Below are 72,089 nucleotides of genomic sequence, written 5' to 3'. Positions count from 1 at the left end.
AAAGTGGGAGAAAGACCTAAACAGACATTTCTCCAAAGAAGACATATAAATGGCTAACACATATGAAAAGATGCTCAACATCACTCATTATTAGAGAAATGCAAAACAAAACTTCAGTGAGATACCACCTCGCACCGGTCAGAATGGCCATTATCAAAAAGTCTACAAACAATAAATGCTGGAAAGGGTGTGGAGGAAAGGTAACCCTCTTGCACTGTTGGTGGGAATGTAAACTGATAGAGCCACTATGGAAGACAGTATGGAGATTCCTTAATAAACTAGGAATAAGACCACCATATCCCACTCCTAGGCATATACCCTGAGGAAATCAAAATCAAAAAAGACACATGTATCCCATTGTTCATTGCAGCACTATTTACAATAGCTAGAACATGGAAGCAGCCTAGATGTCCATCAACAGATGAATGGATAAAGAAGTGGTGGTACATATACACAATGAAATATTACTCAGCCATAAAAAGGAGCAGATTTGAGTCAGTTCCAATAAGGTGGATGAACCTAGAACCTATTATACATGAAGTAAACCAAAAAAGAAAGATAAATATCATATTCTGTGAAGAAAGCTGAGTGCCAAAGAGTTGATGCTTTTGAACTGTGGGGTTGGAGAAGACTCTTGGGAGTCCCTTGGACTGCAAGGAGATCCAAGCAGTCCATTCTGAAGGAGATCAACCCTGGGATTTCTTTGGAAGGAATGATGCTGAAGCTGAAACTCCAGTACTTTGGCCACCTCATGCGAAGAGTTGACTCATTGGAAAAGACTCTGATGCTGGGAGGGATTGGGGGCAGGAGGAGAAGGGGACAACAGAGGATGAGATGGCTGGATGGCATCACGGACTCGATGGACATGAGTCTGAGTAAACTCCAGGAGAAAGTGATGAACAGGGAGGCCTGGCGTGCTGCGATTCATGGGGTCGCAGAGTCGGACACAACTGAGCAACTGAACTGAACTGAACTGAACTGAATGCATTTATATAGAATCTAGAAAAATGGTACTGAAGAATTTATTTACAGGGCAGCAATAGAGAAACAGACGTAGAGATTAGACTTATGGCCACGAGGAGAGGGGAGGAGAGGGTGAGATGTAGGGAGAGAGTAACATGGAAACTTACATTATCATATGTAAAACAGATAGCCAACAAGAATTTGCTGAATGTCTCAGGAAACCCAAACAAGGGTTCTGTATCAGCCTAGAAGGTTGGAATGGGAAGGGAGAATGGAAGGAGAGTCAAAAGGGAGGGGATATATGTATACCCATGGCTGATTCATGTTGAGGTTTGACAGAAAGCAACAAAATTCTGTAAAGCAATTATCCTTTAATTAAAAAATAATTAATAAAAAAAGAAACAGGCACAAACTTTTCAGTTTAAAATAAACTACAAGAATATATCATAAAACGGGGAATACAGCAAATGAGGAGTAAAACCTTTTAAAATTGTGAATCACTATTTTGTACACCTATAATTTATGTAGTATTATACAGCAATGAAAAATAACTTATTTAAAAAAAGAAAAAAAACTAATCTTAACAGACACAGTTGTTATAGTGACGATTATCCTTTTCCCTGAACATAATGAAATATACTATTTAGTCTGATATTTGCCATTGGCTTCTTATATATCAGTTCAGTTCTGTCACTCAGTCGTGTCTGACTCTTTGCAACCCCATGAATTGCAGCACGCCAGGCCTCCCTGTCCATCACCAGCTCCCAGAGTTCACTCAGACTCATGTCCATCGAGTCCGTGATGCCATCCAGCCATCTCATCCTCTGTTGTCCCCTTCTCCTCCTGCCCTCGATCCCTCCCAGCATCAGAGACTTTTCCAATGAGTCAACTCTTGGCATGAGGTGGCCAAAGTACTGGAGTTTCAGCTTCAGCATCATTCCTTCCAAAGAAATCCCAGGGCTGATCTCCTTCACAAGGGACTGGTTGGATCTCCTTGCAGTCCAAGGGACTCTCAAGAGTCTTTGTCAACACCACAGTTCAAAAGCATCAATTCTTTGGTGCTCAGCTTTCTTCACAGTCCAACTCTCACATCCATACATGACCACTGGAAAACCATAGCCTTGACTAGATGGATCTTAGTCGGCAAAGTAATGTCTCTGCTTTTGAATATACTATCTAGGTTGGTCATAACTTTTCTTCCAAGGAGTGTCTTTTAATTTCATGGCTGCAGTCACCATCTGCAGTGATTTTGGAGACCAAAAAAATAAAGTATGACGCTGTTTCCACTGTTTCCCCATCTATTTCCCATGAAGTGATGGGACCAGATGCCATGATCTTCGTTTTCTGAATGTTGAGCTTTAAGCCAACTTTTTCACTCTACTCTTTCACTTTCATCAAGAGGCTTTTGAGTTCCTCTTCACTTCCTGCCATAACGGTGGTGTCATCTGCATATCTGAGGTTATTGATATTTCTCCCAGCAATCTTGATTCCAGCTTGTGTTTCTTCCAGCCCAGGGTTTCTCATGATGTACTCTGCATAGAAGTTAAATAAGCAAGGTGACAATATACCGCCTTGACGTACTCCTTTTCCTATTTGGAACCAGTTTGTTGTTCCATGTCCAGTTCTAACTGTTGCTTCCTGACCTGCATATAGGTTTCTTAAGAGGCAGGTCAGGTGGTCTGGTATTCCCATCACTTTCAGAATTTTCCACAGTGTATTGTGATCCACACAGTCAAAGGCTTTGGCATAGTCAATAAAGCAGAAATAGATGTTTTTCTGGAACTCTATTGCTTTTTCCATGATCTAGCAGATGTTGGCAATTTGATCTCTGGTTCCTCTGCCTTTTCTAAAACCAGCTTGAACATCAGGAAGTTCACGGTTCACGTATTGCTAAAGCCTGGCTTGGAGAATTTTGAGCATTACTTTACTAGCATGTGAGATGAGTGCAATTGTGTGGTAGTTTGGGCATTCTTTGGCATTGCCTTTGTTTGGAATTGGAATGAAAACTGACCTTTTCCAGTCCTGTGGCCACTGCTGAGTTTTCCAAATTTGCTGGCATATTGAGTGCAGCACTTTCACAGCATCATCTTTCAGGATTTGAAACAGCTCAACTGGAATTCCATCACTTCCACTAGCTTTGTTCATAGTGATGCTTTCTAAGGCTCACTTGACTTCACATTCCAGGATGTCTGGCTCTAGATGAGTGATCACACCATCGTGATTATCTTGGTTGTGAAGATCTTTTTTGTGCAGTTCTTCCGTGTATTCTTGCCACCTCTTGTTAATAGCTTCTGCTTCTGTTAGGTCCATACCATTTCTGTCCTTTATCAAGCCCATCTTTTCATGAAATGTTCCCTTGGTATCTCTAATTTTCTTGAAGAGATCTCTAGTCTTGCCCATTCTGTCATTTTCCTCTATTTCTTTGTATTGATCGCTGAGGAAGGCTTTCTTATCTCTTCTTGCTATTCTTTGGAACTCTGCACTCAGATGCTTATATCTTTCCTTTCTTCCTTTGCTTTTCGCCTCTCTTCTTTTCTCAGCTATTTGTAAGGCCTCCCCAGACAGCCATTTTGCTTTTTTGAATTTCTTTTCCATGGGGATGGTCTTGATCCCTGTCTCCTGTACAATATCACAAACCTCCATCCATAATTCATCAGGCACTCTTATCTATCAGATCTAGTCCCTTAAATCTGTTTCTCACTTCCACTGTATAATCATAAGGGATTTGATTTAGGTCATACCTGGACAGTCTAGTGGTTTTCCCTACTTTCTTCAATTTAAGTCTGATTTTGGCAATAAGGAGTTCATGATCTTAGCCACAGTCAGCTCCTGGTCTTGTTTTTGCTGACTGTATAGAGCTTCTCCATCTTTGGCTGCAAAGAATATAATCAATCTGATTTTGGTGTTGACCATCTGGTGATGTCCATGTGTAGAGTCTTCTCTTATGTTGTTGGAAGAGGGTATTTGTTATGACCAGGGCGTTCTCTTGGCAAAACTCTATTAGCCTTTGCCCTGCTTCATTCCATATTCCACGGCCAAATTTGCCTGTTACTCCAGGTGTTTCTTGACTTCCTACTTTTGCATATACTATTTGTCAATTTAATAAAGTTTCCTTTAAACTCTAATTTACAAAAAATTTGAAATCAGAAATGTCTAATACGCTTGTCAAATGACTCTTTATTTAGATCAACACTGCCCAACAGAGGTTTCCACAGTGATGGAAATGTTCATTATCTGTGTTAATTCCATAGCCACAAGCCATATGTGACTATTGAGCACTTGAAATATGTCCAATAAGGAACAGAAGTTTTAATAATTTACCTTCTATTATTCAAACTTCCATTGGAATAGCTATGCATGACTAGGCTCTGCCACATTGGACAGAGCATATTCAGATGGTCATATAGGTATTCTCTTGTAATCTATTAATATAAGATATTGAAATACTAGAAATACTGATATTAAGCCACCTTTTATTTCTGGAACAACATCTACTTGGTAATGCTAGATTTGACTTGCTAATATATTATTAATGTAGAAAGATGGAGAAAATTGCACTCACCAGGAATCTTAGAGAAAGCACTATATTTGCTGAGATGAAATGCTTTACAAGCCTCATAGGATAGGATATAGGTCCTTGAGGGAATGTGAAAATAACAAGGATAATGGAATTTTCCCTCCATAATGACGGAGTATGGAATTTTATGTCCAAAACAGAAAAAAATGGCAGGGGTAGAATGGAGCCTGTGAGGCTGAGTATGGCATGAGGAATGAAGGAGAGAAAAATAAGACATTACTGACACCATGAAAAAAGAATGAGAAAGAGAGATTTCAGATAGAGAGTTTTCTAAAAGATTCTAAATATCATGTGATATAATTCTTTCTCTGGCCCCCACAAATTTTTGGTAAAGTCCACAAAGGTCATTAAACTTGTAATGTGTGCGTCTTATTTATTAAATGGGTTCACAGATATTACACTCCTCTGTTCTTCCAGAGGTGTGGTACAAGCTAATTTTTTAATCTCTTAAAATTAGTTGTGACTTGCACTGACCAATAAATGTGAGAGGAATTGGCATGGATCATTTCCAGACAGAAAGCTCTTGTTGCCATGGTTTTCCACATTCCTTTTTTCCGTTTTATGTTCTTGTTTCAGATGATGGATTCTCTGACAGCCCATGTCCCTGAATAAGGACTATATGTAACAGAACCCACAGTCAACCTGTGATAGACACAGTGAGAGTAGGAAATGAGTTTTTGTCAACTTGGACCACTAAAATTTGCAGATCATTACTGTAACATAATCCAGTCTAACTGATATGGAAACTGATAGCTTCTAGTGGAGCGTTTAAAAAAACAACACTAAAATATTTGGCACTGGATTAAGGACTGGGAGGTAGACAGTGAAAAAAATATTGTTTGCACACGAATAGGTGAAAATTGACTTTATACAGTAAGAAATCATTTGGTACAAGGTAGAGAAAACAAAGACATACAGAAAAATGGAAATTATGTCCAGAAGAGAATTGTGGGTGCCCCTATTGGTACATGGAAGTGACTGAAATCAGATAGGAAAGTAGTCACAAATGTTTTTGAGTGATTTGTACTGCAAAATTCTATCAACCTGGACTAAAACTGATTATAACGTCAATGATTAAAAATGATCCTAGACTTAAGACAACCATGGGTCCCCATCTTCTATTGAAGAAGAAGTGGACCATTAAACCTGCCTTCCCCAATAAAGAACATAGTTCCTGATGCCTACTTCAGATATGACCAAAGAGAATAGTGGAAAAGGAAGAATCTCTGAGAAGTAGAATCTAGGAGCAATGAATAATAGATGTTCAAGGAGCCAAGTTAGGATTTGGTCAAAGGTTAATACTCACTTCCAGCAAAGGGGCTCTTTTCACATTACCTAATCTGTGTGCATATTGAGTGTGTGAGGGGCAGATAAAATTTTAGTTCATAAGTCTTCAGATCAAAAGAAGCCATACCCAGGCTTGATAGAGACGGTCTATTACCATCATCTCCCTGCTGATAAACAGACTATCACACACCATCCAGTGATCCTGGACTTTAAGTCTGGTTTTCTTAGAGTATAGAAATTTTGCGTAGTGTCCTTTGGAGAGGGGACAACTGTGCTGTGAATGTGAAAAGGAGCATGAACCCAATACTCGGTGACCAGCAAGGAGTTCTCTGGTAATTATTAGGACTATTAGTAAATATTCCAGTCCTTTCCACTTCCAAGATGAAGGTAGGATTCTTCTTGACCTCTAAAAGTTAGAGGCAACTTTTAACTTGCCTTGGCCAAAGATATATGAGCAGAAATTATATATATATATAATCTCTGGAACAATGCTTGAAGAGCCAAGAATATGATTACCCACTAAATAATTTTCCAAATGATTGATATTCTGAAAGCCTGTATCCCTGTGTGAGGAAATCCCCAGCTGACCCTGAGTTGAGTAAGCGAGAATAAACTTTCATTGTTTTGAACCACTAAGGATTTGGAGTCTTTTGTTAGCAAAACCTGGAGGACCCTGACAGGTACAATGTGACTGGAGAAAACCCAGCAAAAGGATGAGCTCGCACTGAAAGGTGCAGGGCCAGAGTCATCCTGTGAGGACGTGGAGATAAATGCTTTCTAGGACACATTCAGGATACATACATCTGTGTTCATGTATATTCATTATTTTTGTGCTAAAATTTTTCATATCTCAGAGTTATGCTAGTCTTAAAGAATGGGCAGACAAATATTGTGAGTTCTTTTTCCCTAAGCTTTTGAAGAAGAAAAGAAACAAAAGGATGATCTGTGCCTTAATTAATTTTTTAAGTTCACCTTTTAGTCTGAAATCATTTTGATCAGAAGCATTCCACTAACAAATGAAAGATTCCTCAATTAAACTACAAAGAAAAGAAAGGAAAAAAGAAGGCAGGGAGAGAAAGAAAGAAATGTATTGCTTCATATATAGGAAGGTCAGGAGTAGCGCCAGGGACTCAATGCTGGAAGCCTTCTCTTTTCTTTCTCTTTTCTTTTCATGTCTGCATCTGAGTTCTATGTCTGCATGTACGCCTGTCTCTCCCAGGCTCCATCTCTCAGTCAAAGAGATTCTGACTGGGTTTCTGTCTGTCCTGGGTCACCTTGGCCCTGCAATATCCCTTTCTCTCCTTCTCTTTCTTACCTTTCGCTGCGGATGGGCTTAATATATATGGGAGGGAGTTGCTGCAACCCCAGGCAGTTATAGGCTTACATCATCACCATTTAGCAACCAGGAAGAAGAGAACTTTCTCCACAGATGTGAATACAAAGCTAGTGGGAAAGCCTCTGATTAACTCTATCTAGGTCATGTGCCCACCTTGGATACTTTTATACAAGGATATCTCACCCCAGTACTCTTGCCTGGAAAATCCCATAGATGGAGTAGCCTGGTAGGCTGCAGTCCATGGGGTCGCCAAGAGTTAGACACGACTGAACGACTTCACTTTCACTTTTCACTTTCATGCACTGGAGAAGGAAATGGCAACCCACTCCAATGTTCTTGCCTGGAGAATCCCAGGGACGGGGGAGCCTGGTGGGCTGCCGTCTATGGGGTCGCACAGAGTCGGACACGACTGAAGTGACTTAGCAGCAGTATATGCAAATATGGGCTTCTGCAGTGGCTCAGCAGTAAAGAACCCACCTGCAATGCAGGAGATACAGGAGACACGGGTTCAGTCCCTGATGTTTCCTCCAGGAAACATCCCCTGGAGGAGGGCATGGTAACCCCTCCAGTATTCTTGCCTGGAGAATCCCATGGACAGAGGAGCCTGGTAGGCTAAGTCCATGGGGTCACAAAGAGGGGGACAGAACTGAAGCAACTGAGTACACACACATGCTCATACTCCAATGTGGGCCAGCATGATTTGTTTACTTCTGTGGCCAGCAATCAGTGTACCCCAATATCTCACTATCAGAATATCATATAACTGAGGGACAGAGGTGCAATCCCCCTAAAGCAAGGAGTGTTACTGATTGATAAAAGAAAAAGAAGAGAGAGAAAGATAACAAGCAGAGACAGAATTCTTAGGCAAATAAACACAGTAGATATACAACCCTCCCCCCCACACACACACAAAATGGCCTCAGCTTTTTGGGGAATATTTTGTCCACCTGATGTGAAGAACTGGTTCAAAAAGACCCTGATGCTAGGAAAGATTGAAGGCAGGAGGAGAAGGGGATGAGAGAGGATGAGATGGTTGGATAGCATCACCAACTGATGGACATGAGTTTGAGCAAGCTCCAGGAGTTGGTGATGGACAGGGAAGCCTGGTGTTCTGCAGTCTATGGGGTTGCAAAGAGTCGGACATGACTGAGTAAATGAACTGAACTGAACTTTTGGGGAATAAATCTTTGGCAACCTTTTCCAACTCTGTCCACGGTCACCAGTCTATATGGATTTTCTGAACTCTGCTTGAGTCAATTTTGATAATTTATATTGTTATTAGAAAGCCACTTATTTCATCTAGATTCACCGATGTATTGCCAAAAATTGAAAAAGATTTTTCTTCTAATGTCCATCAAAATGAAAGCCAATGGCATAATGCCAAGGGCAATTGCCTACAAGCAATTCTCTGGAGAACAAAATCAACAGTATTCTAATCTATAGCTCTCTCTTGGTTTGGTTAATCCAGGAAGAAAATTGAGTGTGTCTAGAGAACAGATGGACTACATATCCTTCAGGCAATTCTCCATATATATTAATTTTCACAGCTGAGCTTTTGATAGGTACTGGGCAGCAGATATTTCTAGGTTAAAGCTTCTGACAAGAACTTGGAGTACGGATTATTTTACAGTGCTCAATTTCATATGTTTCACCGGTCAGTCAAAATGGAGAGAGTTAATATGCTCTTATGAGAGTTGAGCCATCTAACTAGGACACAGGTCTGAAGAGAGGCGTCCTCAGGACCTTACAAAGGTAGGTCCGTGGAATAAGTTCCCATGGGCGGGACAAGCTTTTCTCAGATCAACTGAACAGCTGAACTGAAGTGAAGCCGCTTAGTCGTGTCCGACTCTTTGCAACCCCATGGACAGTAGCCAACCAGGCTCCTCCATCCATGGGATTTTCCAGGCAAGAATACTGGAGTGGGTTGCCATTTTCTACTCCTGGGGATCTTCCCGACCCAGGGATCGAACCTGGGTCTCCTGCATTGTAGGCAGATGCTTTACCGTCTGAGCCACCAGGGAAGTCAAAACACAAGAAAGAACAACAGACAGCATTCTGTGAGAACTTGGAAACAGCCGGTGTGATGTCATCAGAAGGTACGGAGGGCTTCCCTGGCGGCTCTGTGGTAAAGAATCCACCTGCCAATGCCAGGGACACAGGCTCAATCCCTGATCTGAGGAGAGCCCACATGCCACGAGCAGCTAAGCCCGTGTGCCACAACGACTGAGCCTGGGATCTCCACCTACTAAGGCCACACACCACGACCACTGAAGTCCAAGTACCCGAGAGCCCCTGCTCTGCAACAAGAGAAACCACTGGAAGGATAAGCCCAGGCGTTGCAACCAGAGAGTAACCCCCACTCGTCACAGCCAAAGAAAAGCCCTGCAGCAGCAAAGACCCAGCAGAGCCAAAAATATATGCATAAAATTATTTTTTTTTTAAAAAAGAAGGTATGGATACAGCAAGTGGAAAAGAAAATTGTCATATGGGTTTCATCACTAAAGTGGTAGTAGAGACGGACATTATAGGATGGGAGGGACTTCAAAAAGCAGAAGGTACGCAGGGGGGCAAGAGAGAACTTAAGAAACGAGCATGTCTCATGAAAAATGTGTCTTTACAGTTTAGGGAGTGGCTGGAGGGATGAAACAAAGGTTGGATGGAAAGATGCACCAGCCACTGTGATGTAAGGAGGTCCAAGCTAAACACTGAATGATGCTGGAAAGTGGCCCTGAGACAAAAGGCCTCCTCCTTGAGTTGAGCTCCTAGCTGGATTCAGTCGCATGAATTACCTCAAATATGTTCAAAGGAAGCAGAGGAAAAGTGCAGGTGTGCCCAGCCTGAATGCAAACCAAAGCTAAGAAATAATAAACTGTTGTGGTTCTAAGATACTACATTAGGATGTGGCTTGTCCTTTTAGGTATATAGTCAGGTATGGAAGGGCTGGCCCAGTCTGGTGCTACCCTTATACTGAGTATTTTAGCATACACTCCTTATACTAATATATATTAGCATTCTGAATGTAAATCATCCTTCACAAAGGACCATGAACTTCTTCTTCTTTGAGAAGGAAGAGTACAGAGGTCCATTGAGTATTGAAGAAAAGAGTAGACTTAATACCAGGGATGTTACTTATACTGTGTCTATTAACATTCATCTTGTGTGTACTCTTTTCCCTTTCCCTATAAGATAAAATGTTTGCTTTTATTAGGATTTCAACAGTGCTTTAAATTACTGTCTAGGTGTTCAAAATCCAAGACTACATTTTTCCCATGAATGTGTCCATGATGACTGACAGTTATACCAGTGACACATCCACGTGCCTTTATCTCAGAGGTTCGGAAAGCTCACCCCACTGGCTATGTAATCCTCTTGCCTCCATTCTTCGGTGTAGTCAGTTTGGAGGATTGAACTTGATGAAATGTCTGTGAAATATTCGTGAAAAGTTAGACAGCCGTTTGAAATATCACAGAAAGTTCATCAGAATAACTTACTCCTTGATTCCACTTTCCCCAACAATGGGAGGAAAAACACCCTGATTCTTTTCTTACACCACCTTCCTCTAAGCAGCTCTTCGTTTGCTTCCACATCTAGATAATTCAGCCTTTGACAGCAACTTGTTCTGTCTAATACTGTCTCAAAAGGCAGAATCAATTGTTCTTTCCACTGGTTCTCCCAGCCTTTTAAACGCACTTCTATGACAGGGAACTGCATTTTATCAAACTACTTCTGTATGTGTCTCTCTCACTGTGAGGACAGGTCCAGTTATCACTTTTATTTTCCCAGTTCCAGGATCTACTGCTACTGCTAAGTCACTTCAGTCGTGTCCGACTCTGTGCAACCCCATAAACGGCAGCCCCCGTCCCTGGGATTCTCCAGGCAAGAACACTGGAGTGGGTTGCCATTTCCTTCTCCAATGCAGGAAAATGAAAAGTGAAAGTGAAGTCACTCAGTCATGTCCGACCCTCAGCGACCCCATGGACTGCAGCCTTCCAGGCTACTCTGTCCACGGGATTTTCCAGGCAAGAGTACTGGAGTGGGTTGCCATTGCCTTCTCCGAGTTCCAGGATCAGCACACTGCAAATAGCAGGGACTTGATAATTCTCAGCAGAACTGAAATGAAATGTGAAAACTAAAAATGTTCCCCTATTTAACAGAATGTAAGTAAACTTAAATGGAAGAAAATAATCTCATGATTAATTTTGGCAGGATCTTTAAGTCATGTCCAACTCTTTGTAACCCTCTGGACTGTAGCCCTCTAGGCTCCTCTGTCCATGGAATTCTCCAGGCAAGGATACTGGAATGGGTTGTCATTTCCTTCTCCAGGGGATCTTCCCAACCCAGGGATCAAATCCGGGTATCCTGATTTGCAGGTAGATTCTTCACTGTCTGAGCCACCAAGGAAGCCCCTTTTAGAAAGACATGATTTGTGAAATGATGGAGAATAAAAGAAAAAGTCAGAACCAGAGCAGTTCATATAAACATGTAAGTAAGTGTAAGTGTTAGTCACTCAGTCGTGCCCGACTCTTTGCGACCCCATGGACTGCAGCCCTCCAGGCTCCTCTGTCCATGAGATTTTCCAGGCAAGGATACTGGAGTGGGTTGCCATTTCTTTCTCCAGGGGATCTTCCCAACCCAGGGATCGAACCCTGGTCTCCTGCACTGCAGGGCAGATTCTTTACTGAGTGAGCTACAAGAGAAGCCCATAAACATGTAAAAATCATCATTAATTCTGAAAGATAATAATGCAGTGATAGGACAATTGCTTTTCTAGCTTTCTAGTGTCCTCTAGTTCTTCTAAAACTTTATATTTGGTTTATAATTTGACTCTAGAAACAATTATTACATTCCAAGTCAAGATATTATCTAAGACAATATGGAAATCCTTCACCATTAATCTCAAAGCCAGGTCTTAGATAGCAGGAGAGCGGAAAAAAAGGGAAAACAAAAATTTCACCAGTTAGTGTTCTACTTTTTGTACTTAACTTTATGGCCACAGAGGAAATGGAGGTAAATCAGAGGCTGGAGAGAACTATTATAAAATTCCAATTAATGTCATCAGATAATTTGGGAGCTATTACACTCACTGAAATAAGAACAGATGTCAATGAAAAGAGCAATCAGAGAAACTTCTGGAACAGAGCAGCTCTGCCAGTAATTTCAAAACCTTCCTGTCTGTAGCACCCAAATTAGAAGCTGTTTCCAGAAATATACTCCACCGGTGGTACAGAACAGCCATGTTAAACTAAGATGAGATCTGACATTGATTTATTTGCTATCTATCTTTTTAATCAAGTTTATTGAAGCATAATTTACATGATAAACTACATTTATTTTAAGTACTCCATTAAAAGTTTTGACCATTTATAACTACCACAATTTGTAACCACCATCATAACCCAGATATAGAACAGTTCCTCATCCAAAATTGTTGTGGTTCTTTACGGTCAACCCCATCTCACTCCCAGTTCTAGGGAAACACTTATTTGCTCTCTGTCCCAGTAGGTTACTTTTTTTCTGTTTTGGCTGCAACACAGGGCATATAGGATCTTAGTTTCCTGACCACGGATGGAACCCAAGCCCCTGCATTGGAAGTGTGTTGTCTTAACCACTGAATCACCAGGGAATACATTTTACATTTTCTAGAATATCAAGTAAACAGAATCACACAGAATGTCCTCTTCTTTGGCTTCTTTCCTGCAGGTAGTATTTCTGAGATTCTTCCATGCTGTGTTCCTTTCTCTTTATCACTGAGCAATATTTTGCTTACGGCTATCTTGCAGTTTGCGTATTCATTCCCTTCTTGATGGACCTTGGAGTTATTTCCAGTTCGCTGCTATTATGAAAAAAAGTTGCTTTGAGCTCATGATTAAGGCTTTGTGTTGACATATATTTTCATTTATCTCAGGTAATGTTCACACGTGGAATTGCTGGATAATATAACTGCATGTTTAACTTAAACTACAACACTGTTTTCCAAAGTATGTGTACCGTTTTATCTTCCTTCCAGCAAGGTATGAGTTACAGATGCTCCACGTCTTTGCCCACACTTGATATTATTAAACTTTTTCATTTTTTTAAGCATTCTAGGGGGTCACTAGTGGTATATCACTGTTTCAGTCTGCATTATTCTGCTAACTAATAATGCTGAGCATCTTTTTATGTGTTTTTTGGCCCTTTGTATTTCTTTATTTGCCAAGTATCTGTTCAAATATTTTGCTCACTTATTATTGGGTTGATTATTTTCCGATTTTTGCATTGTGAGAATTCTTTATGTATTCTGGATGCCAAAAAAATTTCAGAAAACGGATGAAAGCACTTTTTAATACATATGTAAGGAGAATAATTTCTTTTGGTCTGTGGCACACCTCTCATTTCCTTTTCCTCTCATCTTAAAGAACAAAAGGTTTTAATTTTGATGAAGTCTAATTTATCCTTTGTAAAGATTTTAAATTTGTTTTATCTATAAAACTATAGTCTACCCCAAAGTTACATAGATGGTCCCTTAGACTTTGCTCTAAAGTCTTACAGTTTTGGCTTTTGCATTTAGGTCTGTGATCCATTTCAAGATGATCTTTGTGTAGAGTGTGAAGTACATGCTGGGTCATTTTTTCCAGGTGGATATCCAGTTATCTCAACATACTTTATCAGAATATTACTTTTTGATTCTCTGAATTACCTTGAAATCTTATCAAAAATCCATTAATGTGTACATTTTTTTTCTGGACTCACTATTCTATTCCATTGATCTGTATGTCTACACTTATGCTAAAATTCATTACCTTAACTCCTGTAACTTTATGACACCTTGAAATTAGCATAAGTTTTCTAACTTGATTCTTATTTTTCAAATTGTATTAAATATTCTTGATCTTCTGTATTTCCATATAAATTTGCCAATATCTATGAAAGAAAGGCTATAGGAATTTTGACTGAGACTATGTTAAATCAGTGGCTTCCCAGGTGGCTCAGTGGTAAAGAATCCACCTGCCAATGCGGAAAACACAGGAGACAGAGGTTCAATCCCTGGGTCAGGAAGATTCTCTGGAGTAGGATATAGCAACTCACTCCAGTAAACCTGCCTGGAAAATCCCATGGACAGAGGAGCCTGGCGGGCTAGTCAATGGGGTGGTAGTTGGACATGACTGAGCACAAGGGATATTATGCTAAATCAATAGAACAAGTCAGGGAATTATGAAATTTTAATAGCATTGATGCCTTCAATCCATGAACCTAATATGTGCATTCCTATTTGTTCAGATCTGTTTTAATTTTCTTCAGCAATATATGGTAATGTTCTATATGCAGCTATTCAATATATTTTGCTAAATTTACTTTAAGGTATTTTATTTTTATGCTATAAAATAGTATGTGTTTTAACTTGATTTTCCAATGGTTTGTTGTTAGTATTAAAAGCTTCAATAAAGTTTTGCATATTGAACTTATCTGGCTAAATTCACTTACTAGCTCTAGCAGTTTTTTCACAGATTCATTGGGGTTTTTTACATATACTACCATATCTTCCACAAATAAAAAGCTTTACATCTTTCCTTCCAATCTATATACCTGTTATTGGTTTTTCTTGCCTGTTCGAACAGCTATGATCTCCAGGAAAATGTTGAATAAAAGCAGTGAAAGCATGTACTCCTGCCTGTTCCATTTCACTACTAAATATGATATTAATTGCAGGTTCTTCAGACTCCCTTTATTAGACTGAAGAAGTGTTCTATTTCTAGTTTCCCAGGGGTTTTTTTAGATTATTAATTGAAAGTGAAAGTGAAAGTCGCTCAGTCAAGTCCAACTCTTTGTGACCCCATGGACTGTAGCCAGCCAGGCTCTCCTCTCTCTGGGGATTCTCCAGGCAAGAATACTGGAGAGGGTTGCCATGCCCTCCTCCAGGGGATCTTCCCAACCCAAGGATCAAACCCAGGTCTCCCACATTGCAGGCAGATTCTTTACCATCCAAGCCACCAGAGAAGCCCAAGAATACTGGAGTGGGTTGCCTATCCCTTCTCCAGGGGAACTTCCTGACCCAGGAATCAAACCAGGGTCTCCTGCATTGCAAGCAAATTCTTTATCCACTGAGCTACCAGAGCAGCCCCTGTACAACCAATACCACTATCTATTTCCGAAACTTTTTCATCAGCCCAAACGAATTCTATAACAATTGAACAATAAGTCGCTCATTCTTCGCATTCCCCAGCCCCTGGTAACATTAATCTACTTCTGTCTCTATGAATTTACCTATGTTTGATATTTCACACAAATGCACTCATATAATCCTTGTCCTTTTGTATCTGGCTTATTTCACATAGTGTAAAAATGCCAAGATTCATTCAAGTTGTAGCACATAGTGGAACTTCATGCCTTTTACGGTTGAATAATATCCCATTGTATGTATGTACCGTAATTTGCTTATCCATCCACTTGTTGAAGAACATTTAGGTTGTTTCTACCTTTTGTATATTCTAAATAACTATGCAGTAAAAATTTGTGTGCAAAAATCTGCTCAAGTCTTGGCTTTCAACTATTTTTGGTATACATCTACATGCGGAATTGTGACTTGCTTTCTATTTGATTTTTTTCCTTCTGCTGGTTGAAGATTATGGATTCTCTGTCTACTCTTTACTAATTATCTTTAAAATAATATTATGCATTCATAATAACTAACAAAGTCTATAGTTAATATTTTAACTCCCTCCAAATAATTCAACGGGTTTAGAAACTTAACTGATAACCTCCCTCCTGGCTTACATAGATTTGTTATCCAGAATTAATTTGTCTTCTTTTTAATCCCATAAATTATGTATTTTCATCATTATAGTTACTATTACTGGTATGCTGATATGATACAAATTAAATAAAGAATACAAGTAGGGTATATGACTTAAAAAACAGAAGAAAAAATAAAATCTTGATTAAAAATATATAAACATATCTAGATTTTTTTAGCCACTAATAAAAAAATAAAAATTAACAAAGAAAAAATCAATAGGTGCTGAGAAAACAAAACACCAGGATAGCAAATTTCTGCTCAAGTTAAAAATCTCTGATGTTAGGTTGATATCACCACTATGTCTAATGCTAGTCTGATCGTATCTACAAACAGAATATATCATTTATCTTGACAGTACTAATGGGTTCTGAACTATGTCATCTCAAGTACCTAGATTGTTACCTATGGCCTAGCAGGCCAGTAAGGTTCAATCATTAATTTGGTCAGCATACAACCCTTCAGTATCTGGAATAGGGCAGCACAGTTCCACGTACTAGTAACATAGCACTGAATCCACAGAAGAAAATGAATATCTCCAGACATTAGTAAACATTTTTCCAAAGAAGACATACAAATGGCCAAAAACACATGAAAAGATGTTCGATATAACTAAGCATTAGAGAAATGCAAATCAAAATCACAGTGAGATACCACCTCACACACATTGGGATGGCGAATATAAAATTTAAAATAAAAACAGGAATAACAAATGTTGTCTAGGAGGTGGAAAAATGGAACCTTGAGCATTGCTGAGAATGTAAAATGGTGCAGTCACTGTGAAAAAGAGTATGGACGTTCCTCAAAACGTTCAAAATAGAACTATCATATAATAAAGCAATTCCACTTTTGGGTACAGATTCAAATGGATTGAAATCAGCATCTCTGTGGGTTATTTAGGACCTCAGGGATATATATATATACTAATAGTCATAGAAGCATTATTCACAATAGCTAAAATTAAAATGCTGGGCTGGAAGAAGCATAAGCTGGAATCAAGATCGCCGGGATAAATATCAAGAACCTCAGATATGCAGATGACACCACCCTTATGGCAGAAAGTGAAGAGGAACTAAAGAGCTTCTTGATGAAAGTGAAAGAGGAGAGTGAAAAAGTTGGCTTAAAGCTCAACATTCAGAGAACTAAGATCATAGCTTCTGGTCCCATCACTTCACGGCAAATAGATGGGGAAACAGTGGAAACAGTGTCAGACTATTTTTCTGGGCTCCAAAACCACGGCAGATGGTGATTGCAGCCATGAAATTAAAAGATGCTTACTCCTTGGAAGAAAAGTTATGACCAATCTAGATAGCATATTCGAAAGCAGAGACATTACTTTGCCAACAAAGGTCCGTCTAGTCAAGGCTGTGTTTTTTCCAGTGGTCATGTATGGATGCAAGAGTTGGACTGTGAAGAAAGCTGAGTGCCAAAGGATTGATGCTTTTGAACTGCGGTGTTGGAGAAGACTCTTGAGAGTCCCCTGGACTGCAAGGAGATACAAGCAGTCCATCCTAAAGGAGATCAGCCCTGGGTGTACATTGGAAGGACTGATGCTAAAGCTGAAACTCCAATATTTTGGCCACCTCATGCGAAGAGTTGACTCATTGGAAAAGTCTTTGATGCTGGGAGGGATTGAGGGCAGGAGGAGAAGGGGACAACAGAGGATGAGATGGCTGGATGGCATCACTGACTCGATAGACACGAGTTTGGGTGAACTCTGGAGCTGGTGATGGACAGGGAGGCCTGGCATGCTGCGATTCATGCGGTCGCAAAGAGTCGGAGATGAACTGAAAATTAAAATTCTTTCAGACCATCAGTTCAGTTCAGTTCAGTCACTCAGTCGTGTCCGACTCTTTGCGACCCCATGAATTGCAGCACGCCAGGCCTCCCTGTCCATCACCAACTCCCGGAGTTCACTCAGACTCGTGTCCATCGAGTCAGTGATGCCATCCAGCCATCTCATCCTCGGTCGTCTCCTTCTTCTCTTGCCCCCAGTCGCTCCCATAGATAACTGAATAAGCAAAATGTGATATATGCATGTATTGGAATATTATTTAGCCTTAAAAACATAGAAAATTCTGACATGTGCCTCAATATGGATGAACCTTAAGGACACTTTGCTCCATAAAATATGTCAATCACAAAAAGACAAATGTTGTATGATTCCACTTATATGAGAAACTTACAGTAGTCAAAATCATAGAGACAGAAAGTAGAACAGTGGTTGCCAAGAGACAAAAGAAGAGGGGAACGGGAAGCTATCGTTTAATGGGTATAGAGTTTCAGTTTTGCAAGATTTAGAGTTCTGGATATAGGTGGTAGCGGTGGTAGCATAAAAATATGAATGTTCTTAATAACCACTGAATGGGTTTACTTAAAATGGTTAAGATAATAAATTTTATGTTGTATGTATTTTGCCACATCAAAGTTTTTTAATTATTTCCGGAAGTTGACACATAGTGAGAAAGGAAGAAAATGAAAAAGAAACAAAATATATGACATGTCCATATGTGAAATGTTCCAGAGAAAAATAAAAACAGGGAAGAAAGATAGGGAATGCTGGGGGTGGCATGTAGGTGGTTATCGTGGTCAGGGAAGACTTCATCAAGGAGGCAATGTCTGAGCAAAGACCCTGTGTCACAGAGGGCTGGCTGTCCACAAGCATTTGCATTCTCTGTATTAGAGTAAAACTGTTGTACGAGGTGATCTCTGAGCCAGGATGACATTTTCCAGGTCCTCTCAAAACCGGACACAGCCATGTAACTAATTCTCATCAGTGGAATTTGAGGAAGTGAGCTTTGTCTCACCTCTAAGCTGAGATTTTATGAATCTGGAGTGGCTCCTCCACTGTCTCTTTCCCTCTCTGCCAACTGATACACAAGATTCTAAAGCTTTAGAACAGGGCTGTCCAAGAGAAATGAGACATATACGTTATTTTTAATTTTCTAGTAGCTACACTAATATACGTATTATCCCTTTCCCGGGTAGCTCAGAGGGTAAAGCATCTGCCTGCAACATGGGAGACCTGAGTTCGATTCCTAGTTCAGGAAGATCCCCTGAAGAAGGGAATGGCATCCCACTCCAGTATTCTTGCCTGGAGAATCCCATGGACAGAGGATCCTGGTAGGCTACTGTCCACGGGGTCACAGAGAGTCAGACATGACTGAGTGACTTCACTTTCTTTCACTTTCGTACACAACACATATATTTTAGCTTTGTGTAGTGGCAGTATCATAGCCAAGCAAGTTTATCCAAGATGTGATTATTGCTATTATAAATGGGTAAAATTCATTTCAAAAATGCATTTTTGAGCCTACGTGTGCATGTGTGTATGCTCAGTCACATCCAACTCTTTGCAATCCTATGGACTGTAGCCCGCCAGACTCCTTTGTCCATGCATGGATTCTCCAGGCAAGAATACTGGAGCAGGTTGCCATGCCCTCCTCCAGGTGATCTCCCTGACCTGGGGATTGAACCCATGACTCCTGGGTCTTCTGTGCTGCAGTTAGATTCTTTACCCAGTAAGCTACCTGGGAGGCCTGTTTTTGAGCCCAATGGGGCTCAAATAGAGAGAAGGTAACACAGATCTTTGGTGGCCGGAGGGTGGTCTGTGGCAGAAACATCTAGCTGCCCCAGGAGTCCTTACTCCATGTTCACTGTGTTAGAGTCTTGCTGGGACATGCTACAGAGCCAGCGATTATCATCGCAGCTCCCCTTGAATCCAGTGTGGCCCCGTCACTAACTGTTCTCTCAAGAGAAGCTGAATACTGGTGATGTTTGCCATGTCCGCTGTCAGATTTTCCTTCCACTATGGAGAAACAGAGGCCTCGGGGGCCTGGCCAAAGAGACCGTAGAGTCACACAGGGAAGGAGCCCACACCCCAGAGTTGCCGCTTACAGGAAAGTCACCTGCCATCCAGGCACCATTTTCAGATGTTTCAGGACTTCTGCTTTGGTAAAGGCACTGTAAATTGAAGGTTTCTTTGCTGTAGTTGCAAACAGAACCCTAATTAACATGCTCCTGATAGAAGTGAAGGAGAGAGGTAACAGCTCTCTGGGCAAAGAGCATTCCAGGCAGAGGGAGCCACAGCCCTTGGGCAACAGAAGAAATGTGTCCAGGGATCAGCCAGGAGCAAAGTGAGTGTGGCCAAAGCCAAGCAACAAGGGAAGAGCTGAAGGTGATAAGATCAGAGCCATAAAGAGAGGCCAGATCCTCAGGACGCTGTCGGCCACTGTAAGGACTTTGGCTTTTACCCTGAATGTGTTGGGGAGCCACTGACATGTTCAGAGTCAATGAGCAAGGCATGCCCTGACATTTCAGCCTGGATCACTGTAGCAGGTGCTGAGGAACAAAGTCCAGAGGGACAACAAATAGAGAGATCCATTAAAATGATTGAGGGAGGAGGTGAAGTTGGTTAGGAATCAGGAGGTGGTACCGGAGGTGGGAAGTAGTGTTGGATTCTGAGTACGTGTTTAAGGTAATGCCAAAGGCTCCTTGTCTGAAATTGAGGCATAAATGATATTTATGCTTCCGGCTGGCTCATGCTAGACAACTACATATGCATCAAGAGCAGAAATTGGCTCTTGGCAGCTCATAAAGTACTTGGTGTCCTCTGTAGTGAAAAGGGCTCTTCCAATGCATAACCGCATTATTGTTTCATTACAAGTATTAATAATTGATGTGTAAAAAGTCAACAAAACTAACCAGAGGTCTTAGGAATGCTTTCTGAGCTACTCAGCCCATTAAAAACTTTTCATTGAGATTTAATGCTATTGAAATATATTCATCCTCAGCGCCATCATTAATATAAACTATGAAACTGTCACCAACCTGAGAGACAAGATTGCTTGGGGTTCTTTCCAACAGCCAGCTATGATTGTTATGAAACAGACAAACATGGCAAGCTACTTGAAACAGGAAAACTATCAAGACATCAGTCTTATAGCCATGAAATTCAGTGAAGCTTTCCTCACAGACTGTATGGAGGGCTATTGCCCTCCCTTACTTCTAATGATGAGAGAAAAATTAATTCTATTACTATTGTACACATTTTATTTTTTTTTAGAAGAGGCATTTGTTTTCTTTTTTTTTCTTTTTTTTTTTAATTTTAAAATCTTTAATTCTTACATGTGTTCCCAAACATGCACCCCCCTCCCACCTCCCTCCCCATAACATGGGGTCATCCCCATGCACTAGCCCCAAGCATGCTGTATCCTGTGTCAGACATAGACTGGCAACTCAATTCTTACATGATAGTATACATGTTAGAATGCCTTTCTCCCAAATCATCCCACCCTCTCCCTCTCCCTCTGAGTCCAAAAGTCCGTTATACACATCTGTGTCTTTTATTGTACACATTTTAATCCATCTCTTTTCCTTTTAAAACCTATATAATTTCCATCATTATACATGTGGTATTCCTCACTAGCAATATTCTCTGCTTTCCTCTCTTTACATTATGTTCTCAGTTATGCCTCAGCTGAGTTTGTCATTTTTTACTCCTTTAGACGTGTCTCTGGAAAAAAGGTAATCCTTTTATATAGCTGTATTGTTCTTCAATTAGCAACTTCACCTGGTTTAGGTTGACATTAAGGCAGAAATTTCTTGAAATTTGTAATTTAAAAAAAAATCACAAGGTTAGAAAAGATTTAGGGAAAGAGCAAGCACAAATTGCCCTGAGGATACTATAGCATTGTGCCACTGTAATTGCAAACATCAATAAAATGTTTAACCATGAGACAAGAAATCGGTAAGATGGAAAAAAAATTCCATAGTAAATTTCACAAGCTTAAGAAAATAGTAGAAGTGGCCACATGGGAACATAATTAAACAGTAAGAAATCCAGTAAACTGGGTATTGGAAACAGGTAGGAGGCTCCCTTGAGTCAAAAGGATAGGCAGGATTATTATTAAGAGACCAGTTTACTAAACAAGTGTAAGGCCTCCGTGATTGTGATCAGTCGCTAAGTCGTGTCTGACTCTTTGTGACCCCATGGACTACACCACACCAAGCTTCCCTGTCCTTACTGCCCCTTGGAGTTTGCTCAGACTCATGTCCATCAGGGGAGAAATAAATGCATCAAAACATTAGACATTATTTCCAAAAAAAACACATGATGAATAAGAAAACATTCTCATTTTACTCAAACTACATAAAGTATAAGATAAAATAAAGAAAACTATGCTTTCTTACAAATAAGGACCTACAACTTTAAAAAAATGACATTAAACAAAAGAAGCAATGATTAGGCACGCCTTTGCTCAAAACACAATCTCTTTTGATGGAACTTTTATAACAGACAACATGTAGAGAGGAGAGAAAGAGAACTTAATTAAGGTAATTATGGCATCATTAAAATGTAGACCAAAAGAATATGGGCTAATTTGCAGGACCTTATGGGTCCCTGTGCTAGACGGTATCATTCTCTATAATGGGTGCAGCCAAATATGAGAACAAAACAAAAGTCTGTTCTACCATCACAGAAACAGCTGTTTATTTGATAGGCATGCTCTTTCTAGAGATTTTACCCACTACATATTTTATTCATATATTTTAAATCTTTAACAAGAATAATAATCCAGGGGTCACGAATAATTCTATGAAGTTGGTTATACAAGCCTCTGTTTTCTCACACTCCTTTCTGAATCCTCCTCCCTTTATCAGGAGGCTCTTCCTCTTCCTACCCCATTAGGAATGTAGAGTCACCTCCATTCAAGCTTTCTTCCTTGGAGGAAGGGACAACTCCTGTCCCCACTCTTACCTGATTCCACTTATGTCTGCCCCTCTCAACTATGCCTGTCCAGGTCTTACTGTCCACAGACACTCTGATCAGTTTCTCTGAGTGCAATGAGGCCGTGGATACACACCCAAGAGCTGACCCTCACAATCTGCGACTAGAAGAGGAGAGAGGAACATTTGGGAAATCACTCAACCAAAGAGACCAAAATTTGACCCAGTCACAACATCTCAGCCACTGGAGGTGGGGGGCAACTATGTATAACAAAGTGCCTACTTTCCAGATGGGGGCCCCGGGCCAGGCCCCAAGACAATGCTTAGGAATAAGGATAAGAAGTGAAAAGTAACCACCAGGAGAGATTGTTCTCTGACTCCCTATCTTGGCACAGAAATGAACTAAACTGATAATAATTTGCTTGGGGGGTTGGCGAGAGGAGGGTACGAGAAGGGGGCCAAACCCATCTCCCATCCTCTGTGGCAGCAGCACCAGCAAAGATCCAGATGTGGTTTTACTTGATGGTGCCAGCGGCAGTAGCTGGCGCCTTTGACAGAGGACACAGTGGGATCACAGAGCGTCCTTGACGTCATGGGTACCAACAGCTTCATTGGCCAGAGTAGCCAGGCTACATGGAGATACCTGGCATCGCGCAACCCCAGCGGGGGCAGAAAGAAATCAACAGATGGCAGCGGATGCCCTGGGTGTCAGGGAGGTGGAAAGGACTTGCTTGAGAGCATGTGCGACGAGGCGCCCCGAATTCAATGGGGAGGCAGAAGTGAGTCTCTGAACAAGGTATTATGGAGAAACAACATTTTGTACTTTAAGGTTAACACAATTTTTACCCCCAGGTATGATCTGAGGATAAATGTCTTAACATGCTACACAAGTGATGTTAGTTAAGTGATTACTCTTTCCAGGAACAGTTTGCATTTCAAGAGGGATTTCTTGTAGACAAAACCTTAATATTGGTATACCCACACTCCCCCCAACTGTTAACTGGAGTCGTGGGCTAAGGTACCTCCATTTAGGCTCAGTACTCTACTTGTCCAGTTTGTTCTAAGGCTGAAGGCCCCTGCATAGGATGAGGTGGTTAGGTTAGGGAAAGCTGATATTTTAAGTATTTCAAGTTTCTAGTTCCTGAGCCCCTCATCCCAAACTCTTTCTTTCCACTTCATAATGAAAACATTTTCATTTGGTCCTACAGAGTATTATTAATGAAAAAGTACTATTAAAATTATGCTACTAGGAAGCATAATATAAGTATATTAATTATATTCTATATTATATATTTATTAAATTACATAATTTTATAAATATAATTTATAAAGTATATTCTAAATATACTTTAATATAATATATTCTAAATTATAAAATATTTACTTATAGAAATATACTTATATAAAATAATGCTAATTTAACTTATATAAAAAGTTACATTCAGCCAATTTAAGCTTAGAAAAATAACGATGAACATCAGTCCTTGGCCTGATATTTTTTAACATTCTCATTATTAATGTATGTATGTACATAATGTAATATGATGAGTAGAGAAATGTGCCCAGTATCACCAAATATGGAAACTAAAAAGTGACTTCAGCAAACATTCTCACATATCCACACTAAGTGATTAGGTGTCAGCGGCAACAGTTTTAGAATATCCTAAGCATCCAAAAATACCTAGAATGACAGGAATGGATGACTCTCAAAGACCCTCCAAATCAGACTGAAAATTTTAAAGAGAAAATTAAGGCTAGGTAGGCAATATCTTTTGTTTCATGGCCAAGCTTAATCTGGAAACTATGCCCATCCACAACTCAAAGTGAATTCTTTCCCTTCTAGCTAAGGCTCTGGAGATTAACAAGACACCTACCCCCATTTCATTCAGAATCTGGTTTCCGGGCTAGCGGTCAATCCCCACTTTAACTCCCCAAACACTGCGGTTCCCCCCAAACAACCACACCCAAACCTGCAGCAAAAAAATAGCATTGCATAAAAGGGTGTCCTACTATACACTCTCTAGTACCACAGTATTCCCAGAAACAGCCAACTCAGCTCAAAATCCATCCTATGTGTTGTGTCTGAAATGTTTGTTATAGCACAACCCATGCACAAGCCTTTCCTAAAACATACACAAATGCAAACATACACACACGCACACAAAATATGTTAAATTTTAATTGCATGAGGACACAAGTCATACAGTCCTTAAGGAAACTGACTTTGCTCGATAGTGCCAAGGATGACAAGGACTCTGTAAAGATAAAGAATGAATTTCCTCTGTTCCCTGTGGGACACGTAAGCACAGTTTAGGCCCCTCTCTTTGCATAGCTGGACATCTGGATGTCGTGAGATGGGAGCCATAATTGCCCTTTGGTATCAATGTGATCTTTTTAAAAAAATTGTTACTAAGGCCACGAGCAGGAACAAATCATGAACTGCTTCTCCTTCTGACATTGCTTGTGGTCGGCCAAGAGTAAGTTTTCTGCCTTCTCTGAACCACAAACAGTTAGAGAAGCAAATGTAATACATTCCCAGGCCCAGGAACATCTGAAGACAAAGCCCATTTTAAATGGCAGCCCTCTGTTTAAGAGAAACCATTAGACCGATCCACTCAGACACCTCAGAACTGCCAGGATGTGAAGTCAAGGTCCCTCTGTTTTCCATGTGGTGGAAAATCAGTTTTTAATTCTCTTCTGTGACTGGGCTTTTGCAAACGGATGTTACAACAAGATGACTGTGCTTACAGTAGTGGAAGGAAAGGAAAATGTCAGAGGAAGCTGAAATATTAACTGGACGATTCATACTAAATGACACGTATTGTATCTCACCACTGTATATTTTCCCTGCAAAGTGCGATCAATTGAGATTGGGAACCCCAAAAAGGCAAAGGACTATCTGCAAGTTTGAGAAACCACGCAGTGTGTCTTATACATGGAAGAACGTCAGTCATCTGCTGTGGTACCTTCCGATCACAGCCCCCGCTGCTCATTCATCTGTTACTTTCTACCCGCCCATCAGATTTCTCATTTACAACCTCAACTCCTGAAAACCAGTGATGACGCAGCCATAACTCTTCAGAGACAGTACTCCGACACATTTATTTATACTGATGTTTTCAAGTTCCAGAATTTATAAATAATCTGTCAGTCACTCAGTTACTCAGTTGAAGCCAGCAGCAGCTGGGAACTCAACTAGGGCATCAAGAATATGTGACTTTTTCTGCCTTCACTGATGGAGCCTGAGGATCCATTTCTGAAATCACTGAGTCAGAAGCATCCAAAGGAGTCAATGAATAACCATACAATTAGCATATACAAAGAACACGACACTAGGAACTGAAAAAAACATGTACTACCCAGGTCCAATTCCAGATCAAGTAAACTAGAAATCTCTTGAGCGTGTGGTTCAGATATAGGGGTTGTTTTTTTTTTTTTTTTTTCATTTATTTTGATTGGAGGATAATTACAATATTGTAATGGGTTTTGCCATACATCAACATGAATCGGCCACAGGTATACAGTGTCCCCCCCATCCTGAACCCCCCTCCCACCTCCCTCCCCACCCTATCCCTCTAGGTTGTCCCAGAGCATCAGTTTTGGGTGCCCTGCTTCACGCATCAAACTCTCACTGGACATCTTATTTTACACATGGTAATATGTATGTATGTTTCAATGCTATTCTCTCAAATCATACCACCTTCTCCTTCTCACACTGAGTCCAAAAGTCTTGACAAGAGACAGACCTCAAACCTAGGGACACATACAGACTGAAAGTGAGGGGCTGGAAAAAGGTATAGGTTCTTTTTAAAAATATCTCTCCAGGTGATTTTAAAGCACAGACACGATTGAGAACCATGGGCTTAACACAATACAGGACCCTGAGGCCTGCGGCCACAAAAATGCACAGAGCAGTTTCCACTGTGTCAGGTGGGAGAGGCATCACGGAGCCCCGAGCCACCACGTAAGTCTAGCCAGCTTGAATTGCCATGCTGTGAGGAAGACCAAGCCCCATGGAGAAGTCACATATTCTCGATGCCCGGCCTGAGTGCCCAGCCACTATCAGCTTCAGCTGAGTAACTGAGTGGCAGATTACTTATGAATTCTGGGATGTGAAAACATCAATATAAATAAATATGTGGAAGACTGTCTCTGAATTTGCTCATCAAACATTCATTTTCTAGTTTTCCTCTAAATCACCCTTGTTTAAGCAATTAATTACAAGTGTTTGAAGCCACATACTGAGTTTTTCATGTTTTGAATAGAGATTACATTTTAATTGAAATAGGTGGATAAAATACTCTGAAAATGCTCCAAGAAGGTCTACAACATAAAGCTACCTAACTTCAAAGAGACATACAGTATTATTTTGACATATCAGAATAAACTAGAAACACTGGAATGGTGATCTAGAAGGCTGAATGGGGGGGTCCCCCAAAAAAGGCATGCATGCATGCTTCAGTTCAGTCGCTCAGTCATGTCCGACTCTTTGCGACCCCATGAATCGCGGCATGCCAGGCCTCCCTGTCCAATACCAACTCCCAGAGTTCACTCAGACTCAAGTCCATCAAGTCCGTAATGCCATCCAGCCATCTCATCCTCGGTCATCCCCTTCTCCTCCTGCCCGCAATCCTTCCCAGCATCAGGGTCTTTTCCAAGGAGTCAACTCTTCTCATGAGGTGGTCAAAGTACTGGAGCTTCGGCTTTAGGATCATTAATTCCAAAGAAATCCCAGGGTTGATCTCCTTCAGAATGGACTTGCTGGATCTCCTTGCAGTCCAAAGGACTCTCAACAGTCTTCTCAACACCACAGTTTAAAAGCATCAATTCTTCAGCGCTCTGCCTTCTTCACAGTCCAACTCTCACATCCATACATGACTATCGGAAAAACCATAGCCTTGACTAGACGGATCTTAGTTGGCAAAGTAATGTTTCTGCTTTTGAATATGCTATCTAGGTTGGTCATAACTTGTCTTCCAAGGAGTAAGCGTCTTTTAATTTCATGGCTGCAGTCACCATCTGCAGTGATTTTGGAGCCCAAAAATATAAAGTCTGATACTGTTTCCGTTTCCCCCATCTATTTCCCATGAAGTGATGGGACTGTATGGCATGACCTTTGTTTTCTGAATGTTGAGCTTTAAGCCAACTTTTTTGCTCTCCTCTTTCACTTTCATCAAGAGGCTTTTGAGTTCCTCTTCACTTTCTGCCATAAGGGTGGTGTCATCTGCATATCTGAGGTTCTTGATATTTCTCTCGGCAATCTTGATTCCAGCTTGTGTTTCTTCCAGTCCAGTGTTTCTCATGATGTACTCTGCATATAAGTTAAATAAGCAGGGTGACAATATATAGCCTTGATGTACTCCTTTTCCTATTTGGAACCAGTCTGTTGTTCCATGTCCAGTTCTAACTGTTGCTTCCTGACCTGCATACAGATTTCTCAAGAGGCAGGTCAGGTGGTCTGGTATTCCCATCTCTTTCAGAATTTTCCACAGTTTATTGTGATCCACACAGTCAAAGGCTTTGGCATAGTCAATAAAGCAGAAATAGATGTTTTTCTGGAACTCTCTTGCTTTTTCCATGATCCAGCGGATGTTGGCAATTTGATCTCTGGTTCCTCTGCCTTTTCTAAAACCAGCTTGAACATCAGGAAGTTCACGGTTCACATATTGCTGAAGTCTGGCTTGGAGAATTTTGAGCATTACTTTACTAGCATGTGAGATGAGTACAATTGTGCAGTAGCTTGAGCATTCTTTGGCATTGCCTTTCTTTGGGATTGGAATGAAAACTGACCTTTTCCAGTCCTGTGGCCACTGCTGAGTTTTCCAAATTTGCTGGCATATTGAGTGCAGCACTTTCATAGCATCATCTTTCAGGATTTGAAATAGCTCAACTGGAATTCCATCACCTCCGCTAGCTTTGTTCGTAGTGATGCTTTCTAAGGCCCACTTGACTTCACATTCCAGGATGTCTGGCTCTAGATGAATGATCACACCATCGTGATTATCCGGGTCGTGAAGATCTTTTTTGCACAGTTTTTCTGTGTATTCTTGCCACTTCTTCTTAACAGCTTCTGCTTCTGTTAGGTCCATACCATTTCTGTCCTTTATCGAGCCCATCTTTGCATGACATGTTCCCTTGCATGCATGCTTAGTTGTGTCCAACTCTTTGTGACCCCATGGACTGTAGCCTGCCAAGCTCCTCTGTCCATGGGATTTCTCAGGCAAGAATATGGGAATGGGTTGCCATTTCCTACTCCAGGGGATCTTCTCAGCCCAAGAATTGAACCCATGTCTCTTGCATCTCCTGCACTGCAGGCATTTTTTAATGCTATACCACTTGGTACATGTCCTAATCCCTGGAACCCATGAATGTTGCCTTATTTGGAAAGGTCTTTGCAGACATAAGTAAGGCTCTTGAGATGAAGTCATTCCAGATGATACAGAGAGGACCTAAATCCAATGACAAGTATCCTTATAAGGGGCACATAGGAGAGATTTAAGATGGACGAGGAGGAGGCACTGGGACCACTGAGGCAGAGATCTGAGCAAGAAAGCCATATGTTAGTCAGGATTGCTTACGGCCACTAGAAACTAGAACAGGGGAGGAAAAGATTCTCCACCATAGCATCAGAGGGAGTGTGGCCCTGTCAACAACTAGATTCCAGAATTCTGGCCTCCAGAATTGTGAGAAAATAAATCTCTGGTTTACCAACCAGGGTCAGTAATTAGTTACAATAGCTACAGGAAACTAATATAGTTGTAAAACAACATTTATTCATCTAACTTTCTGCTTCCACTACAATGGCAAAATTTAATAAACTGCAATTTTATTCTTTGTATTTGTGCTTATGCTTCTACTTACAAGACAGACTTCAGTTTAAAATTCCATTTCTATTATAAGTTAAGTTGCTTGGTCAGTCGTGTCCGACTCTTTGCGACCCCATGGACTGTAGCCCACCAGGCTCCTCCATCCATAGGATTCTCCGCGCAAGAATACTGGAGTGGGTTGCCATCTCCAGGGGATCTTCCCAAACCAGGGATTGAACCCAGGTCTCCTGCATTGCAGGCAGACGCTTTAACCTCTGAGCCACCAGGGAAGCCCATTTCTATTATAAAAGTGTCAAATTTTTATTACTTTATTTTTCCTTTATGTTTAATGTTTCCCATGCATTTTTTTTGTCTTTTTAATGTATGATCTAGCAGTGATTTTCACGCTATATTTACCAGCAATCTTTTTTTTTTAAGATTTGTGTTTTAATGTGGACCATTTTTAAAATCTTTATTGAATTTGTTACTATAACACTTCTGTTTGGGTTTTTCAGTCCAACTCGCACCCTCTGCACTGGAAGGTGAAGTCTTAACGACTGGACCACCAGGGATGTCCCCCTAGTGTACAAAGGTAAGCACTGATTGAGCATTCTGAATTCTGCAGAAAGTTTGTTTTAAAAAAAAATATATATATATATATATATACACACACACACACACGTATATATATACATACACACATATACGCCTTCCCGGTGTCTCAGTGGTAAAGAATCCACCTACAGGATTCTACAGTCTCCTGCAGGAGACTTGCAGGAAAGATGGGTTCTATCCCTGAATTGGAAAGATCCCCTGGAGTAGGAAATGATAACTGGCTCCAGTATTCTTGCCTGGGAAAAAAACCCATGGACAGAGGAGCCTGGAGGGCTACAGTCCATGGGGTTGCAAAGAGTCAGACACGACTGAGCAACTGAACAGCAATATATATACACTTGGTACAGAAAGGATAATAATGAGAATGATATCTGTGCTAGAAAATGTATTGTTTGTAGGAAAATGTCTGTAGACATGGTTTGTTACTGCTGCTGCTAAGTCGCTTCAGTCGTGTCCGACTCTGTGCGATCCCATAGACGGCAGCCCACCAGCCTCTGCCGTCCATGGGATTCTCCAGGCAAGAACACTGGAATGGCTGCCATTTCCTTCTCCAATGCCTGAAAGAGAAAAGTGAAAGTGAAGTCGCTCAGTCGTGTCCAACTCTTAGCGACCCCATAGACCGCAGCCCACCAGGCTCCTCCGTCCATGGGATTTTCCAGGCAAGAGTACTGGAGTAGGGTGCCATTGCCTTCTCCGAGACATGGTTCAAAGCCTGGCAAATTTCCAATAGTGGGACGTTCTACAAAATAACAGCAACCTTCAACATTGTCAAGATCATCTAAAATGAGGAAAGTGAGAAATTGTCAAAGGTGGGAGGCACCTATGGAGACATGAAGACTAAATGTAACGCTGTATCCTGGAACAGAAGAAAAAGGACATTGGATAAAAATTATGGAAAACTGAATGACTTAAGAATAATATAGCAATATTAGTTCAACTTAACAAACGTGCTATATAAATTTTAAGATGTTAACGAATAGATGAAACCGGGTGCCCACTGTATGGGAATTCCCTGTACTATCTTCTCAATGTTTCTGTACATTTAAAGCTGCTCTTAACAGTCACGCCTATTAATACACACACACACACACACACACACACACACACACACACGGCTTTCTCTATCAACATTCGTATTTTAAGTAAGAAACTAAGGTTGAAGGAAGTGAAACATTTCATACAAATCAGCAATTTTGAGGAAATTTCCTCAATTGTTTCCCAGAATACTAGTGAGTTATTTAATAAGGCTAATTATTGGCAATGTTCTGAAAAGGGTACACCACCAATAAACTTTCCTGGACTTGCAAAGGAAAAAGAAAAAGCAGCTGGTCCTGCTGGCAGTCGAGTTTCCAGGGCTAACTGGCGTGCCATCTGCTCGCCTCAGCAGAGCGTGGTAACCATGGTTCACGTGTCACTCCAGCGTTCGCCTTAGAAGTCGGCCTCTACAAGCCTGGACAATTTCGCGGCCGCGCAGGTTGCCGGCGGCAGCAGCATCCAGAGCGTGTATCGTGTTCCCAACCCCATCTGCTCCCTCGCCCCCAGGCTGTGCCCGCGGTCTGCCCGCGCGGCCAGCCGAGGGACAGGCGGGTATTTTGCGCACAACAAAAGAACGCTCATCCTCCTCCTCCCGCCGCCACACGCCGCCCCCGCTCTCGCTTCCCGCGGCCGCCTGGGCGCGCGTCCCCGGGAGGAATCAGCCCCCGGGCCCGAGGTTTCCAGGTACCCGGAAGGGGAGGAGGCGAGGCGGCCACAATTGGGCGGGTGAGGCCTAAAGGCGCGCCCAGGAGCGCCAAGACGCGGAGGGCGGCTAGCCCGGGCCGTGCCGCCGCGCGATTGGCCGGGGCCGGCCCGCCGGCCGCCGCTGATTGGCGGATGCTCGAATTCGGTCTCAAGGCGCCAGAGGAGGTGTTTTAGCCGGGACCGCGGTCGGGAGCCGGAGTCGCGCTCGGCGGGCTGGGACGCTGGCGCTCCGCAGACTCCACGGGGTCCCCGCCGGCGAAGGGTGCTCGGAGCGGGGAGCTGCTCGCCTAGCTTTCCCCGCCCGATGTCGCCGTCCGGCTGCTGATCGAGTCCCCCAGCCGATCCCGCTCCGCTGTGGGGCTACGGAGGTCCCGGGAGAGGCAGGAAGGCTCCTTCGCAGAGTGGGAGTAAGTAGCGCTGGCAGGGAGGCGGGAATTGGGGGGAAAGGGGGCCCTCCGGCTCTGGCTACCAGTCTGCCTCCCCTCCCATCCCCGGCTGGCGGGGAATCGAGGCGTTGCTGCCTCTGGACCAGGCGTGCGTGGGGTGTCTGGGCTCCAGCTCGCCCTCCGGCCAGGAGGTAGAGAGAGGACCTGCCCTACCTCATGAGCTGGGGGTTTCATTGCAAGAGTTTATCTTTGGGTCTGCTCGGAGGCCTGGGAAGGGGCTGCGCTAGGCACTGAGTGGGTTTGGTCTAGCGATCAGGTTTCCTTCCCCCCCATTCAAACCCCCGTCGAAGCCGAATTCCTCCCAGTTCTTTGCGCCAAAATTAACTGACCCAGGAGACCCTGTACTTTCTGACAGATTTGCCCTACACCCTCTTGACATGAAACTTCATTTTGTCCTGTTACTTTTCATTCAAAACGACTATTTTTATCAGGTTTTTTTTTTTCTTCCCAATTTCAGTCATTGCTAAGCACAACTTTAAGTGTTTGTGTTCGTTCATGTGTGTTTTACAGACGCGGGGTAGCCACGACCCTGGAAATTCCCAGGATGAGTTTAGGGAGGGGAAGTTCATGTTCATGAGCAAGTAATAGATATTTCTGTTGACGGAAAGAATATCCAACTGCAAAGTTATTTTCTAATGTAACTGTACGTTACAGATGGAGGTAAACTGTCTAACACTAAAAGACCTGATCAGCAGGCCGCCCAGACTAGATTTTGCAATTGAAGATGGGGAAAATGCACAAAAGGTAAGTGAACTTAAGTACCTTAAGCTTTATCATATTTCGGATGGTAATGTCTAATTCAGTTAAGGATTCTAGCACCCCACTTGTGTTTGCCTTATAATAATCTTGGTGAACATTTTAGAACTATGCTTTTTTTTAATGGAGGAGACATCCAACCATTATCCTTCAGTTTCTCAGTCACTGAGTAATGGAAAGAGGCTAGGTTACATGTAATGCTGAAGCAAATTTATATGAATCAAAGATATGCTGGACACTGCAGTCAAAAGATTGTAGTACTTATAGTTATCAAGAGTAGATTTAATGCAAATAAACTTACAAAACAGGCTCACAGACTTCCGGTAGGTGCTTCTGGTCGGGGGTGTAGGGAGAAGGAAGTGTTTAGCGAGTTTGGGATGGACCTGTACACAGCGCTATATTTAAAACAAATAACCAACAAGGACCTACTGTATAGTACAGGGGACTCTGCTCAATGTTCTGTGGCAGCCTGGCTGGGAGAGGAGTTTGGGGGAGAATGGATACATGTGTATGTATGGCTGAGTCCCTTTGCTGTTCACCTGAAACTATCACAGCATGGTTTGTTAATCAGTTATACCCCAATACAATTTAAAAAAAAAAAAAACGTGGAATTAGCTAATGCTGGTCAGAAATGTTAAGTCTCAGTTCCCAGGAAAACTCTATGTGCTAGATTATTAAAGTATAGAGAGATGGTCTTCATACTGATGAGGCTGTCCATCTTCCCAAGAGCATGAGCAGTGCCTCTGATGAAGTGACTGAGCTCACCAAGACTGAGTATTTTGAGGCGCCCTTGTGGTTTTGCCCTTGTGGTTTTGCATGCCTTGTAATTTATAAGACACTGGGGCTGTGTTCAAGAAACGTGACGAAGTAACCAAGCATAGCAGTGTCTAAACGGGACTCGCGTCATCACAATGCCCTTGCCAACTGGTGCCCTCCTGAAAAGGTGGGCGAGCTTGTTAGTAATGAATATCTAAGCATTTTTAGGCAGAGGCAAGTAGATATGGCATAGCCAGGTTTAGAAACTTTAAATATCAATTTGAGCACAGCCACTTCCTTAGGCATTGAACTTCTCTCGGTCCTTGAGCTTTTTAGACTTAGCGTCCATCATGAAACTGCCTGACTGCAAAGCACCTGTTATATGGGCCTTTGAAGAATACTTGACAACCATTTAATTTTGGATAGGTGTGAAATTATATGCTTTTTCATGTATGATTTCTACCCCCACACCCCACCCCAGGGTTTGATTTATTTTTGTTGGGAAAAGTAGTATACCAAAACATTGGTGTTTTTAAAGAGGACTTTAAAAAAAATTCCATTTGCCATATGAGAGGGGCAATGCCCAGACTTTAAAGTATATATTCAGAGTTTTGGTTTTGCAAGTTTCAGAGCCAAACTTTTTGTTTTCCTTCATAATTTGGATGGAACAGTCTTGAAAGAATGTGTATACCTTTAAGTAAGTAAGTAAGTAAGTGTTAGTCACTCAGTCGTGTCTGACTCTTTGCAGCCTGATGGACTGTAGCCCGCCGGGCTCCTCTGTGGGATTCTCCAGGCAAGAATACAGGAATGGGTTGCCATCCCCTTCTCCAGGGGCTCTTCCTGACCCAGCGATCAAACCTGGGTCACCTGCACTGCAGGCGGATTCTTTACCATCTGAGCCACCAGGGAAGCCGTGTGTATACCTTTACATAGAGACAGAGCAAAGGGGGAAGAAAAGGCAGAGTTGGTATCCGCTTCTTTCCTCCCAAGTGGATGACTTTTTATTAAGTGCTTTCAACAAGAGTGCCTCTCCTACTCTAGCCCAGTAAGTACTGTGTCTGGCTGAGCTTTCATATTTTAGTGAGTATGGAAAGAACGTCAAATGACTCCATAGAGATTTAGGAAAGTGACTAAAATGTTTGAAACAGAATGCAGGGCTTATTTCACCTGTCAAAGAGATGGCAAAGGGAGAGATGAGTGCTCCAAGAGATGCTTGAAGGGGCTTTCATCGCTCTCTTCACCTTGCTGTAAAGTAAAGGAAAGAAGATTTCTAGGGATACTGAGAATGTGGGATTTGGAGCCAGATCTGGATTGGAATTCCTGTTCTACCATTTGTTAGCTCCTTGAGCTTGAATAAATTTATTTATTCAGTTTTTCAACAAATATTTATGTTCCAGTTGCTGGGGATACAGTGTTTCAATAAATCTCCTAGCTTCCCTACGCCTATTTTTTATTTTATGAATTGGAATTAGTAAGTAGACTCTCTTCTCAGGGTGTCTATAACCCAACAACCCATATTGTTCACCCTTACTCAATTGAACTGACAGCCCAAAGATAAATATGATGCGGGCTTGGCCCTCAATCACCTGAGAGATGTTTCAAGGGCTCAGATGTAAACTCACCAACTAGCCCGTGATTTGTTAAGTGCTATAGGGGTGGGAACCAATTGCCCCAGCAGAACAGAAGAGTAAGAAAGAAATTCACAGGGAGTCTAGAGAAAGCTGGAAAGCTTCACAGGGGAGATAATTCTTGGGCTGAGGACTTCAGCCTGTAAGGGAATGAGAGGAATAAGGTGGACTTTGTAGGCAGAAGAATCATCTGAGTCTCTGCAGTGTGGACATTCAAGAAATGCTCAAAATTTCCAGAGTGGCCAGAAGCTAGTGGTACTTCCTGAAACCCTCTGGTGGGTGCCTGGAACAGTGTCCTGTGGGTCAGTCAGCATGTAGAGGACTTATCTTTCTTGACTGTCTGATCTTCATCGGTCAAGGTCTATAGTACTGTATTAGGCACACATATTTCTTACCACTCACAGAGAAACTTTTCCTTAAAATGTAAAGTTTACTGTGCCTAAGTTGTAAGATTATAAACAAGACTCCTTTTCAGTTGTCTGTACTGCATTTAGGAATGACAAAAGTAGAAAAAGGATGGTTTGGGATGAAGGAGTGGACAGTAAAGATTGAGCTTTGGGAGCGCTATGTGAAGGAGATAACTCTTGAGCTAGGTCTTGAAGTAATGAATGCTAAGACTTAGGCAAGTGGAAAGGAAGGATATTCGTAAAGAAGTGGAAGCTAACATAGTGAATTTGGGGACCTCACCTAGACTTAGTGGGCATGGGTTTTCTTTGAAGGTCATTCATCTTTTGCATGTTAAGTTGGTTCAACTGTGTCTAACTCTTTGCAACCCTATGAACTATAGCCCATTGGGCTTCTCTCGCCATGGGATTTTCCAGGCAGGAGTACTGCAGTGGGTTACCATGCCCTCCTCTAGGGGATCTTCCCAACCCAGGGATCAAGCTCACCTCTTTTGGGAGTGGATAAAAAAAGAAGGCGAGTTCGACTCGAAGCATTTATTTATACCCGTGTGCTTACAGGTAAATAAATAAATATGTGCAAGGGGCAGTTGGTTGCCTGATTTGGGGATTCATGGAAGGTTCTAGCCAGATACAAACTTGGGAATTATCAAATACATGTTGGTTTTGAAGCCATGAGTGGGTGAGCTGCCCCGGAGAGCAAACAGGGAAGTGTGGAGGGCTGAGGTTTCTAAGAGCAGAAAACGAGGAGCCTATGAAGGAGGCTGAGAAGGAACAGTCACAAATAGAAAGAGAACCAAGAGAGAAAAAGTACTAGCTCAGAAAGACTGAGAGTATTATAAAGCAGATAGTCAACAGTCTTAACTGCAGCAGTGAGGTCAAATGTGGTGTTTTGCCATTGACTTGTCAACTAAGATGTGATCTGCATGAGAGCAGTGGATTAGAACAGACTGGTGATTTGAGGAAGCCCCAGGGGAACGTCCTGGGTGTGAATTACTCATTCTGGAAAGTGTGCTCTGAAGGGGAAGAGAGAGTGTCGATGATTAGGAGACACCTCCAGGCGTGCCTGTCATATTTGCGATGCGCCTGAAAGAGTAGGGTGGGTTTCAGCATGATGGTGTGCATAGCGGCTCAGGTGTGATAAGATGCGGGGCAGGTTTGAAGAAACACGGAGGACTGTTTGGGCAAAATGTGGGACATGCATGAAGTGGGACTGGAAAAGAGGTTGGCGCAATATCACCAGGGGCCTTGAACGCGCTGCTGCTGATGTCCTCTTTAAGGTAACGTGATCAAGGCTGCATCTGAGAGAGAAGCAAGATTAGAACCCAGATCTCCTGATGACCAGGTGCTTTCTATGGCAGCTCAGTCGTAATGCTGGTGTAGTAAATAATAATGATGATGAACTTTCGTACAGCACTTGACAGATTACAAAGCACTTGCACCCTCCGTATCTGGCCTGATACTCACAGCAACTGCGTGGCAGGTAAGCCAAGGTGCACGCAAGAACCGAAGAATCTGTTTCCTGGGTGCTCTCTTTAGGACCGCTCTCACTGAAGAGGTTATTTCCAGGGTGTGGCAGTTTTTTCCTGGCAAGCAGATCTGACGTGGAGATAAGCGGTCAGGTGCTGTATCAGGGAGTGCCCTGGGGACGGTGCCCATTTAAGGGACAAGAAGGCAGCAGAATGAGACAGCAAGTGAAGTGGATCAGTAGATCAGTCTCAGCGGAAGTTGGGTTCACCCTGAAGGAAGCTCTGGGATGACCCCCCGCCGCCCCCGGAGTGGTTCTGAGTCTGGGCAAGAGGACCCGGCTTCTCTCTGTCAGTGTGGCCTCTCCCAGCCCCTGAGGATAGTACTGGTCTCTCAGGAAGGGGCATGTCCTGGACGAGTCAGTCCACTTCAGCCAAAGCATGAAGGTGCTTACTGTTGGCACCCCCTCAGCAGCTGGGGAGCTGAGGCATTCATTCCTCAAGAGAGCTGGGTACACCCCAGTGTCTACCACATGGCTGGGCAGCCTTGCTGGAAAGCCTTGGGGATAGGTACTTTGGTCTGGACCCTTTATTTTATAGATCTGGAAACCTGAGTCCAGACAAAACCAACACTTTGTCCAGTATCAAAAAAATACAGAGTGGAGTCCAAAACCAGGTTTCTCAATCCAATCCCTTCCTCCACGTTCCACAGTGTCAGGATTTTGGGATAGACAGACAGATGGAGCACGGTGTGATTAGGTTGCAGCTGACTTTCTGCCCACCTGAGACCTCAAAACAATTTTCTGTTTTATTTTCTGTTGATGTAGAGATATGGTAACGATCGTAACCTACCACGTGACCTTACTCCCCTCCTACTTACCCAGGGATTGAACTTGGGTCTCCAGCATTGCAGGCAGATTCTTTACCATCTGAGCCACCAGGGAAGCCCCAAGTATTACTTAAACTGTAGTGAAAATACATCAAAGTGCTAGAGGAAATAATTGATCTGAATTGCTCCTCAGTAGGGAAAAGTAGCAGGAGCTCAGTGACAGCTACCACGGAGGCAGTGGAGGAGGAGGAAGAATCTCTGCACCTCCGCAAGCCTGGGCCACACCCTCCACCGTGGGGAGACCTTTGGAAATAACTCGATAATCAAAGCCTGTTGTTCCTTTTGCACCTACGAGGGGCAAGGTATTGTGCCAAAAATAGTGAAGAATGAGACATGTGGAAGTAGCTCCCTGACCTCCAGAGGTGAACAGTCTCGTTAATGAGACGAGGCACACGCCCAGGAAGTTAAATAGCAAGAAGATGTGCTCTGTTCTATTAGCTCTGAGCTCAAGGATGGATGGTAATAAAGAACGGGAAAGTGAGGGGAGAGAATAGCTAAGTTGTACTGAGTGCTCACTGTACGCCAGGAACTATTCTCCTAACTCTGGAGATCAGTATTTTTATGAACTTCGTTTTCAGTTGAGAGAATTAAAATACAGTGAGGAGAAGGAAGTTGCCTGCACTCACCCTGCTGATGCGCTGGTCCTACCAGCCTGCATGCAGAACTGCTCCCCATGCCTCTCCAGAGATGCTTGTGGGGATCAGTGGCCTGCTGGGTACCCTGGAGCCGCAAAGAAAGATAACTCCATCCCAATTCATACTCCAGACAAGCTTATTTCTAGACGCAGAATTTCGGAAACTTGGACGCAGAAATTCAGAAAATGCTATCAGCTATTTCTTGCCCTACCCATGACTTTTATGCCGAATGAGTTTGTATGTGACCTCAGGCAAGGTACCCTCCATGTGCCTCAGTTTCTTCATCTGTCAGCTTGAAAAGTAATAATACCCAGGTTAGAGGATTGGATGAGGAGTTAGTGGTGTAAAGCGCATGAAACAGGACTTCCTGGTGGTCCAGCGGTTAAGAATCCACCTGCCAGTGCCAGGGACGTGGGTTCAATCCCTGATCGGGGAAGACTCCACATGCCACAGGGCAGCTGAACCTGTGCACCACAACTGCCAAGGCCACCTGCTCTAGAGCCTGGATTCTTCAACAAGAGAGGCCACTGCACTGAGAAGCCCACTCGGTACAACTAGAGAAAGCCCATGCGTAGGAACAAAGATACAGCACAGCCAAAAAAAAAAGGGCACGAAGCAGGTATTGTCTGTGGCACATAATACGCACTCAGTACTTTCGCTTGAGAGTTCCCCTGCAGAAGACTCATCAGAATTGCACACTAGTAGGGACTTGTTACGAGATCTGGGGAGATATAGGCTGAATGCTTACTGCTGCAGTGGTGTGAGAAATTGTCACCCCCATCTCCACTCCCTTCCCATTACCCTAGGACAGAACTCACTCACCGTGGCTAGCTGGCAGCTTCCACTGATCCAAGGAACAAGAGATGGCCTGCTACCACGAATTCCAGTTTCTCCCAAACAGTTCTGTTTTCCCTTTTCACGTGTTACTCATTTATAGGAAAACACTTTTTTAAAACCACTTCTCAGCCAAGATCCAAGCATCCGATAAGCCATAGAGTGATACAGGAATATCAAATATGCAACTCACCACCATAGAGTGATACAAGAATATCAAATATGCAACTCATCCACCTTGCTAATTACGTTGGGCACAATTGCCTGGAGCTGAATTCAGCTGTGGGAAGAGCAGAATCTTTTCTGGTTTTGAATGGCAAATCTTATTCTGTGGGAAAGAAATTTGTTTCAGAAACTAACTTAGTAGTTTCAAATGTGAGTTCTGTGTACTCAGTCCTTTTTCTTAATGGATTAATGGACCTATCATTAATCTTTTCTTATAATTAGCTAAGACATTTAAAGTATGGTCTGGGGGAAGGTGCTAGTCCACAAACTTCTATCAAGCTGCAAAAAATCAATAACAGAACTTGAGAGTTTAGCATTTAGAAACCTCTATAGTAATTGGATCTTGCCCCTGTAACATGTAAGCCTGTGACCAGTGGTCTCTTCTTGTTGGGCAAGCTATAGGTCGGGTTGAGTGGCGGACTCAAGGGGAGTGTCACGTGTGATGGGAGTTGCATGTGGGTCCTATGAAGGAAGACCATGTATCCGTCTGCGGGAGTTTGGAAGTGAAAGGCACTGGTCCTTCAGCAAGGGTAGTTTGAGAAGCACCACTCTAGGGGAGGGACCATACATCGCTGGGTGGTTTGAAATGTGGCCTTCTGTGGACGCCCTTCCATTAACTGCTGTGTTAGCACTGGTGAACATTGAACAAAAACATAATCGTGCTTCACTAGTTGTGCAAACTTGTGAATAGTGTTTAAAAAATATGTCACTTAGAAGCAGTATGGATTCAACCCACATTGGCGCTTATTATCATCCCCGACTATCATAAACATCCGCCAGTGATAGATACACTCATGCCTTCTTTCACAGAGATGCCGTGAAAAATCGCCAGTCCAGGTTTGATGCATGATACAGGATGCTCGGGGCTGGTGCACTGGGATGACCCAGAGGGATGGGATACGGAGGTAGGTGGGAGGGGGGTTCAGGATGAGGAACACATGTACACTCGTGGCGGATTCAAGTCAATGTATGGCAAAACCAATATTGTAAAGTAAAATAAATTAATTTTTTAAAAATAAATAAAAACTGATAAATTATTTTTTTAAAAAGTTTAAAAGGAGTAGCCAATTATAATCAGTTTCTCATTGGAGCTACCTTTTGATTCCCATAGGTCCTTCTGTTTATTTTCTTTTATCCTGTCCTGATATTTTTCAGCCCTGAATGTATGGTCTGTTTGCAGTTTATGGTCTTAGTGAATGATGGCAACAAGTTGCACTCTTACCTGATACCTGCTCTTTCTCATTTTTGCTAAAAGGTCTTTTTTTTTTTTAATAGGAAAATATATTTGTTGATCTCTCAAGGATGGCCCCAAAGACGCCAATAAAAAATGAACCAATTGACTTATCGAAGCAAAAAATCTTCACTCCAGAAAGAAATCCCATCACTCCGGTTAAGCTTGTGGACAGACAGCAGGCAGAACCATGGACGCCCACCGCTAACCTGAAGATCCTCATTAGTGCTGCCAGCCCAGACATGAGAGACCGGGAGAAGAAAAAGGGACTGTTCAGGCCCATTGAGAACAAGGATGATGCGTTTACAGGCTCTCTGCAGGTACACAGGCTCTGCTTCTAAGGGCTTTCACAGAATTGAAATTTTTTAACTTAATTATTAAAACGTCATAGAACTCTCAACTTTCTGGTTGCTGTTGAGTTGAAAGCACTATTCCACTTACTCCTTTTATTTATTTACAGCTGAAGTGGGACTCTCATTCTCTGTCTCATTTTTCATAATGAATGTTTTTGTTTTCCTTTCTTCAGTTTATTTTTTCTTTTCTCTCTTTACCAGTATGTTTTTTAATGATTTTTTAAAGCCATGATATTAATTTTATGATAATTAAAATTATTGTTTTAATTATTTTAGTTATTAATAATGCTATTGATTTATTATTTAAATTTTAATAATTTTGATTTAATGAAGAAATTTGGTTTTTTAATGCTGCCATGAATTATAATTTTCACTCTGATTTAATACTAATCTAAATATTTGGGATTTGGGAAATTTTATCATTCTCCCATGTATGTTTAGTTCACTGGTTTAGTGCTTTAACATTAAGTCATCTTTAAATTACCTGTCCTGTGGGAACCAGAGCTCTTGAGCAAGCAGCATATATATCCTTTTTTTAAAAAGTCTTTCTTGGGACTTAAATTGAGCCTTTTTCAAATGTGGTTGATAAGAGAAGGGCACTGGTTTAATGTGCTTAAAATAAGAATGAGTCAGGAAGAGTAAGATTTAGCTGTCCTTGCTCAAGTCTGTCAGCTCTTAGTAAATTGTGAAACATAAGAGCTTGGTGACACAATGTAGGCAAGTCCGTCTCAGATTTTCGTGTTGACAGGGATTGCACAGGGTCTTAGGGAAAGGTAGATTCTGATACATCAGGTCTGAGGGGTGGCCTGGGCTTTTTACAGCTCTTAGGGAAAGGTAGATTCTGATACATCAGGTCTGAGGGGTGGCCTGGGCTTTTTACAGCTCTTAGGGAAAGGTAGATTCTGATACATCAGGTCTGAGGGGTGGCCTGGGCTTTTTACAGCTCTTAGGGAAAGGTAGATTCTGATACATCAGGTCTGAGGGGTGGCCTGGGCTTTTTACAGCTCTTAACACGCTCCTGCTGTTGCAGATCGACAGCCTGGTGAGCACACTGGTAGCAAGGGGGTAGCAGCCTGTAAATTATTGCATTGTTCCTTCTTTAATTTAACCAGTAGACCCAGCCTCAGGGCTTCCCTGGCAGCTCAGGTGGTAAAGAATCTACCTGCCATACAGGAGACCTGGGTTTGATCCCTGGGTCGGCAAGATCCTCTGAAGACGGGAATGGGAACCCACTCCAGTGTTCTTGCCTGGAGAATTCCACAGACAGAGGAGCCTGGTGGGACTGCAGTCCATGGGGTTGCAGAGTCAGACACGATGGAGCTACACACACACACACAGCCTCGAATCACAAAGGAGGAGAAGTTCAGTTCAGAAAAGCAGTAGGCGAAAGGTTACGACAGTAAGGTTGGGAAGAGTATTCTAACTAGAGTCTGGGATGGTAAGGATGAGGATGTTCCCCTCAACTCGCCAGAGCCACCCGCTGCAGTCTCTCCTTCAGGATGCTAACCGTGACGTCTCCCGCCTCCCTTCTGTGTGCCCCGTGTAGCTTGATGCTGTGGATGACAGTGCTGTGGATGAGTTTGAAAAGCAAAGGCCAAGCAGAAAACAGAAAAGCTTAGGGCTCCTGTGCCAGAAGTTTCTCGCTCGCTATCCAAGTTACCCTCTGTCAACTGAGAAAACTACCATCTCCCTAGATGAAGTTGCCATCAGTCTCGGTATGTATCATGGGGTCACCTGGAGGCCTGTCTCCAGTTACGGTGGGAATCGATTCCCCGGGCGAGCCGAAGGCTTCAGATCACCTCCTCTACTAAGCACAGAGCAGGCCCTCCAAAAGAGTGAGGACGGAGGAGCAGGTAAAGCTGTCCTTCTGTCATTATCCTTATGCACAGAATTCCAGGGAGCCTTCTAGGCCTGAGGGTCAAACAAATATTTGGTTTCTTTAACCTCAAAAAATGTATCTGCAAAAGACTCACGTTACAAATTAATAGCTAATCCCTTAATTCTATCTTATTTCAGACAGACTCAAAAGATTTTTAGACATATCCTGCTGCTTTTTTTTTTTTAATGCTTCTGAGAGTTCAGAACTGCTATTATTTCTGTTACAAAGCCAAATTTGAAAGCAAGAGAGTTATGTTTGAAGCCCTGTACTGTGACCTTCACAGCAAGTCTGCTCAACTAGAAAAAGCACATCTGGATATAATTCAAACAGCTAAGCCTTATAACAAAGAGGAATATATCCATTCACATGGCGTGACTGCGTGTCATGTACAGTGGTGTCTGGGCTATAAATATGCAGGCAACTGATCCAAGTAGAGACTCCTAGTGGACGTGGATTGTGGTTAGTTTTACAAGGAACATACTGTTGACAATGAATAAGTAGAAATCACAAAGATTTGAAGATGTCAGAGTGTCGCCTTAACAAATTAGGACAGTTTACATACAGGAGAAGAAAAGTCTCAAAGAAGTCAACCCAGTAGGCTTTATGAGCCTGGAGGAGGGCATGGCAACCCACTGCAGGATTCTTGCCTGGAGCATCCCATGGACAGAGGAGCCTGGGAGGTCCTTCAGGTCGCAAAGAGTCAGACACGACTGAAGCAACCTGACATGCACGCACACACGCATGCACGGCTTTACCACAGATTATATTTTTAGTTGGTTTATTATCTTCCCATAGCCCAAAGAATGTGACTCAGTTGATCCTTGTCAATCTGAATTATTCAAACGGATGGTTAAAAAGATTTGCTGGAAATTGAAGTAATGAGGAGCCCGTGGTTGTGATGGGAAGACCGTGGGCTGGACTTTGGGTAAGACAGAACTGGATTTGAAGCCCAGCTTTCTAATGTATAGGCTGAGAGAGATTTGAAAAGTTAATTAATCTTTTCTCAGTCATAGCATAGAAACCATAGCACCTCCCTTGCAGAAGCTTAGAAGAGTTAGGGATCAATGTCAGTAACGTGCCCAGCTCAGGGCCTGGCTTAATAACTTACTGCTCCATGGAACTGTTTCTACTCAGCTGTTATGAGAGGTTCCCCTTGCCCACTTCCACAATCCTCAAGCTGTCCTGTCAACCTGTACAGCCAGGAAGAGGAAGCAGAGGGCTTGGACAGGGGAGCTGTTTTAGAACCCAGGAATAGGATACAGTATTCTGGCTTCCCTTGTAGCTCACTCGGTAAAGAATCTGCCTGCAGTGCAGGAGACCAGGGTTCGATCCCTGGGTCGGGAAGATGCCCTGGAGAAGGAAATGGCAACCCACTCCAGTATCCTTGCCTGGAAAATCTCACGGACAGAGGAGCCTGGTGGGCTGCAGTCCATGGGGTCGCAAAGAGTCAGGCACGACTGAGTGACTAACACTTATTCTGGCTTTGGTAGCAATGAAACGAGATGTGAGCCAGCTGGACAGAAGCTTGGTGTAGACATAGCTGAGGTGCTGGGTCCTAGAAACTAGTCTGAAGAGGTTGAGGGTAAAAGAACAGATCATACAATGTCTTTCTCTTTGGGGTTCCTCTATACACCCATCCCTTATCAAGAGATCTTGCTGATATCAAAGCAGAAGAAAGATTAGATGTTGGAAGGGAGGACAGGGCTGTGGTCTCCTGTATAACCGTCTAGAGCAGAATGCCAAGGCTTTTGCAATAACTTCCTACTGTGTCATGATTTCCCAGGCCTGCCAAATGAACTTTCCATCTCTCTTCATGTGAGATAAGACAGGGTCCCTTCCTAGAAGCTGTTCCCAGGGTAACCATCTCCTTGATTGAATCTAAACTCCTGGCTCTGTCCCAGGTCACAAGCTATAAGACCAGATTTTAACCAAGGATCTGCAGAGCATTCAAACTGCATTGTTTTCCAGTTCCTGGTCTCGTGTAGGTTTGATACTGTATTACAGGTAAGAAGTTAAAGAACTGGGAATGACTTCAGTAAATGGAAAATTACACAGCCCAGGAAAATTTACTGGGCTGAGATGCTCTTGATAAGCTCTGTGGGGCCTAAGGGAAGCGTGGTAACAATGAGTAGATGCTCGAGGGCATAACCAACGCCATGACTAGGATGAATAGGATCGCCTTGAAGACAAAAGGAAATGAAGGCTCAGAGAATCTTCCTGATGAGCAGCCCGCAGGACTTGAGGTCTGTGAAATGGAACTTTTAGGTGCGCCCAGCCAGAGGACAGCTAAACTCAATCTAGACTGCAAAAGTGATCGATGAGTCAGGCAGCACACCTGTTGTGCATGTCAAGCAGTATCTTATTGTCTAAGTGGTCCGAATCGTCCATTTATTTCTTATTTCTTCCTTTATTTCTTGGGATGTCTAGCCACTAGGTGGAGACTTAACAGCTCCTATCTAATACAAAATAACAAAACAGTTGGGCATATGGCTGGCCCTGGGGTGTCTCAGTTGCATTCACGTGACATTGCTAATGGGAAGGTTTATGGCGAGTTACGCTCTAAACGAGATGTGTTAATACATGGAAACAGAATGGAACCAGGGCCCAGGCAGATCTGGACAGGGGGCTGCTGACTGCTCCTGCCAGCACCTTCCAGCAGGCATCTGGCAGCAGAGCCAGAGCTTTTGGAGGGTGAAGAGCCTTTCAGGGTCATAAGCCGAAATGTTCTGATTGACTGTGAAATGCCTCTTCAAGGGGGGATAGCACTTCCTCTCAGCTCCACAGTTCTCTTGTAATCTGGTCTATTTCTTGTGTTAAGTCTTTGGAAAGCCAAGAGCTGCATACACTGAGTCTGCTCTGATTATACAACAGCTGTTGGCAAGCGAAAGGGAAGAAGGCATTTTTGTTGCTGGGCCCTTTTGCTTGGAGATGCCTGGCAGCATTTGTTACGGATACTTAGGCGAGAGCAAAAAAGGGCCAGTGAGTCCCAAAAGCCTAAGTGTCTATTGCATAACAGGATGAGACACAGATGGGAGGTTTAAAAAATCTGTTTCTACTGTCACCTTGAATGCCAGCAGGAATTTTAGGTATCTCCCACGCCACACAGGAAGTACTTACAAAATAATATACAAAGAGCAGATAAATTAACACCTATCAGAATCCCTTTGAGTTTATTGTCGCACTGAATCCTCCTCATTTTATGAGATAAATACCCAGGCACAGAAAGAGTAAGTAACTTCCCAGGCTTACCCAACTAGTAAGGGATAACACAGGGATTCCAGTCCAGACAGTCTGACCCTGAAGACCCCACACTTAACCCATGAAAATATTTTTAGTAAATTCAATAGACTGCTCATAATCCTGGCTATTTAGGGAGTGTGGCGTAAGTGGATAGGAAATCCATGAACTGGATGGTCAGCCTGTGCAGGAGTTTCTGTGCTTTACTGATGGGCTGTGCAGCAGGACACGGTGCATGAGAGCACGGGGAGAATTGTCCCTAGCTGTGACAAGCACACGGAGGCCTGTGTGTTCCAGCCCTGGCCCTCACTTCCTCCTGCAACCTGAGAAGGGTGCCCAAGCTCTTGACTCCTAAGTTTCCAGCGCAAAGTAGGAAACAGAATATTTACCATCTGTTTTCCCTACTGGCCATTACAAGAATTAACAGGGTAACTTTTTCACATCATTCGAACTCCAGGAAGGAGAATGGTCCAATAATGAGGTTACAGTTATTGGACACAGTTTTATAGTCTGTATAATTAGGACTAACTGCAAGTCAAAATCAACCGTCCAACCTTCATCAAGCATTTATTACTGTGATGCACATTGCTCAATCCCACCAGTTTTAACATGTTGAAATGTTCATGTGGTTTGCCTAACAGGTTCAAAGAAAAGTTGCCCTACTATTTATGTAATACAGATGGAACTATCATCCATCTCAAGGTGGATGTTTACCCTAGATCTTATCAAGAGTTGGATCCCAAGAAGAAAAAGGAAAAATAATTTCTGTTGCTTGCATTCTCATAGGATGAATTTGTTGAGCAATTATGTTTGCTGGGCGAAGCATCACACAGAATAGTTCACAGACAAGGCCCAAGCCTTCATGGAATTTATACTGATAAGTGTTCTTCGGGGCTTCGCTTGTGGTCCAGTGGTTAAGATTCTGTGCTTGCACTGCAGGGGGCCCAGGTTTGATCCCAGATCGGGGAAGTTCAGCCTGCCATGCAGTGCTGCCAAAAATAAAATTTAGAAAAATGTTCTTCAGCATGACAATGGTCGGCTTCTATTTTTGAAACAGGCGTTGAAAGGAGACGCATCTATGACATTGTAAATGTGCTGGAGTCGCTGCATCTGGTCAGCCGGGTGGCCAAGAATCAGTATGGCTGGCACGGTAGGCACAGCCTGCCGAAAACCCTAAGGAACCTCCAGAGGTTAGGAGAGGAGCAGAAATACGAGGAGCAGATGGCACACCTCCAGCAGAAAGAGCTCGACCTGATGGATTATAAATTCGGAGAACGCAGAAGAGATGGCTGTCCCGATTCCCAAGATCCACAGTTACTGGATTTCTCCGAACCAGACTGTCCCTCCTGTGAGTCCCCTGGGCCCACACTGGTCTCTTCTGAAGATGGGGAGGGCCAGATGGGCCACCCTGGAGGCATGTGGCCTCTCGGTCTCTCTCATGAAGACGGGCAGACAGATGGCTTCCCAACTGGGCTGCCCACTCCACCTCACGGGAAACCTGTCTAGTGGCATTTTCACTTGGTATCTGGTGTGTTTGGATCATAGGTGGCGAATGGCGTTCCAGTTTCAGACTGACAGTCCTACGCTGCTTCCTCTTTGTGAGCCTTTAAGGAGAATTTACTTGGAAAGAATTTCTGTCTTCAAAAGATTCCATTTGTTCAATTGTATATTGGAGTGGATGACTTAGCAAAGAACCCAGTTTGCAGAAAATGCTGATTAGGAAGACAGACCACCTTTCATTTGATACTGAATTTTTTTTACTCATATTGTATTGCATTGTTCTTCCCCCCTCCTAGCTCCTGTGTGTGCTGTCCCTCTTTGATCTTTATTCTCACCTTAATCCTCCTTGCTAAGATGATAAAGTGCAAATACTCCTTATGTTTCACTTGCAAATATAAGAAATAGATAGGGAAGGGTGGGCCTGGCTTTCATTCCGTTCACTGCCTCATGCCTTTAATTTCACCCTCTGAACCAGTCTTTATCTGAACAACCAGAGGAGGCAGCCATCTGTCGGGGGTGATTTGCCTGTCATCTGTGGCAACACACATCTAAGCAGTGTCTCCTGCTTACTTATTGTTTATTTGTTTACTTATTTCCAAAATGCAATGGAAGAGGTGGGCCTCTCCTATGTGGATGGTGTATTCTAGCTCTTGTGGGCTCAGAGAAATACAAGTGGAGTCCTTGCCTTTGAGGGAAGAGCGGATGTTCTGAAAACAGTTCCCGATCCCCACTCTATCCTTTCACCCTTCTACTTTAATCTTTTCCAAAATTGCTTCATAGATTCTATTCAGTGGAGTATGAGTACAAAGCATTTCAGAACTAATACCAACTATAGAATAATTTTAGGACCCCCCCCAAAAAATCTATCTTATTTCTTTATGAACCATCTTTTTGTGATGTGCGGCCAAGTGATCCAAAGTGACCTTTCCATCTGCTGATAGAGTTAGATAGGTCTGGCAAACTACAAGTGCAGTCTTTCTGGTGGTAGATTATGTTTTGATGCTTTCGTTTCATTCCCTTCGTAGCATCTGCAAACAGTCGGAAAGACAAGTCTCTGAGAATTATGAGCCAGAAGTTTGTCATGCTGTTCCTGGTCTCCAAAACCAAGATTGTTACTCTTGATGTGGCTGCCAAAATACTGATAGAGGAAAGCCAAGATACGCCGGACCATAGTAAATTTAAAAGTAAGCATCTTCACTTAAATCCACTTAGCGGCACAGAAAGGGTGGGGTTTCACGTGTTGATGTTTGCAGCCTTGGAGATTTTTTTTTAAATTATTTTGTCGAGACGTGCACTCCTTCTTGCCTTCTTTAAGCTTCTTGGTGCTGTGAGAGGTAAGCGGATCACATGCTAGAATACCCGGTGAAAGTTCTGCTTGATGCCTTTTCCTCGGCAGAGTGGATGCTGGAGGCAGAATGGCATCCCACACGTGCAGGTCAGGGAGGGTGTGAGAGGCTTTGAGTTTCTCTTTAGTATCGCTGCATCCAAGATGGAATGTCTGAGTTTTCTTTCCCTTTTCTCCTCACCCCCCGCATACTCTTCTGATGTGGACATGAAAGTTGTCTACAGGTAAGAACCAGAAGCACAGGAGGGGAGGGGGGGTGGGCGGTGGGACGTGGATGCTGGACAAGAGCGTGTTTCGAGTTTCACACCCAGAACATCTTCCTCTTCTGTCAAGCCTGGGTCCTGAGCCAGAGGCCCCAGCTGCTGGTAGCTCATTCAAGCCCTGGAAACCCTGAATTCAACATTCGTTAGCTTTTGTTTGTTTCCAGCTGGAAGTATAGCCACCCTGTGGGAGAAATGACTAGATAAAATCCAATTCTATCAGGATTGGGAAGAATATTGCATCTGGAGGGAAAGCTTGATGTTTCAGGCCGATAATCAGAGCCCTTTGTTTATCCTAGCCCTGAGTTCAAGTGGCTTTCCTCCCTGTAAGTTGACTCTTGGATGGAGCTTACTTTGTGGGCATCGTGTTACCGCCCACCCCTCTGAATTTCTCCTCCAGTGCATGTATTTTCAAATGTCTCTTCCCTGAATCTCTCAGACTCAGGGATTGCCCACCCAGCCCTCCCCCACTGGGTGTCCAGCAGGGTTAGAGGTGAGGCGCTGACTGTCTTCAGCACAGTCATACCTCGTGACCTTGAGCCCTGGACAGCCTGTGCCCGGCAGTGCAGCCTCGCCAGAAACTCCAGGGGACCCCTGTTGCTGTCACAGCCCAGCTGCCTGGGAGAGCAGGTGCCACCGTCTCCTGCAGGGAGAGACTCCAGGCAAGCTTCTGACAAGCCGTGGATCAGAATGACGTTTCCTACACCTTTAATTACAGCCCGTGTGCCTCCCTCGGTGTTTTTGCAATCACAGTGATCCCAGCTTGTCACCAGGCGCCTCTGGGACGAAGCGTGAAGCTGTGAGAGCAGAAGGACACGCTGACCTTCGCTGAGTGGGGTGGTCAGACACTGGAGTCCTTAGTGATTTCACGCGGGAGCCACTGGCCTCCCATGCTACCCTACTGCTCTCTGCTGGAGGCTTCTTTGGTGGCTGAGAAAGTGACCCATCACACAAACTAAAAGGTCATGATGTCCCGGACCAAGGTATGGTGTGACCACAGTTGTTTTTTATGTCTTCAAGCAAAGGTACGCCGCCTCTATGACATAGCCAATGTGCTGACCAGCTTGGCGCTGATAAAGAAAGTACATGTCACGGAAGATCGAGGCCGGAAACCTGCCTTCAAGTGGATCGGGCCTGTGGATTTCAGCTCCACGGGTAAGGCGCGGTGTTGCTCAGGACCCTCTAATGGATAAACCCCAGTTGCTTTTTCAAAGCTTACACCTACCGCAGGGTGAGATTAATCTTCACCTCCCATCACCCAGGTCACATTCAGAATTAGACTTGCGCTGCCAGTCTGGGAACAGTGAGCCTTAGCCTACAAGTGGTTATGCTGGCGGCTCACTCGCAGAGAGCTTAGAACCTGGCAGTTTCTGAAGCTATTAAATCACAGCTCGTTGGCTTTGTTTTAAATTTCATTCCAAAGTTCCTGGAAGGTTGGGCCTGAGGATTAAAAATGATGCTTCATTTTAACAAGTTTTTTTGTATTTTTTTTTTAATGACACTTCTTATGATCTCTGGTTGTTTCTGCATTAGCAGAATAAAACATTTTTTTTCTTTGAAATTCCAGATAATGTAAAAATTATATCAGTTACTATCACAAAACTCATAGGTGGTAAGATGACACCTAATCATAGTATGGATGTAATGAACACCTTTTCTGTAATTTATTCAAAAGGTCACAAATGTCATAATTTTACTAAATTAGAGCAAAAAAAGGGTATTATCTTCTACTTATTTTACAGGCAGTATTTGTGCAACTGGGAACTGGATCTTTCTGCACCAGCTACTTATGTATAGCTATACTGCCTGGAAAAAAAGCCATTAAAGTTATTTTTAAATTGCCCTTCCAATTTTAGTCTTAGTAGTATAAATTCTTGCACTTAACCCACGCTTATAAAAGATATAACTCTCTACCTCACTTTATAACACATTATTCACTTAGAAACTAGATGAAGCCACTTACAACCAAGTATAATTAATTCAGCAAGTCCTTACTGCATGTGAACTATGCAGGCAAAGTTCACTGTATTGCACTGAGCAGGTAATGCATTTTTCACAAATAGAACATTTGTGGCAACTGTGTTATCAGGTGATGCTTAGTATTTTTTAGCAATGATGTATTTTTTAACTTAGGTGTGTACATTATTTAGGTATGATGCTACTGCACAATACAGTATAGCATAAACCTAGCTTTTATATGCACTGGAAAACAAAAAAATTCATGTGACTCATTTTATTGCAGCAGCCTAGAACCAAACCCATAATATCTCCGAGGGTTGCCTTTAGTAATGCCAAGGAAAACTCAGAGACATTTATGATACAGTCCCTGCCAGTATGAAATGTACAGCTTTGCCACTTTCTACTCCTGTTTTTGGCTTATCCTTGGGTTTTCACCAGTGAAGCTCTCTTCCCCATTTCAACATAAAATATTCTACTCAGCCTTCAATCTGGCTCAAATGTCAGCTCTTGCATGAAGTTTTCCCCAATCACCCAGAGCAAGAAGTGTCTCATCGGAATGACTGTAATTTAGTATCTTGCCATTATACCTGGGGATGATATCATGGTATTGTCCCTGCTGTACACATTTGAGGCAGACACGGTTTTTATTCGCCTTTGATTAAACCCTAGCATCCAGACCAGAGCTTTATCTACTTCAGTTGGTTAATGAGCTACTGAAGGTGTATAATTAATATACCTTTGAAAATCAGAGAACTCTTAAGTACTGTATATGATGGTACTGGCTCTGTAGGAATTCAGAGATGATATGGGTTAAGTTCTGATGGACTGTTAGGTTTTGGAGGGATGGAGAGCTTTTTTTTTTTTCAGTTGAAGGAACAGATACCTAAGAACATATCTGGCTTGTGTGAGAGAACTCAGGTATCCTGACTTAAGTGGAGGACCTAGGACAGGAATAATGAGAAGTAAAGTGTGATCATTTGGGATCACATTTTGGAAGGCCTCAAAAGTTAGCCAAGAAATCTGTACTAGTGGGCAGAAGTGACAAGGGATCTTTAGATAAAGAGATTGAAAGAAAGGAGGGATCCAAAGTTGGTGGTGTCACTGAGGAAAATAAGATAGCCAGAGAAGTGAGCTGGTGTTGAGAAGTCAAGGAGTTTGTGGATTTATATAACCAGTGGGTCAGCCCCTGGGAGCGCTGTGATGTGTCGTGGGAGAGGGGACATGGCACTAGGTCAGGAGCCTCAAATGGAACTTTCTTCCTCTATCCTTCAGAAACCTGGCCCTCCTTCTGTATTTCCTATTTCCGTCACTGACAGCACCATTGTCACGGGCCCAACAATTAACTGTGGCACATCAAGTTACCTTCGATTCTGTAATTCATTCCCCTTCACTCCTCAGTTAGCAGTTCACCTCTTTACTCTTTTCCTTCCCTGCCATCAGGGCCTTTCCTTCCCTCTAACAGCTTTATTGCGGTATCATGACATTCAATGAACAGCACAGTGGTTAAAGTTACAATTTGTTAAGTTCTGCATCGTATGCCTCAGTGAAATAATCACTGCAACCAAGGCAGTTAACCCATCACCCTCCAAAGCCTCCTTCTGTTCCTTTGAATACCTCCCTCCCTTTCCCCACTCCCAGCAACCAAACGTCTGCTTTCCTTCACTCGAGATGTGTTTGTATCTTCTAAAATGTTTAATAAGTGAATCATGGACAGTCAGTGCTTATTATTGGCAGATTCCGTATTTGTGAATTTACGAACTCACTAAAATTTATTTGAAACTCCAGAATCAATACCCACAGCATTTTCTGAGTCATTCACAGATTGCGGAGTAGCAGAAGATTTCCTCTGCCATCGCATGTGCTCCCAGCTGAGGTCAGAGCCAGGCAGCCTTGTTGCTTCCCACACTTGCTTCTTTTGACTCATGCTGTAAACAAGCATCCTTTTCATGGTCTTTTTAGTGCCGCGTTTTCACGTTTTTGTGGTTTGTGTTGGTGGTCTTGCTGTTTAAAATCGTCCCCAAGTATCATACTGAAATGCTGTCCAGTGTTTCTAAGTGCACAAAGGCTGTGCCGTGTCTTACAGAGAAAATGCACGCCCTGGAGGAACTTAGTTCCGGCGTGAGTTCTGACCGAGTGCAGTGCTAATGGGTCAACAAGATGTTCTAACTGTGTCTTAAACAGACTCACGAAACAGGGTTATGTACTAATCAGTTTATAAAAGTGTTTTGACCAGAGACTTGCAGAAAACTAACCCTGTATTTCCTTTGGGAGAGATGGTTCAGTTTTGACTAACCCAGTGTTCACAGTGACTTTATAGAACTTTACCACAGATAATGAAATCAGCTGTAGTGCGAATACTCTTTTTATCAGACTTCTTTCATTCAGCATAATTATTTTGAGATTAATTGTGTGGTAGTATGTATCAATGGTATATTCCTTTTTATTGCTGAGGCGTATTCATTGTATGGATATACTATTCTTTATTCATGCACTTAATAGTGGACTTTTGAATTATTTTCAATCTAGAGCTATTACAAACAGCTGACTCATCGGAAGAGACCCTGATGCTGGGAAAGATGGAGGGTAGGAGGAGAAAGGGGTGACAGAGGATGAGATGGTTGGATGGCATCAGCGACTCAGTGGACATGAATTTGAGCAAACCCCAGGAGACAGTCAAGGTCAGGGAAGCCTGGCGTGCTGCAGTTCGTGGGTGGCAGAGAGTCAGACATGACCGAACAACAGCAGACAGAGCTGCAATGATGTCCATGTTCCTGTCTTTATAGGCAAATATGCTTTCATTTCTCTCGATTCATGCCTAGGAGTAGAGTAGGTGCATCACACGATAGGTGGATGTTTAAGGTTTTGAGAAACTTCCAAAGTGTTTTCCAAAGTAGCTGTAACATTTCACATCCCCACCAGTGGCATATGAGAGTTCTAGGTCAGCCTTAGTTTCAGCTGTTCCAGTAGGCATGTAGAGGCATCATTGTTGTTTCACCTCGTGTTTCCCCCTGTGGTGTTCAGTCCAACCATCTGGTATCGTTGGTCTTCCGTTTGACGGGCTTTCTTTAACATTTCTTAGAGTGCAGGTCAGCCAGTGGTGAAATCATCCAGCTGTTGTATGTCTGAGAACGTCTTTATTTCACCTGTGCTTTTGGAACCTGTTTTCCTGGGGTAAGGATTCTAGGTTGGAGGGTTTTTTCCCTTTTGGTACTTTAAAGATACTGGATCCACGGTCTCCAAGCCTGCATTGTTTCTGACAAGAACTGTCCCAGCATCCTGTTCTTCCACGTGTAATGTGTCTTTTTTCTCGGTTACTTTTAATATTTTCTTTATGACTGGTTTTAAACAACTTGATTATGTGTCGGTTGTTACAGTTTTCTCAGTGTCTCTTCCTTCGATTTGTTGAGCTTCTTGGATCTATGGATTTAAACTTTTCATCAAGTTTGGTGAATCTTTTTGTCATTATTTCTTCTTTCCCCTTCTGTCCTTTGGCAGCTCTAGTTATACTCGTGTTTGGCGGTTTGAAGTGGTCCTACAGTTCACTGATGTTTTGTTCATTTCTTTGTCTCTTTTTTGTCACTTTGGATAGTGTTATTGCTCTTTAAGTTCACAGTTTTTTTTTTTTCTGCATGCATGAATTTTTTTCTAAACTGCCATGCATTTCACCCACGGTGTTTTTCCATCGTCAACATTTGTCATTTTAATTGCTAGAAGCTTGACTTGGACCTTTATAAATTTTTTTAAAGATTTTATTCTCTGGCTGTGCTGGGTCTTCACTGCAGTGCACAGAATGTGGGCTCTAGGGTGCGCAGGCTCAGGAGTCGGGGCACATAGGCTTAGTTGCTCTGTGGCACGTGGGATCTTCCCAGACTGGGCTCTAACCAGCGTCCCTAGCACTGCAAGGTGGAATTTTAGCCACTGGACCACCAGGGAATCCTGGGCCTTTGTATTTTGATGTCTCCACTTAACATGTTCAATTTATTGAATTTATGGAATACAATCATAATATCTATTTTAATGTGCTTGTCTGCTAATTCTATCATTTATGTCACTTTGAGGTCCATTTCAACTCATTTTTCTGCTCATTGTGGGTTATATTTCCCTGCTTCTTTGTATATCACGTAATTTTTGACTGTATGCCACGTGTGTGTGCTAAGTTACTTCAGTCGTGTCCAACTCTGCACAACCCTGTGGACTGCACCCGCTGGGCTCCTCTGTCCATGGGATTCTCTAGGCAAAAGTGCGTGCCCTCCTCCAGGGGACCTTCCCAACCCCAGGATGGAACACGCATCTTTTATGTCTCCTGCGTTGGCAGGTTGGTTCTTTACCCTCGAGCCACCTGGGAAGCCCAATTGTATGCCATTGTATGTACACTGAGAATTATAAATTGTTACATGCTAAATAATTCTGTCTTCCTAAAAGTGTTCTTGAGCTTTGTTCTCTGAGACAGCAAAGCTACTTGGAAACAGTTATCCTTTCGGCTCTTGCTTTTAAGCTTTGTTAGGAAGAATGGCACCCCATTCCAATTCTCTTGCCTGGAAAATCCCATGGACAGAGGAGCCTGGTAGGCTGCAGTCCATGGGGTCACTAAGAGTCGGACACGACTAAGCGACTTCACTTTCCCTTTTCACTTTCATGCATTGGAGAAGGAAATGGCAACCCACTCCAGTGTTCTTGCCTGGAGAATCCCAGGGACGGGGGAGCCTGGTGGGCTGCCGTCTGTGGGGTTGTACAGAGTTGGACACGACTGAAGCGACTTAGCAGCAGCAGCAGGCAGAACCCACCCTATCAGCAATTAGTCTTGAGTACTCTGTCCCCACTACTGAGGCAACAACACCCTCTTTAGCATTCTAACCAAAGACCATGACGTAGGAGACTTTTTCCGCACTGTGACTATTGGCAGTCGGCGCTATTCTCAGCCCTGTCTGAGTGCAAACACTGTCCTGCTACTCCTTCTGAGGGCTCTTTCCTTGGCCTTGGGTAGTTCCCGCCCATGCAGGAGTACTCCACTGAATACAGTCAGCCCTTTGACTCTGCAGGTTCCACATCTATAGCGTCAACCAATGATGGATCGAAAGTTTTTTTTTTAAATACAGAAAGTTCCAGAAATCAAAACTCAACATTTGCTGCACACTGGCAACTACTGAGACAGCATGTGCATCGTATTAGGTGCTGTAGTAATCCAGGGGTGATTAGTGCATAGTGCCTACAGATGCTTACTCCAGTATCCACACAGGGTTCAGTCTATGCCGTTTTATATAGGAGTCTTGAGCATCTTAGGTGAGATGCTCGACTATCCATGTGGGGACCTGAAACCGCTCTCCTGTGACTGCTGAAGGACAGCTCTACTCCAGGGGGCCCCTCTGCAGGCCCCAGCATTCCTTCTGCGTGGCTGTGCTCATCAGGATCCTGCCCCACGAGCGCTAGCTGCCTTGGCTTTCCAGGTCTCCCAGCTCCATCCCCAGGTTAAGGAGACTTGCAGGCTCTGCCTAGAGCTCCTTCTCTGCCCCCTGACCTGGAAATGTTATCCAGGCAGTAAGCTGGGCTAATCAGAGCTTACCTCTTCTCAGGTCCTGTCTCTGGTGGACCACCATCCTTCATGCCGTGGTGTCCAGTATCTTGGGAACCATTGTTTTATATACTTAGTTCAATATTTTATTTCTTTCAGGAAGGAGGGTAAACAATACTGTCTTGACCCACTTTCTTCTTTCTTCTAGTTGATTCTATAACTTCTGGTTTTCTAAAGAGAGAATTTGTTGGGTTTTTATTATGAGACAAAACCATAGGTGGTTTTCTTTTTCAATATTTGCGTATTTTAGAAAATGTAGGTCTAGCTGGGCCTTTCAGTTTGTTAAATTGGTCTTATAATTAAAGTGTGCATCCCTTGAACTTAAAAAAAATAGCACAGATGAGCAGGGTAGGAATGACTGTCTGAACAATGGTAAGTGTTTCTTTATAGAACATAGACCTGGTTCTATATAGAGATTTCTGTCCTGATTTCACAGAGGCTTATTTAAGCATAAAATTGGCCTCAAGGCCCCGTCTTCTAACACCCTCACTGCTCTGCAGCATTTCAACCATGCGGTGTCTGCTGACCTTATGCCTTTGGTCACTTAGTAACTGAGCTTCCTGCTGCTTAGGAAAGAAATAATAAAGCATAATAATAGGAAATAGAGATTCTTATACCCATTGCCCTGGGACTGTGGCATAAGAGGCTGATCTCAATTAATGTTAAAATCTCTAATTATTCATGTTGGGCTGAGTACGATTGGGTTTTCCTTTGATATCTCTGCCCAAAGAAAGCATTTGAAATGTCAGGTCCATTCTAATTTGGGTTATGGAACATCCTGATCTACTTTTGTTACAGTTTAGATAATTTTAGAATATATATGGATTCAGTCTTTAAATTTACTAACTTTTTAAAAAGATTATACACTGAAAGAAATTGGGGTTTGAGACAAGGCTCATGAAATTCCTTTGTCTTCATTTTTAATTTATAGGTAGCTCCATTACAATGAGAGGTTCCCAAAGCCATATCTTAAAAAGGCTGCAATTACCCTGAATTGTGGCTGTATAACAACACTACCAGTTCTCTTATTTATTTAGATGACGATCTCGTGGATGTTTCTACACCTGTCCTACCAGAATTGAAAAAAGAAATATATGGCCACGTTCAGTTCTGTGCAAAACAGAAGCTTGCTCGACACAGCTCTTTTAACTCAGAGCAGGCTTCCGAGAAGATACAGAGGAAAGTGAACTCAGAACCCAGCAGCCCTTACAGACAAAAACAAGGTATCTGCCTCTACTTAACCCACAGTCTTGTCAGTCACCATGTAATGGTAGCCCCACCTGTACACTGACGTTTTAAAGTGAGCTGACTGTAGGCTCTGCATGAGATGGTGACTTCACAGGGTATAAACATGGCCTTCGGCCTGAAATTGATTCTCGTTGGCCTTGAAGATTACTTGGTTTGCCATATGACCTGCTTGATGCATCTCAGCAATTCATCAGATTTATAAAGCAATACTTGCTTTGTTTTGTTTTCTGACTAATTTTTAATGAGACCCACGTTCACCACTTAGAGCTAGCTTCTGGACATGTCTCTCTCTCAGTCAAAACCAGGATGGATTTGAGATAGTCTTATAATCCTTGAGCTGTGAATAATGAATCCTGCTGTACAGAACTGCTGTTATAAGCCCCTTGCTGTATTTGTTAGAACTTTGTCTTCCTTTTTAGGATCAGGAATCTACTCCTTGGAAATTGGAAGTCTGGCAGCTGTCTCCAGACAGAAAATGGAAGACAACTCAGAGTAAGTAGTTTCTGTCCTAGTTTTAACTGTGACTGAATTGAAATACCACCCATCAAAGGGTGAAGTTTAGCAGTCCTGCTCAAAAATCAGCCATTTGTTTAGTAAGAATTTTGTGAGTTTCCCCCTTGTGCCCAATGCTGTGCAGGATTTGGCATCTGGGACCCAAAATTGAAAATTTTTATGAAAAATTTTTGTGAAAGCTTACAAGGGAAAATAAAAAGACAAACCACTACTAACGTGACAGAGAAATGACATATCACAGTCCCATGAATCACTTTGTCATTATCCTGACGGCATTTATGAACTACCAGGTACTATTCTTAAAGTTTTACGTGTGTTATCTCATCTAGTTATAACAACCACCTTTTGAGCTTGGTGCTGTTGTCCTAATTTACAGGGAGGCAACTGAAATCCTGAGAGGTTAAGTAACTCGCCCAAAGTCACAAAGTTAATAAGTGAAAGAAACTACCCTATCTGAATCAGATTTGGGGTCTGATTTTGAAGGAAATCACATATTATCAGAGGAAACAGAGGAAATGCTGAAGAGAGAACAGAAGAGGTTTATAATGACAGACAAGGCAGGAAAAAGACTGTGGAGCAGAGTCAGGGAGTGGATGGGAAGTAAGCCATAGTGATTCGTCCAAGTAAGACAGAGGAAGAGCTTGGGGTGTTGGAGGTTGAGTAGGTCCCATTGGCAGAAGGCTTTGAAAGCCAAGTCGTAGAGTTTAGGTTTATCAAATGGACAGTAAAGGGTTCCTGTAGATTCACTGGAGACCGTTCAGGCTGCTTTGAGCAGGTAGGGCTGGAATTAGAGGACTGCCGACTAGGACGCCACGGACTAGGACGCCACGGAACAGAGCATTCCCAGTCTGTCCGCTCTGCGGTGGTGCTGGTCCAAGCCGGGTCAGCTGGCGATGGAAAGAAATGCAAACCGGTGTAAGACCGTGAGTCAGCACAGCTTAATTTGAACGTGTGCTGTGCTGTGCTTACTCATTCAGTCATATCTGACTCTTTGTGACCCCATGGACTGCAGCCCGCCAGACTCCTCCGCCCATGGGGATTCTCCAGGCAAGAATACTAGAGTGGGTTGCCATGCCCTCCTCCAGGAGATCTTCCCAACCCAGGGATCGAACCCATGTCTCCTGAATTGCAGATTCTTTACAGTCTGAGCCACCAGGGAAGCCCAAGAATACTGGAGTGGGTAGGCTCTCCCTTCTCCAGGGGAGCTTGCGGACCCAGGAATCGAATGGGGTCTCCTGCATTGCAGGCAGATTCTTTAGCAGCTGAGCTCGCCAGGAAGCCCAATTTGAATGTGTGCTGCTTGAAAATCCTGTAGTAATAGAGAGTGGAATGGGATGAGAACGACAGAGAATAATTTTGTAATACATTTACTTCCCCACTCGCTGCTTCCTTCATTTATGTCACAGTGAACGTCAGATAAACAAGATGTGCCCTTTAAATCAGCCTCTGGCCTGTCTCTGTTATCTGCCCGACATCTCTCAGGAATTCCGTGTGCAGACCCCAATGGGTGGCCTTCCGTAGTTGGATGAGCCTGTGGGCTTCTGTATTCCTCCCTCGTGGTGGGGGAGGGGGCTGAGTAGCTTGTGTTAAAGAATGATGTAAAATTATTACCATACTGTGCTGGTCATTATAGCATCTGTGTGCCTGGGAAAGGGTACTTGCTGGGCAGCTAATGACTACTGGCTGTGGGAGAGGCGGAGGGGAGCCTCTGAAAGCCTCTGTCCCGTTGCAAAGCATCCATCCAGGTTATAATACGTGGTCGTCTGCTTCTGGGGTTAGCTCATGATCTCAGGGAGCCCACTTTAAGAGCGGGAGCGGGGGACTTCCCTGGTGGTCTAGTGGTTGAGAGTCTGCCTTGCATTGCAGAGGACGAGGGTTCAATCCCTAGTCGGGCAAGTAAGATCCCACTAAGATCTCACATGTCGGGGAGCAACTAAACCTGCAAACCACAGCCTGGAGAGACCGCAACTAAGATCCAATGCAGCCAAATTGATTAAAAGAATTTTTTAAGTAGCAGGAGTGAGCAGTGTTCCCTCAGTCCTGCTTTGGCTCATCTCTCTAGGAAAGCAGGGCTGGAGGTCAGTAGACTGTGGCGACTGCATGGCCCCGCTCTGTTCCTTTCATTACAGGGTGGCAGCTTTTGCCAGTCAGAACGCGATGCCTCTGTCGAGCAGCCTGGACCCTGCAGCTCCTCTCCCCAGCCCGTCCGTTGACTCAGAATACCGTGTTAGCCCCTTGTCCCACCAAGTCCTCTCTGCGGCCCAAACAGACTTGAAGGCCTTGCCCGCCCAGAATGGTCTGAACGGCCAAGGAGGCGTCTCCCTGGCCTCCGCGGCGCCGGACGCGGAGCACCAGCCGCCGGCCCTGGCGGCTGCCCGGCCCCTGCTGTACGTGCCGCCCGCCCCTCTGTTCATGCTGTGCGGGGGCCTGCAGGAGGGACCGTCTCTGGGGTCAGGCTCGGGATCAGGAGGCGGCGGCGGAGGCTCTGAGGTCACCGCAGCAGAGCAGCCCCCCATGCCCTCAGGTCAGAAGCGCCTGAGCAAGGAGAGGAAGCCGCAGGTGGAGGAGGAGGAGCCAGCCACCAAGAGACAAAGCAGGGACCACGAGGACGGTCCCCTCTCCCTTGTCATGCCCAAGGTGAGTGGGCGGCAGACGCGGACTGACAGCCCATTGACCCGGTTTTTTCCTAACTGAGATGCACAGATAGTCGCAAGCTACTGAGTCTGGAATAGGAGGTGGTGCCTGTGTCAGTTTAATAACTAAGCCCAGGCCTGCCTCTTCCAAGTAACCTGGCCATAAAGTTCAGTTCAGTTGCTTGGTCGTGTCCAACTCTTTGTGACGACATGAACTGCAGCACCCCAGGCTTCCCTGCCCATCACCAGCTCCCAGAGCTTGTTCATGTCCATCGAGTTGGTGATGCCATCCAACCATCTCATCCTTTGTTGCTCCCTTCTCCTGCTTTCAATCTTTCCCAGCAGCAGGGTCTTTTCAAATGCGTCAGTTCTTCTCATTAGGTGGGCAAGGTATTGGAGTTTCAGCTTCAGCATCAGTCCTTCCAATGTATATTCAGGACTGATCTCCTTTAGGATGGACTGGTTTGATCTCCCTGCAGTCCAAGGGACTCTCAAGAGTCTTCTCCAACACCACAGTTCAAAAGCATCAATTCTTTGGTGCTCAGCTTTCTTTATAGTCCAACTCTCACATCCATACATGACCACTGGAAAAACCATAGCCTTGACTAGATGGACCTTTGTCAGCAAAGTAATGTCTCTGCTGTTGAATATACTATCTAGGTTGGTCATAGCTTTTTATCCAAAGAGCAAGCATCTTTTAATTTCATGGCTGCAGTCACCTGCAGTGATTTTGGAGCCCCCAGAAATAGTCTCCCGCATTGCAGGTGGATTCTTTACCAGCTGGGCCGCAAGGGAAATCCAGGAATACTGGAGTAGGTAGCCTATCCTTTCTCCAGCGAATCTTCCCGACTCAGAAATCGAACCAGGGTCTCCTGCATTGCGGGTGGATTCTTTACCAACTGAGCTATCAGGGAAGCCCTGGCCATAAAGTAATCCTGTAATAAAAGTAATTTTTAGAAAAATCACACTTAGCATAAAATGCTAAAAAGTATAAAGAAAGAAAAAAAAAAAACAAGCATTCACTGTTACCACATTTGTATATCCTTTCCGGTCTGTTTTGCCTTATTTTTTTTTAACATGTCAGTGAAATAATCACCTACTCCAGGGCGCCCCTGAGGTCCAGGTCAGGAATGGGGTGCCACTGGCTCCATGTTTGCGTCAGTGCCCATCTTTCTAGAATAAAAGAACAAACCTCTGAGCTGTCTGCATCCCCTGCTTAGTGGCCTTTTGGAGGCTAATGCGATATGACCAGTAAAACTCTCAGAGAGCAGAAGCTCTGTCATCGCAGCCATTTGTAGGGGGCCCGCGAAGCACGCTTCATGGACATCAGTCCCTTAATTAAGACCCTTCCCCCTCCAAGCGTTCCTCTTGCCAGAATGAATTTTTCTAGCTTTGTATATAGCCTGTGGCTGCAGAATTAGCAGGGAAAGACTGACTGGTATGTCTATATATGTATGTCTCAGATAAACAGGACGACTTTGCAATTCTTATCCAGCCCCTAAAAGCCTACAGCATCAACACCCTTTGTGTATTCCAACTCAGTAATTTATTTCGCCTTCTAAACACCATGCTCACTTACCCATTATTAAAATCTCCATCATTTCTATGCTTAAGAAATCTTAAGCCTCCAGATTCCTCTAATTAGGACAGAAATGACAGACATACACAAATCAGGGTGGCACACAGTGGTGCCTGACCTTTTCATTTTATGGGTTAGCTATTTGGAGAAAACTGTTGTTATGATTCACTGCTGGGAATTTGATTTGCTTTTCTGTTCCTGGTTGGGTTGTGCTTAGAAACCTTCAGACTCCACAGACATCGCCTCTCCCAAGACCTCAAAAAACAGGGGATCTGCACCCCATGAAGACACTCACATGAACGGGCAACTTTCTGCAGCAAAAGCAGTTTCGGGAAAGGCTACCACAAACGGCTTCGTCTCTTCTGAGTGGGGAAATCCTTCTAGAAATACAGAGATAGAAAAGCCTTCGAAGGAAAACGAGAGCACCAAAGAGCCGTCTCCGCTGCAATACGTTTATGTGCAGTCTCCAGCAGGTAAGAGGTACCACGCCTTCGAGTCCTTTGCGGTGCTCAGATTATACAGTGCATGTTTGCATTTTTCTGTACATCTTGTAACCACACTGATGTCTTGAGGAACTGTTTCTGAGTCATTTCAATCCAGCCCCTGGCTTTCTCCATCAGTGAAATGAAGAGGCAGCCTGCTTTCACTTTCCCCAACCTCACAGATAATGAGAAAGTAATTGGGGCAGGTAATTTGTTTTTAATGCATTCAATTTTCCTTGGTGAAAAAAAAAAAGAAAGCACAAATATTCAAATGACATTTCTGTTTTTATAAGTCAGCTGAGTCTGGCATTGGTTCAGTTTCACTATATGAACCTCTTGGCCACCACGTGCGGCTCACACGCTGACCACTTAAATATCCCCAAGTGCTGATATGTCCTTGTGGTTGAGTGCCAGGACTGGAGTGAGGGGGCTGGACATTAAAACCACTTCTGATCTGCGTGGACTTAAGTATCTCACCCTCCTGAATTGGTAAAACAGCAATAATAAGAGCACCTGCTTCTTGGGGGTGCTATGAAAACAAGATTAAGTTTAATAAGCTAATACATGTGGAGCACTTAGAATAATAGTGCCTGACACTTAGAGGACTCAGTAAATGCTCTCTTGAAATAAAGCTGAACTATAACAGCTACCTAATTTTTTAAAATATGCACTGTGTACATGAAGCTGCTCTTGATACAAAGAGACTTAAAGTTATTTTCTTCAGTTTCTTGTTCCTGTCACAGGTTAGGTGGGTATCTATTACTATTCATTGATCTAGAACACATTCTTTATTCTTTTAGCCAGTATTTTGTGAGAGCGTCACCTAAGCATGATAGTGTTACTGATACGTTAATACACAAAAAACAGACCCAGCTTCTTCAGAATGAAAATGTCAGCCCAGCAAAGGGATCAGTAGCTTTTTCTGGGCCGTGGGTCCTTGGACACTATGGTGATGCCTGTGGACTCCTCCTTAGGTTGTTTACAAATGCAGAAAATTAAATACATAGGATTACAAAGGACGCAAATTACATCGAAATCCAGCCAGGAGAATTATTTTAAATTATAGTAGTAAGATCTGCCAAGCCTCTCATAACTTGTGGGGAGCTTTAGACCCAAGAAATCCACCATCAAGGTAAGAGTATATGAACACACCTGTGCTTTTCACTACCGACAGTGTCAAGGTACTGCTCGTGCAGTTGTGATTTGTTGCCTGTGATCTTAATTGAGGGAAATATAAATTTCAGTTAGAAGTTGATCAAAAGAAAGAAACTGTTTTTCCCATCCATGTTCACTTTTCTCCTCAGTTTGGGTTCAGTGGAGCTCATGCTAATAAACTCTCTTGGGAGACGTGGGCATCCACCAAATTTTCACACGAGTACAGGTGGAAACGGGGAGGTGGCCGTTGCGGCAAGGAAGTGAGGGGCTGCTGGAAGCGCACAGAGCGGGTGGCCTGGTCTGCAGGTGGGTAATTTACTGCGGGCTCCCACTTTGAAAGGCCCTGAGCGTGGGCGCCTGGATGGCATCTCCGCTTTGCGCTGACTTCCCCTTGCTCTGCTTGTGTTGCAGGATTAAATGGTTTCAGTGTGCTCCTGTCTGGCAGTCAGAGCCCCCATGCTGTGGGGCTGCCTGTGGGTCCGCTGCCCCCACTCAGCGTTCCGTGCATGGTCTTGCCCTCGCCACCTCTCGGTGCTTTTCCTGTTCTGTACTCCCCCACGATGCCCGGGCCGGTGTCCTCTGCTCCCAGCCCTCTCCCGAACGCGGGACCTGTGAATTTTGGCTTGACTAGCCTCGGATCAACACCTCATCTTCTCATCGGCCCTGCCGCCCTGGTTAATCCAAAGTCGTCCACACTCCCCTCCACGGACCCTCAGCTTCAGGGTCCATGCTCACTTCACCTGAGTCCGGTGATGTCAAGGTCCCATGGCAGCGTCCAGCCTGGATCCCCCGCTTATAGAGGTCACCCAGCCTCCACGGTCAAACTACAGCAGGTGAGTCCTAAGGGTCCACGTTAGCCTGGCACATGGACAGCACGATGGGGTCCATGCGCGATGGGGTCCTTGACCATGGGGTCAAGGCGCGATGGGGTTTGCCTGCATCGCGTCAGGCTTCCCAGGTGGCGCCAGTGCAGGAGTTGTGAGAGACGCAGGTTCAGTCCCTGGGTGGGGAAGATCCCCTGGAGGAAGAAATGGCAACCTGCTCCAGTATTCTTGCCTGGGAAATTCCATGGACGGGGGAGCCTGCCAGGCTACAGTCCATGTGGTTACAAAGAGTCAGACACGACTGAAGCCACTTAGCACAAACACAGTCAGACCTTAGTCAAACAACTTTCGGACGGGGATCCAACACCAGATTCTAGCTAACATCTATTCTAGACCCGGAGGCATCTGCTCATCTCATTAAGTAGTGAGACTGAAGGGGGAGATCCTGTACTTTGAAAGCAAAAATAGTTTTAGGTGTCAATCTGGCTTTTTCCTGTTTCAGTCTCCAGTTCCAGTGACCCCCAAGAGCATCCGGTGCACACACCAAGAGATGTTTTTCAAGACGCCTGGCAGCCTCGGGGACCCTGTCCTCAGGAGAAGAGAAAGGAATCAGTCACGAAGCTCCAGCTCAGCACAGAGGAGACTGGAAATCCCCAGCGGGGGCGCCGACTAACCTGAGGCTTCGCCCAGCAGAAGTGAGGATCCAGGCACCTTTGTCTCTAATGCTGAACCGCAACCAGCATGCATGCTTCCTCTCCCCTGCATCCCCTGGTTCTAATGTTAACTCTCCATCCTCGTGAAGCATCTACATTCCTGCAAGTAATTGTTCCCAATTGGGCATTTCATACCAGTTAGTGTCCGACTCTACGTGGTATCACAGTGGAAGCATCAGCTGACTTCTGTCATTTTCATCTAGGAATCATCTGATTGCTGGAAGGAAATCTGAATAGCCTCCTGGAACCTTGCGGTTTTTCTAAAGGGGAGGGGCGCGTCTAGCACTTAAGTGGGGTGAATGTTCTTGATGTGTATTAGCACTCACCCCGAGTAGATCTGTGGTGAGAGAAACTTCCTTTCTGCAGTTTAAAAAAGCTACTGCTTCCTTCGGCTTCATCAGGAAGCCAGCTTCAGTTGTGAATCCTATGGTATTATTTATTTTGTTCATGAAGTGGGATTTCGTGCAAAAAAGTTTACATCGACAGCAAAACACATATTTTTCAGGGTATGACGACTTGAATGTTTGTCCTTTTTCCCTATAATTTGCCCTGCACTTACTTTACAACCTAGTAATAATGTGGATGAATATATCTACATGACGGAATGTCAAGACCAAAATAACTGTGAATGACACACGTTGCTATAATGAACTGTGCTAACCCAACCTGGGCGTGAGAATTACGATGAACTCTAGCAGCCAGATAGCTGCTGCTCAATAACTGTGTGGACAGTGAGGTTTTAGTGATCATTTGTTCAAAAACAAAAACAAAACAAACCTACCATGTTCATTTTCCTTCACTACGTGCCCTGGTGGTTTTTTATTTAAATGTTAACTGTAGAGTATCAGGTATGGGATGTCTTCTAGCAGTTGCTTTTTATTGAATAAATCAGGATGGTAGAAAGCAATTCTACAGAAAATTGAGACCGAGTTGGGATGTTTTAGTAGAATTCTGGAGAATGACAATGTAAAGATTGATATAGGACAATAGATGATGCTTTTTTTTTTTTTTTTTTACTTGTTTCTTCATGTTGGGAAGAGTAAGAGGGAAAACAGACACATTATGTTTAGAATCCCAAAGTATTCAAACCAGAGTGATTTTTTCATAGAAGTTCTGCAAAATGAGAACAGAGAGTGCAGGGGATCGTTGTTCTAGCATAAATGCAATTCTAGAGACTTATCAGTATCCCTTTGTTAAACTGTGTTCCTTGAGGGTTTCATTAAGTAGCCAAGCTAGATCTTTGCTGCCTAGATGTGTTGATCTTTACCTTGTGGTCTCTTCAGAACAGATGGCTTCCTCCTTCCCCCACAACCCTGCCTCCCTCTCCCCCTTCATTTTCCCCTCCTCTCCTTCTTCCCCTCCTCCTTTATTCCTTTCTCCTTCTTTAAACTTTTTAAAATTTGGAATCTTGGTGTAGGATTTTATTTTTATTTTTGGACCCAAAATGTTATATGAAAGAATAAAAATATTAATTTAAGAGACTCTGGGAGTCTGATAAAGTAGCTTTATATTAACTACAGGATGGTATTAGCCTTATCACCCCCACGAGATTGTTGAAAACTTGAGGTAGGTAGCCAGGTTAAATAACTTTGCTATTATATAAAATTTTTATCAACACTAAACTTTTAAAGTTTACAAGATGGTTTTTTTCCCCCCCTTTTCACAGTCTTCTCTAGAGTTGAACAGATAAAAAGTCCGGTTCTCATCTTCTTCTAATTGTATGGTAATGATTACCCTGAAGAAACATGATGGATTTCCTATCGAAACAAAAATATGCCTCTTTCAAGTAGATTGCAAGACACACGCCATGTCAATCCACACAGGATACATACATTTTCATGCTTCACATCGTCCACAAAACATTTTCACTAGAGAGAGTTACATTTAGATGAAAATACAGACTGATTTTCCCCACTGTTCTTGGATGCCTGCCACTTTAACTTCTTAATCCTTTTTTTAATTCTGTTCTTGGTATGACCATATAAACCTCAGAAGATTTACGGTTCTTGAGGAGTGTTAACAGACAAACCCATAAATGAGATTATGAGTCTGTGACCATACTTAGCGATAGAAAAACCAAGAGCAGTTTCCTTTTGTATTCAGTACCCACTTCTTCATGCAGCTCCGTGATGTGTGGGAATGATAATGTAGTGATCATTCTCTCAGAGTATGAATCTGTTTGTTACGGCGCAGCTGATGGTAGTGGAGCAGCTGAGCTAGACCTGGATGTTAGGGGTGGTGAAGAAGCCATGGTGGCAATCTCGAGTCTATCATTGTATAATTTCGTCAAAGAAAAAACACACGATCGTCCGTGGTCCTGCTAAGGAAATGCAGCTTTGAGTCAGCACTGAGGGAGGTGTGTGTGCCCTACACTGTCCAGGGTTTGTGAAACCCTTTCATTCTGGTACGAGAGTTGGGGGTATAACTTTTATACTTGAATCTACCTACCAAGTTTACATTTCTCAATTCCTTTTTGTAAGGTGCTATTTCTGTATTTAAATAACGTTTTTCCCAGTGTAAAGCTGCTTTCTGCTTCATTTCATTGCACTGCTAGTTGTGTGTAGCTATTTTATTGCCGCTTACTGCTTTTTTGGGATTGCGTAGCTCTGCTCTTTCTTCTAATAGCTATATTATCTATATAATTTTTTCTTTTAGTGTTTTCTTTTAGCAAAGTATTAAGCTTTATAAAATATCAATAAAAATTAATTCACTTTACCAAGAGGTATTGGTTGTATTTGTCAGTGAGCTTTCTGTAGATACTGATTTCATGGTAAAACCATTCACTGTTACAAAATAGCCAACAAGACCTTCATAAAGCCAAGTCACTTCTTTTTCCTTAGCCCTTCTGGTGGTTTCCAAATGCCAAAACTTAACAGTAGCAGAATCATGTGGGAGCTTGGGCAGGTTTGAGGGACTCTACTGTTGAGGTTTTCATTTCTACCCGAGGTAGAATCACTGTGGGTTTGAAGTTTCCAGATGATGTGAAGCTTAACCAATATAAGAATCACCAGTAAGATCACCTCCCTGGCTTCTCATGATCTCTCTAAGGTTAAATGGTTCTTAGTCTAGCAAATGCTCACCCATTGTTCAAAGCCAGATTCCATGGTTAACCATCACTTTTAAATGAACCTCCAAGAGATTTACTCTGACTTTCCTTAGCTCATATCTCCAGAGCCAACTGGAGATTCCATTGCTGTCGGTCTCCTCTGCTGAGGAAAACAGCTTAGAAACCCCAACCTCAAACCCAGCCCTTAGGGCTCTGAAGAAGCCCATAAAACGGTGAACAGAGGGACCACAGGACCTGCCACAACAGGGCTTATCCCTTCCAAGCTTTCAGGTAGATTCAGCTTGTGCCTGAGACCTCTTCCTTCCAACAAGTCACTTGTGCCGGTCTTTAGCCTTCATCTTACAGAGGCATCTGAAATAACCCAGGACAGGTCTGCTTCTACACACAATCAGGATTAGGATTTTGCGTGAGTCTCAGCCGCTTCAGTCATGTCCAACACTTTGGGAACGCATGGACCGTAGCCCGCCAGGCTCCTCAGTCCTCATAACTCTTCAGGCAAGAATAAAGTGGGTTGCCATTTCCTACTCCAGGGGATCTTCCCAACCCATGGATCAAGCCTGTGTGTCCTGTATTGGCAGGCAGATTCTTTACCACTGAGCCACCTGGGAAGCCCATTGGGATTTTACTAGCATCTATTTAGCAGCATGTTATGTTATAACAGAGTATTGCAGGCATCCACCAGTATCTTCTTGCATGTGTCCATCCTTGTTGTCTAACTGTAAAGGGTATATTGAACAAGCAGAACTCATGGGATAATCGTGGAAGCAAGTTGATTTTGTCTGCCAGTGTCCCTTTAAGCCTGGTCAGTGAGGGTAACACACATACCCTTGTATGAAGGTAAAGTCAGGTGCTGAGGCCTCCCTGTTACTGTAAATAGTAGACGTTCCATAATTTTAAGTTAAGACATTCTGGGTTCATGATGCAGAATCAGCATTTAAAATTTCTGCTGCCTGGGCTCTCTGTAGCCTGGTCACCAGTGACAATCCTTTGTCTCTTCTCTGCTGGGTTTCTCTCCTTTTCCAGTGAGCTGGCCTAGATATCTATGCCCAGGAAGATCAAAGCAGGGGTGGTGCGAGAGGTGATCAGTATCAGTTCAGTCGCTCAGTTGTGTCCAACACTTTGCGGCCCCATGAACCGCAGCACGCCAGGCCTCCCTGTCCATCACCAACTCCCGGAGTTCACCCAGACCCATGTCCATCAGGTCGGTGATACCATCCAGCCATCTCATCCTCTGTTGTCCCCTCCTCCTCCTGCCCTCAATCTTTCCCAGCATCAGGGTCTTTTCCAATGAGTCAGCTCTTCGCATCAGGTGGCCAAAGTATTGGAGTTTCAGCTTCAACATCAGACCTGACAATAAACACCCTGGTGAAGGTGGCAGTTAAGCAGAGGTGGTCAGGCCTCTCATGGTGGGCCTGGTACATGTCAGAGCTGTTTTACGTGGACAACTGCTCAGAAGCCTCTGCTTGGGAACACATGCCGGAAGAAACTGCCTTCCTCCAGCTGCTCTTCTCTTTCAGTCTTTGGTTTTCCAGCATCTACTCCACAGAGCCTGCTGGGCAGGACTTAGAACAGTCTGTCTGCCAATCTGCCACTAGCCCACATCCAGTGCCTGATTCTCGGAGAGAAGGCCCAACGCAACTCACGTGGCCTCTCCCTCCCCATTGTAGCTTCAAGCCCACACAGATCCCCCAGGCCAGAATCATGAACCAGCACCCTTCTCAACTGCAGGCAAGAGCTGAAGTGAGCAGCAGCCTGCCCTTGCCATTAGTGGCTCCTGGGAGGCAGAGGCGAGGAACCACAGCATAACTTGCCACAAAATCCATTTTTATTTCCAGTTACTCAGCCCTTCCAAGGCTCTTTCAAAATCTGGTGGGTACAAGGTCTCGTAATGTGTAACTGGCTTGTAAAACCTCCTTTATCAGTTTTACAGAATGCAACTATAACTTGCTGCTGCAGCCAAGCTCACCATTTAACATCCTGTTAAAACAGTTATAACCTTCCACTGTCCAAGATTTGCATTTCCCTAGCTGAATGTTAGGGAACTTAATATCTCATCTTTAAGAAATTAATTTTTGATTGCTGTTAATTTTTTAGTATTCGATCAGTTTGATGAGTTTGATGTTCTTTCTGTCCTGAAAATGCTACTCAAATAAAGAAATCATACCTGAAGCTACAATAGTTTTTTTTTAATTCTCTCATATCTAAATCCTTTTTTGTAAATAACACAATGGTAGCATTCAGTTTGATTGGCTCTTTTACATAAGCAGTCAGTCATTCCCCAACTGTGCCCTGATGAACTCAACTGCTGATAGATATTAGGAGTCAAAAGTGGGTAATTTTGGTAAAACATTAAATATCTAATTTGTTAACTACAGGATTTATTAGAGACCAAAATTTGCAAGAAGAAATATATATGCAAATTGTTTAAAGCTGGTTTGATAGCAGGATCATTTTTTTTCCTTAGACCATTTTACAAGTATTAGGTTCACTGGAAGTTACTTTGAGAAACAATGAATTAATCTAACAAATAACCCTCTAAAACTTAGTCTTCACTGAACAGAAAAAGGACATTAGTTCCTAAAATCAGAGACTATAGGTGCTTTATATCCGTATTCACAATGCCTGCCACAAAATGTGCACCTAAATAAATGGGGGAGGAATACTGGGTGACGAGTTAGCACAA

The 72,089-nt window shown here is 43.3% G+C and overlaps 1 protein-coding gene and 1 non-coding gene across 2 annotated transcripts; one reads left to right on the top strand and one right to left on the bottom strand.

Annotated features, from left to right (window-relative positions):
• On the bottom strand, positions 9,113–9,184 carry TRNAC-ACA. The gene has a single exon. It is a non-coding gene; the product is annotated as a tRNA-Cys (tRNA).
• Positions 31,996–67,690, top strand: E2F7 (E2F transcription factor 7). The gene is made up of 13 exons (XM_018047590.1): positions 31,996–32,230; positions 32,924–33,013; positions 41,135–41,410; positions 42,990–43,158; positions 47,617–47,907; positions 49,085–49,243; positions 50,685–50,819; positions 58,230–58,415; positions 58,860–58,932; positions 61,083–61,590; positions 63,383–63,638; positions 65,214–65,635; positions 66,129–67,690. Exons 2-13 carry the CDS (start codon positions 32,924–32,926, stop codon positions 66,297–66,299), a joined length of 2,736 nt encoding a protein of 911 aa, XP_017903079.1. The 5' UTR covers positions 31,996–32,230; the 3' UTR covers positions 66,300–67,690.

The sequence above is a fragment of the Capra hircus genome, chromosome 5 (genome assembly GCF_001704415.2).
Source record: "Capra hircus breed San Clemente chromosome 5, ASM170441v1, whole genome shotgun sequence".
In the NCBI taxonomy this organism is placed as follows: Eukaryota; Metazoa; Chordata; class Mammalia; order Artiodactyla; family Bovidae; genus Capra; species Capra hircus.
Note: the sequence above shows the minus strand (reverse complement) of the source record. Positions and strands in the feature narration are given on the sequence as shown.

Coding starts and splice junctions, on each gene's coding strand:
- E2F7 (XM_018047590.1), top strand. CDS start 32,924: ATGGAGGTAAACTGTCTAACACTAAAAGACCTGATCAGCAGGCCGCCC. Junction 47,908..49,084: donor CGAACCAGACTGTCCCTCCT/GTGAGTCCCCTG, acceptor TTCCCTTCGTAG/CATCTGCAAACAGTCGGAAA. Junction 65,636..66,128: donor CCACGGTCAAACTACAGCAG/GTGAGTCCTAAG, acceptor TTCCTGTTTCAG/TCTCCAGTTCCAGTGACCCC.